At 42.3% G+C, this 72,089-nt stretch overlaps 1 protein-coding gene across 3 annotated transcripts; it reads left to right on the forward strand.

Annotated features, from left to right (window-relative positions):
* The first annotated feature begins 1,265 nt into the window (after positions 1-1,265).
* LOC147121367 (uncharacterized) lies at positions 1,266-59,477 on the forward strand. Of its 3 annotated transcripts, none has more exons than XM_085981571.1 (13): positions 1,266-1,448; positions 5,266-5,302; positions 20,281-20,331; positions 21,927-22,027; positions 22,102-22,166; positions 24,964-25,124; positions 25,345-25,497; positions 41,916-43,385; positions 44,725-44,825; positions 44,948-45,012; positions 47,849-48,009; positions 57,242-57,391; positions 58,597-59,477. In XM_085981571.1, the coding sequence occupies exons 1-13, from the start codon at positions 1,311-1,313 to the stop codon at positions 58,962-58,964; spliced, it is 3,021 nt and encodes a 1,006-aa protein (XP_085837697.1). In that variant the 5' UTR covers positions 1,266-1,310; the 3' UTR covers positions 58,965-59,477. The 3 variants fall into 3 exon arrangements, with proteins under 3 accessions (XP_085837697.1, XP_085837699.1, XP_085837698.1); XM_085981573.1 differs by having other exon boundaries at positions 57,225-57,391; positions 58,597-58,696; XM_085981572.1 differs by lacking the exon at positions 20,281-20,331.
* Positions 59,478-72,089: the final 12,612 nt, after the last annotated feature.

Consider the following 72,089-nt stretch of genomic DNA (forward strand, 5'->3'; position numbering starts at 1 on the left):
AAGGCTGCTTTAAATATCGGCGCTGGAGACGAGTCATCGATGACGTTATCAGACCCGCACCATTTGATAGGGCCAGGAAACACACATGATTCTTTCATTTGGGGCCATTAAGTAAAAGTCATTCTGAACAGTGTGCTGCTCGGCACATCGTGTTCCCGACCTGCTACGCGACCCGCACGCACCCGACCCAAGGTAAAAATATCGGCCACTTTGTCGGTCAGTCGCTCTGCTGGAAACACTCTGTCAGTCAGTACCTCTGCTGGAATCACTCTGCTGTTCAGTCACTCTGCTGGTCAGTGATTCTGCTGGTCAGTCACTCTGCCGGTCAATCACTCTGCTGAACAGTCACTCTGCTGGTCAGTGACTCTGCTGGAAGCACTCTGCTGGTCACTCACTCTGCTGGAAAAACTCTGCTGGTCAGTCACTGCTGGTCAGTCACTCTGCTGGTCGGTCACACTGCCGGTCGGTCACACTGCCGGTCGGTCACACTGCCGGTCGGTCACTCTGCCGGTCGGTCACTCTGCCGGTCGGCCACTCTGCCGGTCGGTCACTCTGCTGGTAACACTGCCAGTTAGTGACTCTGCTGGTCAGTCACTCTGCTGGTCAGTCACTCTGTCGGTCAGTCATTCTGCTGGTCAATCACACTGTCAGTCGGTCACTCTGCCAGTCAGTCAGTACCTGTGGAGAAAACAGGCAAGTTAATTGTTCGTAACCCTTCAATGCGAGGTTGAATCAGTTTTGATGAAGCTTTTCAACCCAAGCATCAACGTGTAACCTGTTCTCTCCATACGTAGTGACCTGCTATTGTGTTTCCTCCTGTTCCTGTTTAACATGAATCTCTGTGACCCCTCCACATCCACATGTCCTCCCTGGAGAGGGAGCCCATGGTGACTGCTGTTACACTTGAGGCTTTCCGCGACTGGTGGACATCGCAGGGGCGGAGTGCATGGTGGACACAGAGAATATTATTATTTAATTGTATAAGTTTCCTTTATCTTTTTGTGATTTAGGTTTTATTAGTTGTGTCCCTCTAAAAAGGGGGCACTTTTGTTAAGATTTTTTGGGGTTGATGACACTGGAGCAACAGAAAAGGCTTCCACATAGTCTTTCTGGCCCCTTGAAGCTCTCTCCTGCCAACAAATGGTTAATATTGAGTGAATACCACTGGACATCATTCCTCTGAATTAGTTCCTGCTGACTGATCTAATTTATCAATTAGTTAAATCATTTTCTGGGAAAACAATTAAATAAACTGGTGCAAATAGTGCAGCTGTGTCCACCTCTTAGAGCAGATTTCTCAAAGTGCCAGGATGGGCTGTTTGGTTCTTTCCAAGTTTAAGAATCTACTTGTGTTTTGTGTAATTTTTCATAGATCTGTGGCTGAACCTAGTGTTATTTGGACTGGTGAAAAGGAGACAGCAACACAAAGCAAAGCAACCCTTGAGAAAGTGAGTGTGGGGTTTCTAAACTCTCTGAAAAGCCAGAAAGATTGTTTGTATAAAAAAAAGTGAACTCTGAGGACATTTCAAATTTCCTGTTTTTTTGAAGAAAGGTGTATGTCTGTTTTTTTGTTCTGCATAAAGTTCTGGTTCTTGAGCTTTGACCTTGAATATCTTAATCATTCAAAGATCTTGTGAATCGAGGCTAAATGCAGAGTGAAACCATCTTTGACTAAATGGATTCATTTCTAAACAAGTCATTCCTACTTAGAAATTATAAAGCATAAAACTAGATTTTAGAAATGTTTCCATAAATATTCTCTGCCTTTCAGATTGTGCTTATTCTCTCTACAAACTGTTAGCGGGTATCATTTAAATGTTTAAAAATTCACTTGCATTCAGCAATACATCAATAATTATTACACCTCTTGGTCTTTTAACATTCAGCGCCACTCACAACTCCACAGATAATGAAGCAGTCCATACCCACATGCAACAAGACCTGGACGACGTTCAGGCTTGGGCTGATAAGTGGCAGGTAACATTCGCGCCACAGAAGTGCCAGGCAATGACTATCTCCAACAAGTGAGAGTCTAACCACCTCCCCATGACATTCAATGGCATTGCCATTGCCAAATTCCCCACTATCAACATCCTGGGGCGTCACCATTAACCAGAAACTTAACTGGACCAGACACATAAATACTGTAGCAACAAGAGTAGGTCAGAGGCTAGGTATTCTGCAGTGAGTGTCTCACCTCCTGACTTCCCAAATCCTTTCTACCATCTACAAGGCACAAGTAAGGAGTGTGATGGCATACTCTCCACTTGCCTGGATGAGTGCAGCTCCAACAACACTCCAGGCTCAACACCATCCAGGACAAAGCAGCCCACTTGATTGGCACCCCATCCACCACCTTAAACATTCACTCCCTCCACCACCGGCGTACCGTGGCTGCAGTATGTACCATCTACAAGATGCACTGCAGCAACTCGCCAAGGCTTCTTCGGCAGCACCTCCCAAACCCACGACCTCTTCCACCTAAAAGGACAAGGGCAGCAGGTGCATGGGAACACCACCACCTCCAAGTTCCCCTCCAAGTCACACACCATCCTGACTTCGAAGTATATCGTCGATCCTTCATCGTCGCTGGGTCAAAATCCTGGAATTCCCTATCTAACAGCACTGAGAGTACCTTCACCACACGGACTGCAGCGGTTCAAGAAGGTGGCTCATCACCACCTTCTCGAAGGCAACTAGGGATGGGCAATAAATGCTGGCATTGCTAGCGATGCCCTGATCTCATAAACGAATTTAAAAAAATTAAATTACAATGGGAATGTGTATAATCTGTGAGTGGAGCTTGTGCTCAGAATTATTTAGTCAGAATGTAGTGCAGAGCAGTAATACAACTTGGACCACTTGCCATCTGGTTGTCTCATCACTGTGCCTTAAAATTGATCGACTCCAATGTACTTCAACAAACTAGAAGTGTTCATGAACTTGTGGCTAATATGTAAATTAAAATATGTTGCCTCCATTCTGATGGGCTGAGTTGATCAATTGTAGGGTGCAGTGATGAGGCCAGTATTTGACTAGATAAAACTGATCTGTGGTCTGTACATTCTCAGAAGCTCTACTCACTGGCATTCAAATGCTGGTTAAATGTTATTAGCAGAGAGCTGGTTATCTATATTAAAAAATAAAGACTAAAGCGTTGTTTTGCTAGGTTGAAGAGCAGAGATGTTAAATTTGTTTTGAACCTTGGTTGGGCCGCACATGGAATATTGTGCACAGTTCTGGTCTCCAGATTATTACAAGGAGGATATAGAGGCACTGGAGAAGATGATACCAGAGCTGAGGATATACTTATCAGGAAAGGTTGAACAGGCTGGGGCTCTTTGGAGGCTGATGGGTGACCTAATAGAGGTCTTGTGGGGAGTCCAAAATTAGAGGTCATCAATACAAGATAGTCACTAATAAATCCAATAGAGAATTCAGGAGAAACTTCTTTCCATTTCCTCTTAAGTCCTTGAATGTGTTCTCAAATCTGTGCCCATCTTTCCTGGAACTCCATGTTTGAATCCCTCCAATCTGGTTTCTGCCCTGCCACAGTACTGAAAGGGCTCTTATCAAAGTCACAAATTGCATCCTATTTGACTGACTATCCCTCCTCATCCTTCTTGACCTATCTGCAGCCTTTGACATGGTTGACCACACCATCCTCCTCCAACACCCCTCCGTCATCCAGCTGGGTGGGACTGCACTTGTCTGGTTCCATTCTTATCTATCCAGTCATAGCCAGAGAATCACCTGCAATGGCTTCTCTTCCCACTCCTGCACCGTTAACCTCTAGTGTCCCGCAAGGATTTATCCCTGGCCCCCTCCTATTTCTCATCTATATTCTGCCCCTTGGCGACATCATCCAAGAACACAATGTCAGTTTCCACATGTACGCTGACGACACCCAAGTCTACCTCACCATCACTTCCCTCAACCCCTCCACTGTCTCTAAATTGTCTGAATGCTTGTCTGACATCCAGTAATGGATGAGCAGAAATTTCCTCCAACTAAATATTGGGAAGACTGAAGCCATTACCTTTGGTCCCTGCCACACTCTGTTCCCTGGCAAATGTCTCTAAACCAGACTGTTCACAACCCTGGTGTCGTATTTGACCCCTAGATGAGCTTCCGACCACATATCCATGCCATCACTAAGACTGCCTATTTCCATCTTCGCCCCTGCATCAGCTCATCTGCTGTTGAAACCCTCATCTATGCCTTTGTTACCTCTAGACCTGATTATTCCAACGCATTCCTGGCCGGCCTCCCACGTTTTACCCTCCATCAACTTGAGCTCATCCAAAGCTCTGCTGCCTGTGTCCTAACTCGCACCAAGTCCAGTTCACCCATCACTCCTGTACTCGCTGACCTACATTGGCTCCCTGTTGAGCAATGCCTTGATTTTTAAAATTCTCATCCTGGTTTTCAAATCCCTCCATAGCCTCACCTCTCCCTATCTCTGTAACCTCCTACAACCCTCTGAGATCTCTGCATTCCTCCAATTCTGGCCTCTTGCGCATGCCTGATTTTAATCGCTCCATCATTGGTGGCTGTGCCTTCAGCTGCTGAGGCCCTAAGCTCTGGAATTCGCTCCTTAAACCTCTTCACCTCCCTATCTCTCCTTTTTAAGGCTCTCCTTAAAACCTACCTCTTTGACCAAGCTTTTGGTCATCTGCCCTAATCTCTCCTTGTGCAGCTCGTGGGGAGCTGTACTCTTGTTTGGGTGGGGATGCGCTGTTGGAGGGCACTGGCCATTAGTTCACTTTAATTAAAAAGTATCACCTTCATTATTTGAAATGAAGAATAATTGATACTTTGGAGTGATCATTGGGTAGCAATCTCATTTAAATATCCTAAACGGCATGAAGTGACTTATACTCTGGGTCTGAAATAAGGCTTTTGCTTGAAAATCCTTCTGGAACCATCATTGTAAAATAGTGATATTGGTCTGTGGAGTGGGGAATGTGTTTTTTCTCTGCTGATGAATTAAACTAGCAATGATGCAGTTCTGGGTGGATAATCTACCTGGAAATAATAGGCAGTATATTTTTATAATCTAACAAAGCTGCTCCACTGAAGTTTATTCCTGGAACTATTACCTTCACAAGGTTAAGTCAGCAGTAAAGAAGCATATGCTGAAAATGTGAGATATTGATTGACTATTTATAGGAATAAGTCTAAATAAGAACATGAGCTGATTCCTAGTACAAGTTGATTCATTTTTTTTACTTGTAGCTGATTTTATAAACTGATCTTTCTTAGGAAAGTGGGAATGATCAAACAGAAAAACCAAGGCAAGGTAAGACTGCATTCAGATTTCACGTTTTTTAAAATTAACTTTCCTGTTGGTGTTTGTTTCACCACAGGTGTAAAAGTAAGTTTCTGTCTCTCCCATGCTGTCATTTGGATGGCAGAACTATTCAATTCAATTCAAATCGCTTTATTGGCATGACAAGTTACATCTTATGTTGCCAAAGCATCGAAAAACATTCATGTTTGTACACAAAAATACAGATCTATCCATAGTGTATAAACAGATATATCCCTGAGTGTATAAATATACTTTCATATAATTTATATATACTCTTTTCTTATATTTAGTGGTTGTCCCTCTGTTTATGGCAAGCTGTAACATAGTGTGCCGCTAGTGTTACACAATTTCTCTCTTCCCCTAGTAGGTATGGGAGTTTTTGGTCGCCATTCAAATTTCTGAATTCCGGGCATATTTTTGTGAATTTTGGGTAGAAATTCTCCCTTATGCCCTGATATTTTCTACAAGCTGTGAGGAAGTGCATCTCTGTCTCCACCACTCCCTGACTGCAGTGAGAGCATATCCTGTCCTCTCTTGGTAGCCGGGTCTGCCTGTGTCTACCTTTTTCGATCGCCAGGTTATGTTCACTAAGTCTGTACATTGTCAAGGTTTTTCTCAGTTTGCTATCCTTTACCATGGTCAGGTATTCAGCCATGTTGTATTGTCTGTTTAGGGCCAAGTAGCAATTGAGTTTGCTTTGGGTTTTTGTTGTTTCTGCCCAATATGACAGATATTTTTCCTTTTGCTTAGCGACGATTGTGTTGGGTCGAATTCTTTGTGTTACGCTGTCACTGTCCTGGGGCTGGTTATTGTTAGTAGTGTTAGTAGTTACTTCACTGAGTCCCAGGACTAGTTGACTGAGGGTACTCTTCTTTATGGTCCTCTCTTGGCATTTCAGGGCTTGGTAATGATAGCATTGGGGGTTGCTCATTTCTAGGTGTTTCCAGAATTTGGTGGCTCTTTTTTGGATAGTGATTATTAATGGATATTGGCCTAGTTCTGCCCTGCATGCATTGTTTACGGTTTTCCTTTGAGTCCGGAGGATACTTACAGAATTCTGCATGTAGGATCTCAATTGGGTGTTTGTCCCATTTTGCAAATTCTTGTTGTGTTAGCGGTCCCCACACCTCACTGCCATGGAGTGCAATTGGTTCAATTACTGATTTGAAAATTTTGAGCCAAATGCTAATTGGGATTTCTATTTGGATTGATTTTTTAATGGCATAGAAAGCCCTTCTTGCTTTCTCTTTCAGTTCATTCACAGCCAGTTTGAAATTTCCCGTAGAACTGATTTTTAAGCCCAAGTATGTGTAGTTAGTGGTTTGTTCAATTTTGGTTGTTCCTAGTGTGAAATTTATTTTGGGTCCCTGATGTCTGGATCTTTGCTGGAACACAAGGACTTTGGTTTTTTGGGGATTTATTGTCAGGGCCCAAGTCTGGCAGTACGACTCCAGCAGATCCAGGTTCTGCTGTAGACCCTCCTTAGTTGGTGACAGCAGAACCAGGTCGTCTGCATAGAGGAGGAATTTAACCTTGGATTCATATAGGGTGAGGCCGGGTGTTGTAGATTGTTCAAGTAGTTTTGCCAATTCATTTATGTAAATATTAGAGTGTCGGTGAGATTGGCGAGCCCTGCGTCACCCCCCCGCCCTTGTGGGAAGTATTTTGTTTGTTTGTCTCCAATTTTAACTGCACATTTGTTGTTTGTATACATTGATTTAATTACATCATATGTTTTTCCCCCTACCCCGCTTTCGATAAGTTTCAGGAATAAACCGTCGTGCCAGATGGAATCGAAAGCCTTCTGGAAATCTATAAAGCATGCGTAGATTTTGCTTTTGTTTTGATGAACGTGTTTGTCAATTAGGGTCTGTAGGGTGAAGATATGATCGGATGTTCTATAGTTTGGCAGGAATCCAATTTGGCTTTTACTCAAGACATTGTGCTCCTCAAGGAAGTTTATAAGTCTTTTGTTTATGATACTACAGAATACCTTCCCCAGATTACTGTTTACACAGATGCCTCGATAGTTATTTGGGTCGACTTTGTCCCCACCTTTGTATATGGGCATTGAGTCCTTTGTTCCAGATATCAGGGAAGTAACCGACATTCAGAACCAAGTTGAAGAGTTTTAGGATAGCCAGTTTCATTTTATCGTCTGTGTGTTTAATCATCTCGCTTAGTATGCCGTCTGCCCCGCAAGCTTTTCCTGGTCGCAGGTCCTTGAGTTTTTCAAAAAGTTATTTTTCTGTTATTATGGAGTCTAGCGGGTTTTGGTTATCTTTTATGGCCATTTCGAGCTTTTCCAGTTTTTTGCATATTTGGTGTTGCTCTGGCCTTGGTGTGTTTTTCTGGTATAATTTTTCAAAGTGGTTTTCCCATGTGTCCCCATTTTGAATGGCCAATTCGTCGTGTTTTTTGTGTAATGTATTCCAGTTGTCCCAGAAACAATTGGAATCAATGGAGCTGAGTGTATTCTTAATATATTGCTCTTTTTTGGTTCTGAGTGTGTTTCTGTATTGTGTTAGTGTCTGACAATAAGTAAGGTGTAATTCCTTGTTTTCTGGATGTCTGTGTTTTTGGTTTGATATTTTTCTAAGTTTTTTCCTCATGTTATGGCAATCTAGGTCAAACCATTTTTCATAGTTTTTTGTTTTGGGTTTGTTCTTGTGAGCTTTCAAGTTTGACCTTGTTGCCAAATTATCAAAAATATTGTTTAGGTTATTCACTGCCCGGTTTACGCCTTCTTTATTGTGCGTGTATATGTTATCCAGAAAGGTGTCCAAGAGAGCTTGAGTTGATTCATTGCTAATTGCTTTCTGGTATTTTTCCGTGTCGTTTTTGGCCCATCTGTACGATTTTTTGGTGTTGTACAGTTTACTGGGTTGTGTTTCTGTGTTTGTTTCTGTCTTTTTAAGATACATAGTAATTTGACTGTGATCTGACAGTGTTTGTGGTTTGACTGTGAATGCTCTGAAAGAGGATGGGTCCAAATCCGTAATCATATAGTCTACGGTGCTGCAGCCAAGAGGTGAGTAATAGGTCGGTCTTCCTAGGAGGTCTCCTATGAACCTATCTCATCCTAAAGGATACCCCTCTGTTTTGTAAATTAGATTTTAACATAGTTGCAGCAGCCATCAGCAATTGTAATGAAGGAGTTTTATGCTTTAATCTTTGGAACAAAACTGAGTAAGAATTTCAACATTCTTTATCCTATCGCGGGATGGGCTCATTATTATACAAAAGATTTACAATTTGCAGCCTGACCCTCCCCTATTCCAGCACTGTACAGATTCTGAAACCAGTGCTCTGCTACATTTCTCCATTAATGGGAGAATTTTATAGGATCTTGTTCTTTCTCACTGAACCAATATTTGTTTTGGTAATTGCTGCAATGTGTGTTTCTATCCTTTTTATTAGTCCTCAATTTGCATTTGTATAACTTTTAATTGGGAGAAAGTGCACCTGGGCATTTTGATGGTTGCAGTTCGGTATTGTTTTACAAAATACATATTTTGGTTCTGTCTTCACAAAGGAGGACACAAATAACCTCCTAGATATGTCGGGAAACATAGGGTCTGATGAAAGGGAGGAACTGAAAGAAATCAGTATTTGTAGGGAAATGGTGTTAGGGAAATTGATGGGATTGAAGGCTGATAAATCCCCAGGGCCTGATAATCTACTTCCTAAGGTACTTAAGGAAGTGGCCCTAGAAATAGTAGATGCATTGCTGGTCATCTTCCAACATTCGATGGAATCTGGAACAGTACCCATGGATTGGAGGGTAGCTAATGTTACCCCACTATTCAAAAAAGGTGGTAGAGAGAAAACGGGGAAAAACGGGGCATTTTCCCCACTACCTGACATCGGTAGTGGGGAAAATGCTAGAGTCCATTATAAAAAATGTAATAGCAGCAGAACACTTGGAAAACAGTGACAGGATCGGACAAAGTCAACATGGATTTACAAAAGGTAAAACGTGCTTGACTAATCTACTGGAATTTTTTGAGGATGTAACTGGTAAAATAGATAAGGGAGAACCAGTAGATGTGGTGTATTTGGACTTTCAAAAGGCTTTCGATAAGGTCCTGCATAAGAGATTAGCGTGTAAAGTTATGGCACATGAGATTGGGGGCAAGGTATTGACTTGGATAGAGAACTGGTCGGCAGGCAGAAAGCAAAGAGTTGGAATAAACTGGTCTTTTTCCGAGTGGCAGGCAGTGACTAGTGGGGTACCGCAGGGATCGGTCCTTGGACCCCAGCTATTCACTATGTATTAATGATCTAGACAAGGGAACTAGATGTAATATCTCCAAGTTTGCGGACGACACAAAGCTGGGTGGGCGTGTGTGCTGGGAGGAGGATGCCGAGAAACTCCAGTATGATTTGGACAGGTTGGGTGATTGGGCAGAAGCATGGCAGATGCAATATAACGTGGATAAATGCGAGGTTATCCACTTTGGTGTCAAAAACAGGAAGGCAGATTATTATCTGAATGGCAATAGATTGGGAGAAGGGGAAGTGCAACGAGACCTGGGTGTCCTTGTGCACCAGTCGCTGAAGGTAAGCATGCAGGTGCAGCAGGTGGTTAAGAAGGCAAATGGTATGTTGGCCTTCGTAGCGAGAGGGTTTGAGTACAGGAACAAGGATGTCTTGCTGCAGTTGGACAGGGCCTTGGTGAGACCACACCTTGAGTATTGTGCGCAGTTTTGGTCGCCTTATCTGAGGAAGGATGTTCTTGCCATGGAAGGAGTTCAGCGAAGATTCACCAGGCTGATACCTGGGATGGCAGGAATGACGTATGAGGAGAGGTTGGGTCGATTGGGCTTATACTCGCTGGAGTTTAGAAGAATGAGAGGGGATCTCATTGAAACTTAAAATTCTGACCGGACTGGACAGACTAGATGCAGGAAGGATGTTCCTGATTGGTCGGGGAGTCCAGAACCAGGGGTCACAGTCTAAGGATAAGGGGTAAGCCATTTAGGACAGAAATGAGGAGGAATTTCTTCACCCAGAGTGGTGAACCTGTGGAATTCTCTACCACACAAGGCAGTAGAGGCCAATTCATTAAATATATTCAAGAAGGAACTGGATATATTTCTTAAGGCTAAAGGGATCAAGGGGTATGGGTAGAAAGCAGGGACAGGGTACTGAATTTGGATGATCAGCCATGATCGCATTGAATTGTGGAGCAGGCTCGAGGGGCCGAATGACCTACTCCTGCTCCTATCTTCTATGTTTGTTCTGTGGGAGCCATAAGAGAATGCATTCACCCCTTGAGATTGTTGGCACAGTTCAGTGATGCTGGTGACCACCAGATACTTCTGGGGGGGTTAGAGTAATTTGGCAACATTCATCTGATTTGATCAAATCATGGTGATTTTTCAAGGATCCTGCTTGTCTAAAGGGTCACTGTCCTTTTCTGGGGCTTTTGGTGCCCAAGTCACATGGAAGAAATTATTTGTTGGCCTGAATCCACATTCCAAGTTGGTTTACTCTTGCCTTCCTGTGTGTTTGACTGGCTGTGTAGGCTTTTTGGGAAAGGGCTTCAGACTGCCTTGCTACATTACCATTCCAAATGGCATATGTCTCATAAATGTTTGTAGGGAGGGTTGCACTTTACCACCGAGGAGGAGTGATGACTACATTTGGTTATATTTTGCCAGTGGGCATTGTTTGCTAGTGGGTAGGTGCAATAGACACCTGACTGGCACTACATTTTCTCTTCACTTACTTACAACATACAAAGCCCGCGAGGTCATGTATTATGATCTGGAAGTAAGTCTGGAGCAATCGCGGTATATTCACCATTGTAATGTACATTTTAAACCAGTTTGTTCAACCCTACGTGCAATTGGAAGCTCAACTTTTGCAAGTCATGAACCGTGTATATCCATTGCCGTTAAAGCTGAGCGTAACCAGTTTGTGTGGGTGAGGCTTTCTATACCTGGGCAATGTCTAAGATTTATGTTGGGCTAGAAATTGTGTTCGGAGGCATATCTCCGGAGTACGCCTCCGACCCGCGAAAGAATTATGAAAGTACCTGTTGGAGCTCAGGCTGCGAAAACTTGCAGTCTCGGGCCTCGAGGTGGAGCGCAGCGTAATCGCCCACGAATCCCAGGGAGGCAGGCGGTGCGGAAGCATACCTGGGATCACGTGGGCCCAGTCTTCAAATTAATAAGCAGAATTCCATTTCAATCATTTACGAAAGGAATCCCCGAATGATACAATGGAATCCCCAAATCTAATAATTATATAATGTACAGAATTGGAATTTTATTCATAATTACCTTCATTCCATCAGCCTCACTAAAAAATTTGATTTTGATAATTTTATACATTAAAAAACTGTAATCTGGGCCATTATTTGCATAAACGAATTTCATAGTGTATGTGCATAATTTAGGATATGAAAATGTTGAATTCATAATTTAGATATCCCCTTAGACTGATGCAAACAGGCCCTGCGATTGCTTGCATCAACCGTAAGACTTCCGTGCAAAATCGCTGGCCAGTTGCTGGGCAAATAGCCCAAGTCTGCACAAGCGATTGCTTTTTCGTGGCCCCCGCGGATGGCCTGTCAACACGCGTACATTCACCGGCTTTGCGCATGCGCATGATGAGTACTGAGTATGCCGTCATACACACTGCAATATGTTCCTGTACAATTGCACCATTTAATTTCTCAATGGAAGTTTTTTGCTTTGTTGCTAAAATTACTTGCTGTTTAGGAAGCATTTCAGATTGAGACTAAAGATAACTTTTCAATCATAAAATGGTTGTTCTTGTGCATGGTTTAACTGTGATGGTTTTCAGTGTTCCCTGGTGTCTGTTGGTGATGCCCAAGTGGATCTTGTTCTTGGGCTCAGATTACGCATGTACATTGTTTGGGGGAGGAATGCGTGACGCACAATGAATCAGCTCTGATGCATTCAATGTTAACTTGGAACAAAAAGATTGCGGGGAATAAATCATTTTGTGGTTTAGCTTTGCTAGTTCGATTGGTTAACTTGTGACGAGCTGATGGGGAGCAGTACTGCTAGTGAAAATGCTGAGGTTAGCAAAGAAATAAATGTCCCGTTAGCTCTTGTAGATAATTTAAACCAGTTCAGATGACTCAGCTTCACTTTTTGCCGTTTCATTAACTCTTCCAGGGACTCCTGCACAGCTACAGAAAATACAAATTGGAATTGGTTCTTTACAGAAGCTGATGTTGTGGTGCAAAAACCATTTGTAATGATGTAGGCTGTGCATTATATTCATCTATAAATGTTCTCTTCCATGCTTCTCCAAATGGTTGGCTCACCTACTGGCTGGTGAAACGCGTTCAGGATAGCAGGGGAGCCATTACAGGATTTTAAAGCAAAGAAACCACGTGGAAATGCATAAAAATCCTGTGCCGCCTAGTTCTGTATTGTAGAGTTCATTTTAACCCACAAAACAAATTAATGGCGCAAAGCTAAACTGTTGTTCAGATCAAATCAAAATCAAATCAACTTTTATTGTCATTGTTAGTGCACAAGTGCAGTACAACGAAATGTAGGCTTGCGGCTCCAGAGAGTGTACATTTGGATTAAGACATTTAAACATTCAACATACATTTGGCTTGTAGTATATTAACATAAATATAACCATAATAAAGTGCATTGGCAGATGTGCAAGCTTTAAGAGTTTATTTGTAGAGTTCAGTAGGATGACAGCCCTGGGAAAGAAGCTGTTCCTAAATCTGGTCGTACGGGTGCGAATGCATCTGTAGCGTCTCCCAGATGGCAGGAGGGCGAACAGGCTGGGGTGGGTAGGGTCTTTGATGATGGACCATGACCTCCGTAGACAGCGTTTCTGGTATATGTGCTCTATGGTCGGTAGCTGGGTGCCGGTAATGCGTTGGGCAGTTTTGACTACCCGCTGCAGGGCTTTCCGGTCATAGTAGCTACAGCTGCCATACCATACTGTGATACAGTTTGTCAGGATGCTCTCTATAGTGCAGCGGTAAAAGTTAGAGAGGATCAGGGGTGACATTACATCCCTTCAGCCTCCTTAGGAAATATAGGCGCTGCTGGACCTTCTTCACCAGAGAGGAGGTGTTGAGGGACCAGGAGAGGTCTTCTGTGATGTGGACTCCGAGGAACTTAAAGCTGTCCACCCTTTCCACCACAGCCCCATTGATGTGGATGGGGGGGTGACTTCCACCTTTGGACTTCCTGAAGTCCACAATGATTTCTTTGGTTTTCTTGGTGTTAAGGGCCAGGTTGTTATCGGCGCACCACTTCACGAGATGTTGGACCTCCTCCCTGTAGGCTGACTCATCGTTGTTGGTGATCTGGCCTGCTACCGTGGTGTCATCCGCAAACTTGATGATGGTGTTGGAACCATTAACAGCCACACAGTCGTGGGTGAAGAGGGAGTAGAGGAGGGGGCTCAGCACACATCCTTGTGGGGCCCCTGTGTTCAGGGTCGGGGGGGGGAGGTGTGGTTACCTAATTTGACAGACTGGGGTCTGTTTGTTAGGAAGTCCAGGGTCCAGTTGCAGAGGGAAGTGTTCAGGCCAAGAGTTTGGAGTTTGGTGGCCAGCTTGTTGGGGACGATAGTGTTGAATGCTGAGCTGTAGTCTATGAACAGCATTCTGATGTAGGTCTCCTTACCATCTAGGTGATTCAGTGCCGAGTGTAGAGCAGTTGTGATTGCATCCTCCGTTGATCTGTTTGCACGATAGGCAAACTGGTGTTGGTCAAGAGAGGCAGGAACACTGGCTTTGATGTGGGCTAAGACCAGTCTCTCGAAATGCTTTCTAATTCATATTCTAGAATGGAAGCATCCTTCATCTTGGGTATTTTATGCTTTGAAGAGCTGTTACATGACCATTAAAGGAGACTTGGGTGAGCTATTCTCTCCAGATTATCCCAGCACTTACCCTGAGAATGTCTGGTGCAATTGAACTTTTGCAGCAGGTAAATGGAAGCATATTGAAGTGAAAATAAATGGATTTTCATCACAAGAGAACTGTAAGCAGAATCGGGATGAAATTATCATTAGTCAGGAACCTGCAGAAATAGGAAGTCTTGTGATACAAGCCTGTTTCAATAAAACTTACCACTGTTTTGAAACTTGGGCACTACAGGTGCAAGTTATTTTTCTTTCAAAGACTAATCCTAACCACTCCAACCGCCATTTTCGAATCAAGTATTACACGTATATGAAGATAAAACTTCCCTGGATCCTGCACCTATCTTTAAAGAGCTCCATGACAATGATCTTAACATTACTGAAGTTAGCAACATTACTAAAATAAACAAAATGTTGGCCAAAGTTCAACTGAAGAGTCAACATCTTGAAACTCCCCAAATAACTTTACAGGATTACAGGATCAAATTGTTCAGGGATTATCAGACATCAAGGCAACTGTCAGTAAAATCAGGAACCGGCAAAGAAGTCACGCCAGTAACTGGAATAGAAAGCAACTTCCTTTCTCCAAATTGTTCAGTACAGATGTCCACTCCTTATACTTCATTGAATCAAGTGAAGGAACTTCATCTCTGGAACAATGCTTTAAAAGAAATGCCACCTATTGTGGATATAAGAGAAACTGAGGCTCCAGAAATTCATCTTTCCAGTTCTATGCAGACAGAGGACGAGTGTCTAACCAGAACTAGACCTACACAATCATTCCCCGCTTCCACATCTGGCTACTACAAAACTCAGCAAATATCTTCTGAAGAAAAAACTACTGGTCTTGGTCAACTAAGTCCTGATATAAAAGTGCAAAGTCTGTTTGATGCTACTTACTCACTCCTACTCTCTGCGATGGAGACCCTCGATCCCTCTGTACGCAGTGCAGGCAAAAATATGGAGATACATCTTCAAGCGACAGAAAGTTTCTACACCGTATTGAAGCCAAAGAGCGGTGCGACTTACAGTTTGAATGAAGTTTATTCTTTTGCTGTAACACCTAGCTCCATCCAGTTATTAACATTGAGTTATGTGACACACACACATGATGTGGAAAACGGATTACATAATCTGAATACTGGCACTACGCGTGTGAAGTTTGTCCACGAGAATAATGGGATCTCTTTTAGTGAAAGACCTGAGATTTATGATGTGTATGTTCTGCAGGAACGCCTCTCTAGTTCTCGTGAATTGCCTTTATATGTCGCATCTGATCACTGGTGGACCTCAGTATTCTTCTCTGAAATCTTTTATCAGGATTGTTCCAGATCAAGTACGGCTACTCAAAGGGACAACTTGGATAGGACCAGATATTTTGAGAACATATATGACAGAATCTGAGCGGAATATAATGCGTCTGTCTGACTTGGATTCTTTCCCCGAATCTCGCTACCATCAGCAGATCTTCTCTTCGGCTGTCGAGTTTGGGGCTTCTGTACCTCGGCGTGTGCACCACCTGGAAATGAGCCCAGAAGCTTCGAAATTCAGTGAAATTGATTCAATAGATGCATGGAGGGAAATGTTGGCGTGCACTGGCTGTTTATTGAATCTGAATCTTCTACAAATGACCTCCAAAGATACAAGTCTTGTGCTTTTTCCGAATCCCACTATGGCTATGGTCAGTATTTATTGGTCTTTTGTATCTGAGATGAAGGTTACAGTAAATACTGAATTTCCAGAAGCGTCTGATGGCGCCTGGATTTCATTGAACAGTTTCATGGGTAAGGAAACGGAATCCGGACACTTTACGTTGGAGCTTGAGAGTTCTATACAGCCTGTAATTTATCAGCTGGATGAAGAATAGTCAGGACTGATTACGGATACAAGCAGTTTGGTTGTGTCTGGAAATGAACTCCGGAGTCACAAAGCACAACATTGGGCAACTCGGGACAGTCATTGGCGAAGTGTGATGAATATTACTCCAACCCTTGATCCAGCAGCCGTTGGAAATATTGAAATTAATGAGTTTGAAGATAGATTTCTGGACATCCAACGTTGGATACAGGCAACCGCCACCTTGACAACACCAAATGGATGCCTGGATCAAGAGTCCAAGATAAAAATGCAATTGGTGAGTGTACTTGCAGAGTTTCAATGTCTATTCTAAAAGTAATCCTGTTTTTTCCCTCTCTGGGTTGAATACGATATGTGTGATTTATGACTGAAGCATATTCAATTTTATTTGGCATGCAATACTATTGTCCACGTTTAATCAATATTTTATCCCTTCCAAACAGTCTATTCTCTGGGAGTCAACTTTTGCTCCATTTAATTTTGCTAAGAACGCTTAAAATGCTATGCGACCGAGCAATTCGTAATCTTAAACTTCAGTAGTCATTTCCCACCATCATTTTCCAAAAAAAATCCTCCATGAATTAGTTCACGTTTTATAATCTCCTTCCCCTCGATCCCTACAGTAGGATAATTTTTTAGACTGGCTGGATGGTGGAAGTGTTGGCTACTGGTGTGAAGTTTCTAATTTATCTTCCATATCAACTCTAGCTTTTTAAAAAAAAAAAGAAAAAAAAATTCCTGAGACGGTACTGTGTAAATAATCCCTGATTATCATTTACCCCTTCAAACAAAATTGCAGAATATTCTGCTGCACCATTAAACCCTGATGGACTGCCTTCTACTGACCACCCGAGCCCTGTAGCCATGATCTGTATATAGTTATCCCTATGATGCCCAATCCTTTTCCCCGGGGGGGGGGGGGGGCGGAGGCAATTAATCATTGCATTAAGTGCTTTCCATTGTGGTCTGTTTCACATTCTGTGCGTGTTTGGGTCGGGAGCAAGAAAATACTTTCTTTGACGTCTAGTTGTACTTGAAGTACGGGAATTTTCAACCAGTGACCTCCACTTCAGCACATGGTCCACGTTCAATCGCCTGTTTACTTCCCCAGCGGAAACCTCTTCTCCAGGAGGCCACCTCGGAACACTTCAAGCGCAGCTAGATGTCCAAGAAATGTATTTCTCTTGCTCCCGATCCAAACACAGCCACAAAGTCAAACCGAAGCATTTAATGCAGTGCCGATTGGCTCAGAGACCTGGAATTCTTGCCACTCTTCTCTGAACCTTTTCCAGTGCCATTTGGGAAGGAAGGTGTGAGAAACTGTTCAGCATAATCCAAAGGTGGGTTTGCCAGTGATCCACGTGAGGTTAGAATAACCAGTCAAATGCTCTGTCCAGTTTCGTTTCCATTCTCCAAGTTGCAGCAGTGCCACTTATCCTCAAGTGAATTCAGGCTCGAGCTGTGCTTTTGTTAGTGGTTGGTTTTTATTTCTGTGTTGGGGACCCAATATCACAAGGTGTGAAATATTTAAGTAAATGTTTGTCTTAAAGCATTGAAACCTGCATTTTTATATAGTGCCCCATGATCTCAAGTGCTTCCTAATCAATGAATTGCAGTGACTGTTGTGTAGATGAATGTGGCAGCGAGTAGTGTAGAGCAAGGTCTGAGCTGAAATAAGCAGCTAAAATAAAAACACAAAATGCTGGAAATACTCAGCAGGTCAGGCAGCATCTGTGGAGAGAGAAACAGAGTTAACGTTTCAGGTCGATGACCCTTCGTCAGGACTGGAAAAAGCTGGAGATGTAACAGGTTTTTAAGCAAGTACAGAAGCAGGGAAAGGGGGGAGGGGAGGAAAGAACAAAAGGGAAGGTCTGTGATTGGGTGGAAGGCAGGAGAGATTAAATGACAGAAGGGATGATGGTGCAAGGCAATAGGAGATGGTAATGGAACAAGTTAAGAAACAAAAGATGGCTGTAGAAGTGTAAATGCGAAGGCAGAATGAAAGGCAGCTGCCATGTAAGGGAAACAATGGAAATAAAGATCGGAGCAGAGGTTATGGTCTGCTCATCTGTTAATTGGTTGAGTGAGGAATGCTGCTGCAGAGCTCCCTGCCCCTACTCCGTGCTGTGTTCACCTGAATAGACCAACTGGGCCTCAGTTTAACATCTTGTCGGATGTAACTCGCACTGTACTGTGCCAATGGGTGCCTAGAATGTGTGGACTTGACCCCATAAACTTTTGTCTTATTGTTGATGGTCAACAGCAGGTAGATATTTTTCTTGTATGCTGTGGGCATCACTTGACGTGAGCAGATTCATGAACCTGAATACCATTTGGATCACAACAATGGATTTGGGAAAGAAAAGTGACGTGTGACACTCTAGGCCTGCACATGAATGATTAAAGCAATCCAGTGTTGGTATGAACTGTCCTGGACCTTTCTTGTGAACAGGAGTAGACTATTCGGCCCCTCGAGCCTACTCCGCTGTTCAATAAGATCATGGCTGATCTTCGACCTCAAGTCGACTTTCCCATCCGACCCATATCCCTTGATTCCCCTAGAGTCCAAAAATCTATCTACCTCAGCCTTGAATATACTCAACGACTCAGCATCCACAGTCCTTTGGGGTGGAGGATTCTAAAGATTCAAGACCATTTGAGTGAAGAAATTCCTCCTCATCTCAGTTTTAAATGGCTAACCCCTTATTCCGAGACTATGCCCCCTAGTTCTAGACTCTGCAACCAGGGGGAAACAACCTCTCGGCATCTACCCTGTCAATCTCCCTGAATCTCTTATATGTATCCTCAATATGGGGGAACTCTAAATTTGTATTGGTAGCTTTTCTGCCAGTAATTCCATAATGTTGGTCAGCTCCTTTTTCCCAAGTGAGTTAAGTGGAAGGACCCATTCACACTTGAGTATTAAGTTTATTTGTGTTAACTTTCAGCTATGCTTGCAGTGATTGGTCTTGCACTAATGTGAAAGATCCTAAAATTACTGATTTCAAATAGTTACAATCCAACTCCCTCTAGAAAATGTATAAAGACTTCAAAGCAAAATATTACCCTTGCTTGATGTATTCGACCAACTATCTTTGAACTTGTGTTTTCTGTCTCATCACTTGAGGCTTGTGTAATTGGGACAGATGAATGCCATTGGCTCAAACGTCTTGTGGTTTATGCCTTAAAGAACATAAAGACTTAAAGGCTAGGACAGGCATTTATTACAAATAAAGATTAAGCTGCTGCTGAAAGATGTGTTATGGTTGTAACAGTTCTGTTTATATTCAGTTTCTTTTCAAGGAAATTTATAAAGTTGTTTTTCCCCCATTGCCACTGCATTTAAAGAAAACTAAATTGTAATGAAGAAAGAAAGACTTGCACTTATATAGCGTCTTTCACAACCACCGGACAACTCCAAGCACTTTGAAGTAATTTTGGAGTCATTGTTGTAATGTGGGAAACGCGTCAGCCAATTTGCGCACAGCAAGCTCCCATAAGCAGCAATGTGATAATGACCAGGTAATCCGTTTGTGATAACTCCCCTGCTCTTCTTCAAAATGGTGCCATGGAATCTTTTACGTCCACCTGAGAGAGCAGACAGGGCCTCTGTTTAATGTCTCATCTGAAAGACGGCACCTCTGACAGTGCAGCACGCTCTCAGTATTGCACTGGAGTGTCAGCCCAGATTTAGGTGCTCAGTCCCTGGAGTGGGACTTGAACCCACAACCTTCTGACTCAGAGGCGAATGTGCTAGCCACTGAGCCGCAGCTGACACGAAGGTGAATGTTTGTAATACATTCATTGTGCTCTGATTCTGGCCCTTGAGTAGGCCATTCATTCCTCGGGGGTTTAAAAGGGTTACTGTTCTTGAGGGAAAGTAGCCAGAAGAGCCCTGTTATTTTGTTCCAATTTTCTGTGATGCAAAGATCAGTTTTGATGCTCTTTATATTATTGTACTGGGCAAATAAATGTTTGGTATATTTGCCTATAGAGTGTATCACTTGATGCATTAACTGTCTGGACAGACTTGGCAGTAAACCTGTGCATTTTAAATACTTTTGGCGCAAAGTTGGCTCCGATGCAATAGCTTATTCAGCTGAGATGTAACTTGATACCCAAAACCGTTCAGCGGCATAAAATCACCATTACTTGATGTACAGTCATTCCATGGAATTGTGACTTGAATCCATGTGTGTATTGCAATTTTTTTCCCTCTTTTGCAGATACTGAGGTCATTCATGAAATAGCTGATCCACCAAAAATATATCCTGGAGGTAAAGCTTTGAATGTTTATGTAGTTGAAGATGTGGTTCTGTGGAGGTCTCCAGAAATTACTGATAAAATGTCTATAGTTGCACTATAGAAGATAGCAGAGGTCATGAGTTCAAATGGCAAATTGTGAAATTAAATTCAATAAATCTAGTTATTTGTGGGCTAATACCAGAAAAATAATCATGAAAGCTTCTGGATTATCATAAGAACCCAACTGGTTTCCTAATATTCCTAACTGGTTTGGACCACGTGACTCCAGTCCCACTGTGTTTGACTCTTAATACCATCTGAAGTGGCCCCCTCCATCTTTTCAGGGCTACTGGGGGTGGGGCAATGAGACTTGCAGGGTTCAGATATGCAAATCTTTAAAAGTGGGAGGACAAGCTGATCCTTTTCTTGATTAAGATAAGATCTGGGATCCTTGATCGTTCTGTATACAGAGAGAGAGGTAATGCTAAAGGACACGTCTGCTGCCAACAAACTGGAAGTAGTTGTGTATGTGCAGCCTGTTTTTTGGTGGTTCCAATTTAAAAAATAAACTGTTGGGTGAAAATATGATGTGAAGCCGTTTGCAGCGACTGTTCGTTGCTCCGTGAAGAGGCTGTTAGAAGTGCTTATTTTGTATAGGTTCACTTTTAATTGGGATCTAACTTTATAAAATAACGTGGACACCACGTCGCCTGGAGAAAGTTTGGAGGCTCAGTTTGAATTTAATGCATTTCTGGCGAACCGAGAAATGTCGAACAGGGAGCGGGGCTGAGATGTCGGGAGTGGGATCGAAATTTCCAGATTAATGCGCAGAACGCTTCTGTGCAGCTTCTGGTCATTGAAATCAGCTTCCGGTTCATTGGCAGGAGTCACTCTGAATGTGAAATTGATGCAAACTGTTGGTTAGAACACATTTGAAATAGGTGCCCAAACATGGACACGATGAGGGTGAAATTGGTCTTGGACTGTGTTGCTTGCTTTGTGATTGCAAATCGGCAGCCCATTTTAGACCATGCACGGTTAAAGGAAAATTGGGCATGTGGTGTAGTGGGCTGCTGATTGGCTTTTGCCGTCCTGCCAAAGACCAATTTCACCTACAATTATTTTAGGAAGGCTGCCAAGGCATGGAAAAGATACAAGAGATTCATTAAGATGATACCAGCGATGGGCTGCAGTTGTGAAAGGAAACTAGTGAATCTGGGCTTCGTTCATTAGAACAAAAGAAGTTAAGAGGAGTTTTAATAGATGCTCAAAATCTGAGCAGTTTCAATGATTAAGTAAATCGAGGTGAGTATTTCCACTGGTCAGTAACCAAGGGCATAAATTAAAAATCCGAGAGGTTAGGAGTTTTAATGCGGTGGGTTGTTGGGGCATTTCTTGTCCTGTCAAACAGTGGAAGAAAAATCCATAATAGCTTTTAAAAGGTAAATGGATAAATATTTTTAAAGGAAACATTTAAGTGTGTGGGCAAAAGAATGGGGGGGGGGGGGTTAAAAATAGCTGAGTTGGCACTGGCTTAATGGTCTCCTGTAAAATTCTGGTTCTATTCCCAGTACTGTTCTTCCTTTTTTAAATGCTAAAATATCTAAATGTATTTACATTTCTACAGACCACTTGTTTGAAGTATCTGTTGGAGTGAAGTTTGTAGGTGGCAATTTCAAGCAATTTGAGGGGCTGGAGAAAAGAGTTGCAAGATCTGTCAAAAATCTGGTGAGTTATTGAGTGCATTCCTTGTGCTGCGAGTACAATTCATCTTTAATAAATAATAACTTTCTCTCTTCCAGGTTACAGAAAAGCTTTCAACATTTTCTCCTTCGCTTAAGAAATTACTCTTTCGAGGTGTTGAGAGGTAAAATCCAAATGGTTTCCATACTATTGTGCAAAGCACTTTGGGAAGAGGGTGGAAATGGTGTGCATGTGTCCTGGGGTTGTGAAGGGCACTATATAAATGCAAGTCTTTTCAGTGAGCATCTAATAAGCTAGTCTGTAGCAACACTCTGACTTTGATTTTGAATGTACACTTCACATCAGATCTTGGTTCAAATTGAACTAGTTACTTCTGAGATATTTTGAAATGTTTTATTTTGAAGTTGTTCTGAGTTAAGCAAAGTTCTGTAATCTAGTGAAAGGTTTTCCTTGCGCTATTCATTCAGTAAACCAGTTGTAGCCTGAGATGTGGCCAGTTGGAGTGATCGATAGCTTAGTGTGTACCTGGTCAGTACAGGGGTACATCTTCAGCCTGCTGTCCCAGATTACCTTCTGTACAAGGCCCCATTTTAATCGGCGGGGGGGGGGGGGCAGGTGGTGCTTCCCTGGGGAATTGGAGTTTTGTGCTAAGCATGAGAATTATTTGGAACATAAATGTAGAACATCAGTTTAAACCTACTTCTGTAAACTCTGCACCACCTAATGTAAATTTCAATGTGTTGGATTCATCAAGAACATATACCTGTTAAACTGTAACTGCTACTAAGATTCTAGATTTGGGTCAGGCCAACTTCAAATGAATGAGACCGAGACTGTCCACAGTAAACTGGGCAAATCTGTTAATGCATAAAACGACAGAAGATCAGTGGGAGATGTTCAGAAAAGAACTTGAGGTGATACAGGACCAGTTTATACCCCTGAGGGGCAAGAGCTCTAGTTGCCAAAAAAAGGCCGTAGATGACTAGAGGTAAGGGACAGCATAAAATTAAAAGAAAAAGCCTACAAAAATTAGCACAGATCCTGGCGAATGGGAAAGATACAAAGGGTCACAAAACAGACAGTAAGAGCTACAAAAAGGGAGTATAAAAGGAAACTTGCAAGGGATATCAAAATCAACACTTTTAATATTAGTAAAGAGGGTAGTCGGGAGCAATGTTGGTCCCTTAAAAACTGCAAGTGGTGATATCAATGATGAGGAAATAGTGGACATGTTGAATAATTACTTTGTCAGTATTTACAGTAGAGGAAGAGGAAGAGGATAGCATGCCAGAAATCCCAAGGAAACTAAATCAGGGACAGGCACTCAATAAAATTAATGTAAGTAATATAACCGTAATTAAGAAAATAATGGCACTAAAGAGTGACTAATCCCCAGGACAAGATGGTTTCCATCGCAGGGTTTTAAAGGAAGTAGGTGAGCACATTGTCGATGCCCTAACTATAATCTTCCAAAGTTCTCTCGATTTCAGGAACCGTTCCTTTAGTTTGGAAAATTGTGCACGTCACTGCTTTTTTTTAAATGGTGAGAGGGAAACCAGGGAATTATAGACCAGTTAGCCTAACATCTGTTGTCAGGAAATTGCTAGAGTCTATAACTTAAGGTAGGGTGACGGAACACCTCGCATTTTCAGCTGATCAGAGAGCGCCAGCATGGCTTTGTGAAAGATAGGTCATGCCTGAAAAACCTGATTGAATTTTTTGAAGAGGTGACTAAAGTAGTGGACAAGGGAATGTCAATGGGTATTATTTATAAGGACTTCCAGAAGGCATTTGATAAAGACCCACATAGAGACTGTTAACTAAGAAGAACTCAAGGAATTGAGGGCAAATTATTGAACTGGTTAGGAAATTGGCTGAGCGGCAGGAGACGGGCAGTAGGGATAATGGGTAGGTACGCAAATTGGCAGGAGGTGACTTGTGGTGTTCCGCAGGGATTTGTGTTGGGGCTTCAACTATTCACAGTATTTATTAACGACTTGGATGATGGCATAGAAAGTCATATATCCAAATTTGCCAATGACACAAAAGATAGGAATTGTAGGCAGTGTGGATGGAAGCATAAAATTACAAAGGGATATTGATAGATTAAGTGAATGGGCAAAACTGTGGCAAATGGATTTGAATGTCAGCAAATGTGAGGTCATCCACTTTGGACAAAGGGTAGAACAGGGTACTTTCTAAATTGGGAAAAGCTAAAAACAGTGGAGGTCCAAAGAGACGGGGGTGGGGGGGGGGGGGGTGGTCTGGTCTGGGTACATATCATTAAAACCTCATGAACAGGTACAGAAAATAATCAAAAAGGCTAATGGAATGCTGACCTTTATATCTAGAGGACTAGAATATAAAAGGGTAGAAGATATGCTGCAGCTATACAAAACCCTGGTTACACCAAACTTGGAGTACTGTGAGCAGTTCTGGGCACCACACCTTAGGAAGGATATGTTGGCCTTTGAGGGAGTGCAGCGTAGGTTTATCAGAATGATACCTGGACTTCAAGGGTTAAGTTACAAGGAGAGATTACACCAATTAGGGTTGTGCTCTAAGTTTTCAGGATATTAAGGGGAACAGATAGGGTAGACAGAGGAAAAACTATTTCCACTAGTTGGATTCTAGAACTAGGGGGGACATAGTCTAAAAATTAGAGCCAGACCTTTGAAGAGTGAAATTACACACAAGGGTGGTAGAAGTTTGGAACTCTCTTCCACAAAAGGCAATCAATGCTAGATCAATTGTTAATTTTAAATCTCTGATCACTTTCTGTTAACCGAAAGTATTAAGGGATATAGGCCAAAGGCAGGTATATGGAGTTAGGTTGCAGATCAGCCATGATCTCTTTGAATGGCGGAGCAGGCTCGAGGGGCTGAATGGCCTGCTCTTGTTTCTATATAAAAAGAGATGCTTATTTACTATAATTCTATTCTTGTCCTTCAACCTCACAGGATCGATGCTCCAGGCCTGCTCTTTATCTATTGGCTGTATTTCAATCCCAGTGGAGAGGACATCTACATTCCTCTCCAGAGTCAGATAAACCAACTGTTGAACAAGTCTGTAGCTAATCTAAGACATGGAAAAGCTGTATTGTTTTCAATATCAGTTGAAGGTAACTCGAGTGTTTAAAAGAAAATTCAAATGCTTTAATGGAGCTTTACAGGATATAGTTGTAAAGATGTTTATTTTCCAAGCTACAAACTATTTAATATAGGTTGGCATTAGCAGCATTTTACAGAAAGTGACTCCTTAATTGCTTTGAATATATTTACAAGATATTTTGAAGAATAGAGAAAGATTGGTGACCATTTGATACATACCTCATTCTGCAGATGTGGACGAATGCTCCTCTGGGCTTTCGATGTGTGACCCTGAAGCCAACTGTTTGAATGCCTTCGGTTTCTATTCTTGTCGATGTACAAAAGGATTTGATGACCATTCTCCAACTGCTTCTGGCATCAGCTGTGTCAAGAATATGAAGTCAGGTATTTATGAATTGATGATGTGCATGAATTAAAATGGGTCCCAGCTACCTAATCTAGTTTCCTAAAAAAATACTTCAAATTAATTGTATGAATTTTGGCTTTAGGAAATGAAGACTACTTGACTATTTTGTGTCCATGTTTCCCCACTAATTTGCATGTTAACTAGTTCAGCTCCCTGCAAAACCTATTCTAAGAATCATCTATGGAACTGAAACTTAATACCAGCAGTCTGTTAGCTGTTCAAAGTTCCCATTGAAGTTTGTTTTTAAAGGCATTAATATATTCTGAATTATTTCCACTATAACATATCCTTACAATGTAAACCATTTATAGCTATGTTTAAAGGCTGAATGTGTGCAAAGTGATGAACCCTGTGACAAGTACATCCATTATATTGCAAATCTTCAAATAGGAAATAGACAAAATGAGAAATCCATTCTTATAAAAGGCTTTACTGTAACAAGACATTTCCCCTCCCCACCATGAATTCATGAATCTTCAAAATCTGGCTTCATCATAATCCTGAGCAATATCTGCTTTTCCAAATTCTAATTGGCCTTTTAGAAATTAATCTTTGCCTCTGCTTGCTGCTGTAACTTAACTTTCTTTCTTTGGTATAGTATAGAACATTAACTGAAGTTCCTGGTGCTGTCATTTAATGAGAAACCATAGAGATAAATGGCTTTGATCTAATAGCCATTACAGAGACGTGGTTGCAAGGTGACCGAAGTTGGGAACTAAATATTCCAGGGTACTTGATGTTTAGAAAATATAGGCAGCCCTGATAGTAAAGGATGGCATAAGGACAGTAGTGAGAAAGGATCTTGGCTTGGAAGATCAGGAAGTAGAATCCGTATGGGTGGAGATAAGAAATAACCAGGGGCAGAAAACACTGGTGCAAGTAGTTTATAGGAACACAAACAGTAGCTATATCATTGGACAGAGTATTAATCATCAAATAATAGGAGCTTGTAACTAAGGTAATACAATAATCATGGGGGACAATAATCTTCATAGACTGGGCAAATCAAATTGGCAAACTGGAGGACGAGTTCATGGCATACATTTGAGACAATACATCATGGAACCAACGACTGAACAGGCTATTTTAGATCTTGTATTGTATAATAGACAGGGTTAATTAGTAATCTCACTGGGAAGAGTGATCACAATATGATAACATTTCACATTGAGTTTGAGTGAAATACTTCAGTTGGAAACTAGAGTCTTAAACTTAAAGCTAATTACATAGGTATGAGGGCAAGTTAGCTAAGGCAGATTGGGGAAATTAGATTAAAAGATGTGACTGTAGATAAGCAGTGGGAAACATTTAAAGAAATATTTTCAACGAATATACATTCCATTGAGAAATTAAACGCCATGGGAAAAGTGATCCATCTGTGGCTAACTAAAGAAGTTAAGGATAGTGACATGAATCAGTCATTCATGAAAGTAAGACTTATGAAATAATACTGAGCAGCCTGCGGGTGGCGCTGTCCAGAGAGTATAAATACTCGGGCACGGGCCCAGCTTGCACAGGACATTCTTAACAGGAACTAGTGAAGGACACAACTAGACCTCCATGTTGTAAAACAGTTGATTAAAGCTTTGTTTAACGCTTAGACCAAGTGCCTAGTAGTTTTCTTACATCAGATAGTATTAGATCAAAGGAAGAGGCTGATAATGTTGCGAAGAATAGTAGTAAGCCTGAGAAAGAAAGACTTACATTTATATAGCTCCTTTCACAACCACCGGACGTCTCAGAGCTTTACAGCCAATGAAGTACTTTTGGAATGTAGTCACTGTTGTAATGTAGGAAACACGGCAACCAATTTGCACACAGCAAGCTCCCACAAACCGCAATGAGATAATGACCAGATAATCTGTTTGTTGATTTATGAGGATTGGGAGAGATTTAGAAACCAGCAAAGGATGGCCAAAAAATTGATGAGGGAGAAAATAGAATGAGAGTAAATTAGCAAGAAATATAAAAATATATTAAGAGCTTCAAGTATGTAAAAAGGAAGAGTAGCAAAAGTAAGCATTGGTCCCTTTGAGGCTGAGACAGGTGAAATTATATTGGAGAATAAAGAAATGGCAGAGACTTTGAACCAATATTTTGTATCTGTCTTCACAGTAGAAGACACAAAAAATCATACTAAAAATAGTGGGGAACCAAAGGGCTAATAAGAGTGAGGAACTTAAAGTAATTAATATCAGTAGAGGTAAGTACTTGAGAAACTAATGGGACTAAAAGCTAACAAATCCCCAGGACCTGATGGCCTACATCCTAGGGTTCTGGGTGGCTGCAGAGATAGTGGATGTATTGGTTGTGATCTTCCAAAATTCCCTAGATTCTAGGAAGGTCACAAATGTAACCCTGCTATTCAAGAAAGAAGGAAGAGAGAAAACCATGAACTACAGGCCAGTTAACCTGACATCAGTCATTGGGAAAATGCTGGAATTCATCATTATTACGGAAGTGGTAACAGGGCACTTTAATCATATGATTAGGCAGAGTCAACATGGTTTTATGAAGGAGAAATCACGTTTGACAAATGTATTTGTATTTTGAGGATGTAACTAGCAGGGTAGATAAAGGGAACCAGCAGATGTACTATATTTGGATTTCCAAAAGACATTCGATAAGGTGCCACATAAGGTTGCTATGCAAGATAAGGGCTCATGGGGTTGGGGGTAATACTAGCATGGATAGAGGATTGGTTAATGGACAGGAAACAGTAGGGATAAACAGATAATTTTCTGGTTGGCAGGCTGTAACTAGTGGGGTGCCGCAAGGATCAGTGCTTGGGCATAAAGGGTCAGCCATTTAAGACTGAGATGAGGAGGAATTTCTTCACTCAGGGTTGTGAATCTTTGGAATTCTTTACCTGAAAGGGCTGTTCATGCTGAGTCATTGAGTATATTCAAGGCTGAAATAGATTTTTGAACTCTAGGGGAATCGAGGGATATGGGGATCATGTAGGAAAATGGAGTTGAGGTCGAAGATCAGCCATGATTTTATTGAACGGTGGAGCAGGCTCGAAGGGCTGTGTGGCCTACTCCTGCTCTTAATTCTTGAGTTATTATGCATCGTTTTTTAATTAATTCCCGAGTCTTTGGTGCAATCTTGTTTTTTGGAGGTTTTAAGATGTGTGGCAAAAATTGAAGGGCAAGGACAAAGGATTGCTAGGATTGTTGATGGGAAAGACAGTAGCTAAAATTTGTCTGGTTTTATTTGAACTAAGTAATTCTTGGCAGCCTGTCCTGAATGTTTGTCTGAAGCTGCGGCATTCGCCCCTTTCCTAGCACCTTGGCCTATTCTTCAGTACACCACATTCTCCCAGCCGTTGACAGTCACTGGCATATAGTCCCTCTTCATTTTAGCAAAATTATACTGTTACCATGGAACTTTCTCTGTTCCTCAGTAGTTGTACCACACAACTGTCAAATCGCACTCTAGAATTACAGGAAATAAGATTTTTTTTTATGCAAACACTTGTTAACCTTATTGAAAGGGGAGGGTAGCAGAAGCAATATTGCACTTAATTTTTTTGGTTTCATTATGCTATTCATGTCCAAAGGAGTTATCTAGAATCTGTCCAAAGGAGTTATCTAGAATTCAAGTGTTCCTAGTCAATCATGTAGCTATTTTCTTCTTACAGAATCTGGCTTTGGGTCTTCACTTGGTTTGCAGGAAATCTTAGCCGGTATTATCCTCTGTGTAGTTTTGATCCTGGCAATAATCTTAACACTCCTTTTTGTGATGAGTAAGAGACGAAATAAACGGGTCTTTGATGCTTGTAACCAGAGTTCAGATGGTTCACTCCCAAGACATCAACCTTCACTTCAAGAAGAAATGAAAAGGGAAGGATCAATAGTTTTTACAGCTTATGAAACCAAAAATAACTCTCTGTTCTTCACAAAATTTGAGCCACTTGAAGATATGACTGGACAACAACTTAACTGTACTGAGTTTAGCACAGTGCAAAAACAGTTGTCTCTGGAGACTCCACATTTATAAGACAATGGGTTGAATTGGAAAGTAATGGGCCTGCTAATGTTTTACTTTTCTAACGTGTGATGCTAAAATTCTGGTGTATGACGCTGGCATTTACAGTTCGTATTCCTTCATGTTCTAGATCGTTGTTAACGGGTGGCAATCTGCATAATCCAAATGTTAAAGTTTGAGTAGAAGTGGCTGCAGACTTCATAGTTTAGATGCTAACTTTCCCCAAAACACATTCTTTAACCACTGTTTTGCATCTTTATCAATTTTTTTTTCTCTTATTCAAACCTAATCTGATGATTAAGCCCTGTGAATAGGGTCGAAGGTTAGAATGATTTTGGGAGTTGAGGAATAAATCCTGGAATGTTGCCAGTCTCCAATGTTTGGATGACTTCACACCACAAGTAATGGCCTGAGCTGGTCAAGGTTTGGTGGTAACAGGTGAAGAACAGAACATACAATTGGAAGAGGAATATGTATATTCAACTGCTTAAAGTGTATGTCAAGTAACTTAATATTATAAATTGCTTGAATAATTTCTTTCAAGGGCAGGAAAATAAAGTGTTAGAAATCTCTGTGAACCTAAATGTTCTGATTCATGTGATTTTGATAATTGAGGCTTTAAAATGGCAAGGCTATTTATGGGCTCAAGGATCCACTATCATTGGCTGCTTCAGGTTACAAGGATAAAGGCCCCTAAATAGAGAACATTATTGTCTTTGTATGGTGTTTTTGTGTGTATAGCATGGAACTACCCAATTAATTGTGTTCTTATCGAAGAGTTAATGCAGTATTTTTTGTTTTGAGTATGGTGTTGAATACATTTTCCTGGATTAAGATTAAACAGCACACTTGTATTAACTCCTCCAATGTTTATTTAAAATGCCATTTCTGAAAGTGAAAATAAATGATGGTTCCTTAAATACTTGTATGTTTTTCTTTTGAATGTAAATCTGCCCTAGAACACTGGTTTTGTAAATCAAAGTATTTACACCTTTCTTGCATCAAGAACCTTTTTTATGACTCTCTCAATGTGTGTAGACAGTTGGTGTATTCATTACTTTTTTTCCAAAATAATGAAAAAGGCATCGTATCTAAGCTTCTGTTGAACTAAAGCCTTGTCTTTTAAATAGCACACTAAAATATTCCACAAACAAATGTTACATTGTTGGTGTTCGGTACAGACTTTACAAATCACCTCTGCTATCCTGGTAGACCTTCACCGTTTCAAAACTGATTATGCATCACATCAGGTATTATGTATTAGAAATTACTTTTTTTAAAAGACATTTTGTGTGCTGTGAGGAGGAGGATGAGAAACTCCAGTATGATTTGGACAGGTTGGGTGATTGGGCAGAAGCATGGCAGATGCAATATAACGTGGATAAATGTGAGGTTATCCACTTTGGTGGCAAAAACAGGAAGGCAGATTATTATCTGAATGGCAATAGATTGGGAGAAGGGGAAGCGCAACGAGACCTGGGTGTCCTTGTGCACCAGTCGCTGAAGGTAAGCATGCAGGTGCAGCAGGTGGTTAAGAAGGCAAATGGTATGTTGGCCTTCGTAGCGAGAGGGTTTGAGTACAGGAACAAGGATGTCTTGTTGCAGTTGTACAGGGCCTTGGTGAGACCACATCTTGAGTGTTGTGTGCAATTTTGGTCGCCTTATCTGAGGAAGAATGTTCTTGCCATGGAGGGAGTGCAGCGAAGATTCACCAGGCTGATACCTGGGATGGCAGGAATGACGTATGAGGAGAGATTGGGTCAATTGGGCTTATACTCGCTGGAGTTTAGAAGAATGAGAGGGGATCTCATTGAAACTTATAAAATTCTAACAGGACTAGACAGACTAGATGCAGGAAGGATGTTCCTGATGGTCGGGGAGTCCAGAACTAGGGGTCACAGTCTAAGGATAAGGGGTAAGCCATTTAGGACAGAGATGAGGAGGAATTTCTTCACCCAGAGAGTGGTGAACCTGCAGAATTCTCTACCACAGAAGGCAGTTGAGGCCAATTCATTAAATATATTCAAGAAGGAGTTAGATATATTTCTTAAGGCTAAAGGGATCAAGGGATATGGGGAGAAAGCAGGGACAGGGTCGTGAATTTGGATGATCAGCCATGATCTCATTGAATGGCGGAGCAGGCTCGAGGGGCCGAATGGCCTACTGCTCCTATCATCTATGTTTCTATATTCCAAAAAGTACAGTTTAAAAAAAAAATTGTAGATAAAATTCTGAGGGAATAGGAACTAGAGCTAAATGTGGGTTGAAGTCCAGTTTCCAAACAATCTCTTCAGTGCACTCTGCATCAGATAAGGTGAATATTCTGACACTATACTAGTTTGCACATTGTCTAAGGTACGTAGTCTGAGGGAACCGGTACTGACGTTCAATTATGAACCAAGGTCCCATCTGCCCTCTCGGGTGGGCACTATTCGAATAGAGTCATAGATTTATACAGCACAGAAAGAGGCACTTCGGCCCATCGTGTCCACGCCGGCCATCAAGCCCTATCTATTCTAATCCCATTTTCCAGCACTTGGTCCGTAGCCTTGTATGCTATGGCGTTTCAAGTGCTCATCTAAATGCTGCTTGAATGTTGAGGGTTCCTGCCTCTACCACCCTTTCAGGCAGGGAGTTCCAGATTCCAACCACCCTCTGGATGAAAAGGTTTTTCCTCAAATCCCCTCTAAACCTCCTACCCCTTATCTTGAAGCTATGCCCCCTGGTTATTGACCCCTCTGCTAAGGGGAACAGTTCCTTTCTATCTACCCTATCTCTGCCCCTCAAAATTTTGTACACCTCAATCAGGTCCCCCCTCAGCCTTCTCTGCTCTAAGGAAAACAACCCCAGCCTGTCCAGTCTCTCTTCATAGCTGAAGCGCTCTAGTCCAGGTAACATCCTGGTGAATCTCCTCTGCACCCTCTCCAATGCAATCACATCCTTCCTATAGTGTGGCGACCAGAACTGCACACAGTATTCCAGCTGTGGCCTAACTAGCATTTTGTACAGCTCCATCATAACCTCCCTGCTCTTGCCATCATTAGCTGAGGCATAGAATACAAGTGTCCCATATGCCTTTATAACCACCCGACGAGCACGGAGATCTCCTCGGTGTCCTGGGCCAATATTTATCCTTCGACTAACATCACTAAAACAGATTATCTAGTCTTTTAACTTGCTGCTGTTTGTGGGCTCTTGCTGTGCACATTGGCTGCCACGTTTCCCTACATTACAACCGTGATTACACTTCAAAAGTAATTCATTGGCTGTGAAGTTCTTTAGGAAGTCCTGATGTCGTGAAAGGTGCTATATAAAGATAAGATGTTTTGTTTCTCTCTCATTCACCCTGTCCTCTCCTGCCATTCTTTCAGTAAAATAAATGAATCTTGTTTGGAGGAAAACCCCAGGCCCACATTATAATGGTCAATGAAAGCTTGCCTGTTGTTCAAAGTGTATATGGCTAAACTTTCACTGCCCTGACTTCACTTCCAAGGTGTTTATTAACAGAACTAGTGTGTCTTTGGGGCCAAGTAGATTGTACTTTCATCAATGATTTACATTTCTGTACAGCGATGTCTAATTTGATCTTTTTAGCATCTTTCTTCCACCTGCGCCCCCGCCCCCCAATGCAGATTCTGTGACCGTATCCTAATTACTTTGTGTGCTCTCCAGATTTAAAGTCTGTAATGCTGGCTTTGGTCTGTTTAAATGCCACTCACTGACGCGTTGTCTTTTAAACACAGGATTCCGCCCCTCCCTAATTTGTCATAATGGCTAAATGGCAACTCCCACATTGCTTTGAGAATGTGTCTCGTTTGCTTTTTCAAATTGGCTTCGTTGAGGATCGGAGATAGTGTTAAACTCCTGATGTGACATGTTGACGCGTCCTTTTTTTGATTTATTTTAATGTTTCAGAATTCCAGGCTAAATTAGTCTGTTGAATGTTTGATTTTTCTTTCTTTTGCTCCAGCTAGTTACTCTTGTGTTTAAGGGTGCAGGTGACATTCTCTCCTTCCCCCACCCTGTGCCAGAGACAAGGTTGACATTGTCCAACGGTTGGCTCATAAGCCAAATACAGCCTGCAAGCATCGTTCATTTGTCCTGTGCTGAATTTCTTAGAAAATGCACTAAACTGGGTTCAGTTACTGTTGGCTTCAATGGGATCTAAGACCAACTGTAGTTTTTTAATAAATTTTCTGGATGCTGGTATTTATTGCCCATCCCTGATTGCCCTTGAGAAGGTGGTGGTGAGCCACTGCTGCAGTCCATGTGGTGAAGGTACTCCCACAGTACTGTCTGGTAAGGAGTTCCATGACTTTGACTTATCTCTAGATGTCCAAGTTAGGATGGTGTGTGACTCAAGGGGAACTTGGCAGTGGAGGTGGTGGTCCCATGCATCTGTTGCCCTTGTCCTTGGTGATAGTGGAGGTCGTGGATTTGAGGTGCTGCTGAAGAAGGCTTGGTGAGTTGCCACAGTGGATCCTGTAGATAGTACACACTGCAGCCACGGTGTGCTGGTGGTGGAAGGAGTGGATGTTTTTGACTAGTGTCCTGGATGATATTTAGCTTTTGTGTTATTGGAGCTACACCAACCAGGCAAGTGGAGAATATTACAGCTCATTCCTGACTTGTGCTTTGTAGATGGTGGAGAGCTGTTGGGAGTGGGAGGTGAGTCACTCGCCACAGAAAATGCCTCTGACCTGGTTAGGCTCTCCCTTGTTGGAGATGGCCATTGCCTGGCACTTGTGTGGCATGAATGCTACTTGCCACTTATCAGCCCAAGCCTGAACGTTGGCCAGTTATTGCTGCATGTGGACACAAACTGCTTCATTATCTGAGGCGTTGCAAATGGAACTGAACACTGCAATCATCAGCAAACGTCTCCACTTCTGACCTTCTGATGGAGGGAAAGTCATTGATGAAGCAGCTACAGATGGTTGGGCCTAGGTCACTGCCCTGAGGAACCCCCGCAGCGATGTCCTGGGACTGAGATGATTGGCCTCCAACAAGCACAACCATCTCCTTTTGTGCTAGGTATGACTCCAGTCACTGGAGAGCTTTCCCCCTTATCCCCCATTGAAAGTTTTTCTTGGGCTCCTTGGTGCCACACTTGGTTGAATGCTGCCTTGATCTTGAGGGCAGTCACTCTCAGCTTGTGTCCCTGTCTGAACCAAGGCTGTGTTGAGTTCTGAAGCAGAGTGGTCCTGTCATTGAAATAAGCTTTGTACATTTAATGAGAAGCGCAGGCCTTGATGGCTGCTCAGCTGCAGCCATTCACTGTCCCAGGCTGGGAGGAGTAGAAAAGGCTTCTTCCTGATTGGTGGATTTAGTCAATTGGGAAGCAAGCAATCAAACCTCCAGCCTGGGTCGTTGAGCTAAGGTTGGAAATACCCAGGTTTCAAGCCAAGCTTTAGGAGAGTGGTTGAGTGTACAGATGGGGATAGCTTGGAATTTTTTTGTATGAAGGTATTTTGTGGGCCAGTGGGAGAGGGGTTTTGGCTTTGTGTATAGGACCTGCATTTGTAACTGCCATTTGTTGGAGTATGGGTTGGGTCCTGGGGACAATCCAGGTTGTTTCTAGGTGCATGCAGCGATATCTACCTTAGGAAATTTGTACTCTATAATAAGTGAAAGGGACGCTTGTAATTTTTTTGACCACCTATTTCCACTTCCGTAATATCTCCAGTCTCTGCCGCTGCCTCAGCTCATCTACTGCTGAAACCTTCATCCATGTTTTATTACCTTCCATACTCTCTTCCAATGCTCCCCTGGTGCTTTGATGCAGCAGCACCTCAATGTCATTGGCGCTGGAACTCGAATTGGAAATTGGAACACATGGCAGAGCACCAGCAAAGAGAACAATCCAGAAGATTCTCCAATGTGGCTCTGGAGGCATTGGTACTGGCAGTGGATTGGAAGCTGGCTGTCCTGTTCCCACAAGGTCACAAGGAGTCGTCGGCCCATACATCGAGAAGACTGTGCGGAGAGATAGCTGGGTGCGTCATGGCCAACAGTGTGATACTGAAAACATGGATCCAGTGCCACAAGAAGTTTAATGACCTCACGGCAGATCAAGGTGAGTGAAGGCATCAGCAAATGCCATATCCCACCATCTGCACCACAAGCCCCTCACATACTGCTCAATGCACCACACCCAATCACTTGCCAACCAACAATCTCTACCTTTCACCACTCTGATCTCTCAGTCATAGCTTCACCTCACCCACTTACCACACTCGGACCCACAACTCACACCTTGCACACTGACAGCTATTCAACTATGGCAGACACATCACCCAAACACAGTGCACTACACTCAGACACACTTCCCTTTCTCTTGCAGGCCAAGGTGGCTCACAGGAGATGGTCAAGCTGTAATACAGGCCTTGAGCCAACTGGAGGAGAGCGTGCTCGACATCATTGGAGGGGAAGTCACAGAGGCTGTGGCAATGGGCGAAGTTGAATAATGGTATGCTCATTCCTAATCCTTCTTGCATCCCACTTCCCCCTCATCCCACTATCTCTCTTCACTTGCAAGCTGCTAATGCTGTATGCATGGATGTATTGCTTTCCTCCTGCCCTCCCCTCACCATAGCCCGACTCTTGTACCTTTCTGCTTTCAGATGACCAAGATCTGCCACCTACATATCCTGTCCCTGAAGCAATGGAGGAGAGTGAAGAAGAAGGTGGCACACAGTCACTGCATATGACACTCGCAGCCACCAGCTCAGAAACTTCCACTGTGCAGAAGTTAGTGTAGTATATAGATGTAGGATCTGTACATGGTGAGGCACTAGGCATGAGTGGGCTGCAGCCAGGCCAGGGGGAAAAGGGTAGCTCGGGGGCCAGCTCCCTGGAGGGCGAGTTCGCGCATGGGTTCTGCACAGGACTCGGATGATGACCTCAACAGGGCAGCCTTCAGAAGAAGGGTGATGGGGCGTGCACACCGAATTGCTAGGTGCAATGGCAAGCCTGCCAGAGCGCCTTTTGGCAGTGTCGAGGAGCATGGAGGAGTCCGGCTAGATCATTGGATGGGGCTTTGCGCAGTGCTTGGAGCCGATGATTTCCAGGCTGGAAATGATGGACAATTCCAGGAGACACCTTGTCGACCCAGACAAGAAGCTGCATGTGATGAGCGATATCGCGGCTTCCATTGCAGCACAGGCAGAAGTGACCCAACGTCTCAGTGCTGCAGTGGAAGCGAAGATTGCTCTTGCTTGCTGCCACCCAAGCTCCGACTGCTGCCATTGTGGCTGGGTTTATCAGTGTCGAAAGGGGTTTGCAGGGTGTCGCAGCAGGCCAGCAATCTGTCCTCCAACAGCTTGCTAGGAATGCTGAGGCGCCGCCCCAGGGGAGTGACGGTGGATCTGTGGAGCAGGAACCTGTTGTCCTCTCCCAGGATGACCACATTCCTATTCCCACCACTGCTACTCCGCCAGTGCCCTTGCCACTGCCAGTCAGCCAGCCCAGACTGCTGCCACCCATGCCGAGGTGGTGCAGTCTACAGCCAGGCCTTCTAGGTCCAGAGCTGCTCAAGGTCGTCTCGCAAGGCCATCTGCAGTCCCCCCCCCCCCCCCCCCCCCCCACAGAAACTCAGCAGCCTTCCACCAGCCATGCTGCAGCCACTGGGGGAGCACTGCGAAGTAGCACCATAGTAGGAAAGGGCACACAGATTGCACAAGGGTGATTAGTTGCTATTGTACAGTAAATTGAATAGTGATAAATTTATTAATTTTGTTTGGAATGTTTGTTTTGTGGTGTCTCATTTCAGCTTTGTGCCCAGGAGGATGCTGAGATATTCCGTGACTGGGGTGGTGTAATGGGGATCTGGGCTTTCTGTCTGTCTGTCTATATCTATCCAGAGGGACCTGGGTGTCCTTGTACACGAATCACAGAAGGTTGACATGCAGGTTAGGAAAGCAAATGGCATGTTAGCCTTTATTACAAAAGGGATGAGAATATAAGAGTGAAGAAGGCAATTATATAGGGCCTTGGTGAGACCGCACCTGGAGTACTGTGTACAGTTTGGTCTCCTTTAACTAAGGAAGGATATACGTGCCTTAGAGGGAGTGTAACGAAGGTTCACCAGACTGATTCCTGGGATGGGGAGATTATCCTGTGAGGAGAGATTGAGTATGTTATGTTCATTAATAACTAGACGTTTTCATTATGAACAGCTAGCTTGAGCTAGTCACTTTATTCATGCCATGTGGACTTGTACAGCATCCATCTTGACTACTGCCTTGTGGGTAGCCTACTCTTATATATACATAAATAAATATACAGCTAGACATACAGCTCCACCTAGTGTACCATTCTAGAATGACATGTTACTGATCATTACATCCCCCTTTGAGGTTAAACAATCAATATCAATCAACTTTCAAGAAACACGATAAAGATGATATCAGTAACACTTTTGTTAGTGCTCTAAACATAAACATTTTCACAACAGTCAACACATTTTCAAAGCTTTACTTTATACTCAAAGATTAAGTTTATCAGGCTTTTTTACTTCACGTGTAGATCTTCTCAGCACAGGTGAGTCTGATGTGTTTTCATGAGAGCCTGTATGTGTGTTTGTGTTAGATTGTTCTGGTGTTTCTGACATGTCTCACATTTGTTTATCATGTTCTCAATGTCCTTATTTATGCCAGGCCAATAAACAGTGTCTCTTGCTCTCCTTTTGCATTTTTCAATTCCGAGGTGTCCCTTATGAATCCTTTTGAGCATGTCTTGACGTAGAGCCTGTGGAATGACTATTCTGTTCTGTTTTAGTAATAGTCCACTTGCGACACTCAACTCTGACCTGATGTGATAGAACTTTGGACAGGAACCTTTTGGCCAACCATTGTGAATGTTCTCTCTTACTGTTTGTAACACTATCTTTTACTGTTTCTTCTGCTATTTGCTTTGATTTTGTGTCTGACACGGGCAGCGCAGCAGTGACCATACTCACATGAACATCCACGTCTTCTTCAGTAGAGCTCACATGACTCATTGTGGGTGCTCGGGATAGTGCATCTGCTAACACTATGTGTTTGCCTGGTGTGTAGATCAGTTCAAAGTCATATCTTTGCAGCTTCATCATGAGTCGTTGAATCCTTGGAGACATCTCATTCAGGTTCTTTTTTATGATGGCAACCAGTGGGCTGTGGTCTGTCTCAACTGTGAAGGTGGGAAGTCCATATATGTAGCCATGGAACTTTTCTAGTCCAACTACCAAGCCTAGACATTCCTTTTCAATCTGGGCGTATCGGCACTCAGAATCAGTCATAGACCTGGAGGCATAGGCAACAGGTTTCCAATCTGCACCCTCTGCTTGTAGCAAGACTGCACCTAGGCCATCTTTTGATGCATCCGTTGACACTTTGATTCTCTTTGTTGGGTCAAAGAAGGTGAGTACAGGTGTGGTTGTCAGCACTGTTTTGAGGTTCATCCACTCGTGTTCATGTCTTTCTGTCCATGCGAACTCATTTGTTTTACGTAGCAGGTCTCGCAGACAGGCTGTCTTGGCTGACAAGTTAGGAATGAACTTTCCAATGAAGTTTATCATCCCCATGATACATAGCACTCCTTTTTTGTCAGTGGGTCGGGGCATGTTGAGTATGGCGTTTACTTTTTCCATATCTGGCTCTATTCCTTTACCAGATAGATTATCTCCTAGGAAAGTGACTTCCTGGACGCCAAACTGACACTTGGCTTTGTTGAGCTTCAGTCCATTCCGGCGTATGCTCTGTAGCACTTTAGTCAGTCTCTCATTGTGTTCTTTCAGTGTGGAGCCCCAGATGATGATGTCATCAACATAGACCCGAACTCCTTCCAGACCTTCAATTATGTGTTCCATCGCTCTATGAAAGATTTCAGATGCAGATATTATCCCGAAAGGCATTCTGAGGAAACAATACCTGCCAAATGGTGTGTTGAAGGTGCAGTATTTGGTGCTTTCTTCATCCAGTTTTAGTTGCCAAAATCCTTGAGGCATCGAGCTTTGTGAAGTATCTGGCACCTGACATTTCACTGGTGATTTCTTCTCGCTTAGGAATCTGGTAGTGTTCACGTTTTCTGTTTGCATTTAAGTCCTTTTGGATCCATGCATATTCTTAGATCATTGTTCTTTTTCTTTACACATACCATGGAGTTAACCCAGTCTGTTGGCTCTTCGACTTTCCTGATGACAGAATGACCACACTAGGAGTCCAGTTCTTTCTTGAGTCGGTCACGCAGGGGTGCTGGAACTCTCCGTGGAGCATGTACCACTGGCTGAGCATCCTCCTTTAGCTGGATCTTGTAAGTGAATGGTAGAACTCCAAATCCTTTGAACACATCCTGGAAATTATTCACTACAAAATCCACCGAGTCATCTGGTCTGCTTATGGCACAGTTTATACAGTAGACTCTCTTGACCAGTTCTAAGTCCTCACAAGCTTTGTCACCTCGTCGTGAATCAAGTCCTTCAGCCACAACAGAAAACATGAGATGATGCACTTTGTCTTTGACTGTCACTTTAAGCCTGCATACACCTAAGCTATCTATTTTCTGTCCATTATAGTTCTTCAGTAGTACTGACTTTTTCTGCATTTTGGGCTTTTCTTTCTTGTTTTTAATGTTACTCATACTGATTAAGTTTGCTTTTGCCCCAGTGTCTAGTTTCAATGTAACTAATGCGCGATTTACCTGCAGTGGCATTATCCATTTGTCCTCTTTTACTGCATTAACTTTATGTTCAGCATTGTCCATTCCTGAGGGCTGCACATTTTCTGTATCCTTTTTGATATTGTCACATGACACCATTCCTACAGAAAATGTCTCACTTAAATCAGCGTCCTCAATCACATTGACTTGGACTTGTTGCCCTTTCTTTTGTTTTTACTTTTGAAAAGCATTGTTTGGCAAAGTGATTCTTTCCATGACATTTTGTGCACATTTTTCCAAATGCTGGGCATTGTCTTGACTGGTGTTTATAACCACAGCGTTTACAATTAAAAATTCCTTCCTCCGATTGCTTTTCATTTCTGTTCTGCCCATGTTTCTTCCCTTTGTAGGACACAGCATCGACAGCAGCACTATCACTTACTACAATCGCATTATTATTAATTTCACTGAAAGTCTTTGCGTGCTTTTGAGCTAGCTCACTGGCTTGGCATATTTTCACAGCATTTTCCAATGTTAGTTCGGTTTCTCTCAACAGACGTTCCCTGACCTTTTTATCATGAATACCAAACACAATCTGGTCACGAATCATGGATGATTTCAGCTCAGAAATTACATGTCTGTGCTTTCAGTTTCAGATCGGTCACAAAGCTATCAAAAGTCTCATTTTGCTGCCGTGTCCGTGAACAGAACACGTACCTCTCATAGGTTTCGTTCTTTTTGGGAGAACAATGTGTATCAAATTTCTTTAGCACATCGTCCAATTTTTTCTCTGTCCTCCTCTTGATTAAATACAAATGTATTAAATACCTCCTGGCTTGTGGGCCTGCAACCGTGAGCAGTAATGCTATTTTCCTTGCATCTGGCTCCGTACCGAATCCGATGGCAGCAATGTAGAGTTCGAATTGTTGTTTGAAAGTCCGCCAATTGCAGTCGACATTCCCCGTGAGTTTCAAACCCTCTGGTGGCTTAAGTCTCCATGTCGCGTTTCACAATATTCAGCAGATTTTACCAATCCTGGTACCATGTTATGTTCATTAATAACTAGACGTTTTCATTATGAACAGCTAGCTTGAGCTAGTCACTTTATTCATGCCATGTGGACTTGTACAGCATCCATCTTGACTACTGCCTTGTGGGTAGCCTACTCTTATATATACATAAATATACAGCTAGACATACAGCTCCACCTAGTGTACCATTCTAGAATGACATGTTACTGATCATTACAGAGCAGACTAGGCCTATATTCTCTAGAGTTTAGAAGAATGAGAGGTGATCTCATTGAAACATAGAAAATTCTTACAGGGCTTGACAGGGTAGATGCTGAGAGGCTGTTTCCCCTGGTTGGGGAGTCTAGAACCAGGGGTTACAGTCTCCAAATAAGGAGTTGGCCATTTAGGACTGCGATGAGGAGAAATTTCTTTACTCAGGGTTGTGAATTCTCTACCCCAGAGAGCTGCTAATGCTCAGTTGTTGAGTATATTCAAGACAGATCAATAGATTTTTGGACACTAAGGAAATCGAGGGATATGGGGATAGGGTGGGAAAGTGGAATGGCAGAGCAGGCTCGAATAGCCTACTCCTGCTCCTATTTCCTATGCTCTTCTAACCTGATGCTGTTTCTTTCTTTATGTTGACGGGTATAAAAAATTGCAAAACATTTAATTCCCTAGCACTGTTATCGCTCAACTTGAATACATACTTTATTTAAGAAAAAAAATGTACAACGTTTTTAAATTTCTTATTTCAGAAATGGAGAGTCTTTTAGACAGCAGTCAGAAATCTGCTGCAGGAAGTGAAGATCTATCAGTTCCCGAGCATAGAGTACAAATATCTGCTGAACAGAATGTATCCAACTTTGGAGATATCAATCTGTGGAACATTCTTTTCACACAGCCGTCGAGCAGGTCCCGGGAATGGCCTTTGTTTACTCAGTATGAATTTACAAGGCTGTTGGGTCCCTTTCAGTCTGGATTTCCTGGAGGTGCATCTCCCAAACCGAGCATAGTCCCACAAATGTGCTCCACTGCTTCTGAATGGCTAAAGCCTCAAGTCAAAGATAATGAGCATATTCCCAGTGATGGAGGTATTCTGGAACCTTCCAGGATTGAAAGAAATCTGGTCACTTGCAAGTTTGACAAGCTGGGAGCTGACAGTGAGCCTCAGTACCAGTGGCAAATCTGCTGTCCAACAACTTTAGGGTGTTGGTCTTCAGCACTTCCCTACACATTAAAGCCTATACAGCATTCCAGACAAGCTGATTCTCTTGTAAAACAGCCAGTTAAAGACTATTCCAGAGACCGAGTAAGCGAGAGCTCCGATTGCATCAACTGCCTAAATTCTCATCCTATAGTTGAACCCCATTCACGGATGATCTACAGATCTACAGATCTTGTGCATTCAGCCATTGCCCTTGCAAATATTGCCCATGGAATTACCCGATCCTTTGAATCTGTCCAAATGCAGTACGGAGGGAATTCTGTACATCCAGACAGATTTGATGGAATTTTGACAGGCCTGTTAACGTCATTTGATTATACTGAAGGGTGGAGGGAAATGCAAAGCAACCTTGTCATGTCTGAGAATGGGACTTCCCTTCAGACAACAATTTGTGGCATAGCTGGAGATCTTGAATGTGGAGATTTGGAGCATCTGTGGACACCGCCATTAAAACCTTCATTGACATATACACAAATGCAGAGCAAAATGGAACCCCACATGCTCTGGGAGCTGGAGAGCTCAAAGGAAATTGCCAAGTATGGAATGAAAGACTCTGAACTGATCTATTCGGGCCGCTTTGATGGAATGTTGACCCCGTCATTAACTTCATTGTACAGTTACCGGTGGATGAAAACGAAATCCCAGAATTCATACACCTCTGAGGGTTTTATTCACACTGCCACTTATCAAATGCATGAAACAGCATTGCAACTGATTGCACCGTCCCAAGTGTACATGTCATCGAAAGCAAATTCCAGCCTGATGACTATAAATGAGTCCCGGATTTATGAAGTGGAATGGCAAATATCAACAGAGAGTCTGTGGATACTCATGAGGTATACTCCTTCTCTTGATGCAGCACGGCGTGATATTGATGTTACAACAAATCACATTGATGCGACAAGCCTCCTTGATGCTCAATATCCAATTGAGCCATCCTCTGTTTCAGAGACTCCTATGTGGACAATGTTGGCACCAAAACTGCGTGACGAAGATATTGGTGAGTATTTCCTGTTTTTGGTGGGATAAAATGCTGAGAGTTTTAACACCTCTATGTAATCCTCTGCTAACTTTTGAAATTCTAATAAATATACATCTTTATATATGATTTTTATTTGACGACACTGTTTAAATGAAGCCTAGACACAAGCTTAGAATGAAGGCTACAAACGCAGTAGGTTTGCTACATGCTGGGTATAACTACATTTTGAAAGCAGTAATCATGTACAGCCCGGTTCCAGCTAACACTGACACATGCAATGTTAACTAAACATCTTTAAACTCTAGTGACCAGTTCACTTTCCCTTGAACAAATTGTACTCTAACCAGTTATTATTCCTCTAATATATTTAGTAAATATGCACAGTATCTCGGTAAAAGTGCTTTGTGATTGGAATGTTGGGAAACTGAAGGATTACAACTTGAAACGAAATCTTCCAGTGATCACAAAAAACAGAACTTTCCTATCCATTCATTGGCCTTTTTTTAATGTAAAAGATAGAAACTTCCTATTACTTAAAACGAGACTTTTTCTACTTCATTTGGTTTTGTAACTATCAAAGAATACCACCTTTATGAAAAGATGTTTGCCAAACGTTCTTGTTTTGATGGAGAACCATGCATGATTTTCATTTCAATGTTGTCCTTTGATGTGTTGCAATGGTTTGTTGGCATGACTTGTGTTGTGTGTTTATAAACGTTTTGTAAAACGATTTCACAATCATGCCCCTTTTTAAATATTCATATTCCAATTTGCTCTGATATGGACCAGTATTCAATTAACGTATTTAATAGCATAAAGTGGACATCTGGGTATATCAATGAGGTGTAAAACGTAAGGTTGGGCTTTGGTCAATATCTTAATATCTGATCAAAACATTTTCTCTGTCCTATTTCAAGTCTATTTATACAATTGAATCCTTTTAGAAGGAACAGATAAAAAGTTGTCTCACTAATTAGTACGCATTGGGTGCCAAGAGTTACAAATTTGGCATCAGGTTTAGCTAGATTTTTGATAAAGTATTATGCAAACAAAATGTTAGGCTGATAATGCAAACCGATTCAGACCACAGCAGGGATCCTGAACAAGGGATTTCGATAGACCTGCAGCGGAAGTTAGTCCATTAAGACTCATTTATTTAGGGGATTCTTGGTCTCTAGCTTTACATTGTTTTGTATAATTGGGCTATATAATGTTGCAATGAGATCTGAGGATAAGGAGGAATTTAAGAATATTAAAATGATGAATGGAATTATGTGGAAAAAGTTAAACAAATCTTTGCTCCCTTTCTATTCTGTTGAATTATTTTTAAACCCAAACTTTCTTCATAAAAATGCAGGTCATTTATTGGAAGTATCTGCTGGAGTGAAATTGCTAAATGTTGTCTACAAGAACTTTCGGCATCTGGAAAAAAGGGTCCTGCGATCAGTCAAGACTCTGGTAAGAGTTAAAGCGCAATTTCTATTACTGCCCACCCCCTCCCAACTGCGGGCCGAGGGGGAAAAAGAAAAATGTTGTTTAATATTTTTCTGTTAATCTTTTGTGGTTTTTTTTTTAAACAGATAATGGACAATCTGGCATCGTTTTCTCCTCCGCTTAAGAAAATCCTCCTTCGACGTCTCAAAAGGTAAAAAAAAAATTGTTTCTGCGTTGTGATCAGAAATTGTTTCTTTTTAGGAGAAGGTTGAAGGAGTCTGAGATGAGTAACAGAATCCCACTTTGAATCTCACAGTAATGATTAAGTGCCTTGTTTACAATTGAAATATAAATCTATATTTCTCAGTGGAACAGAAATTGTGTCTTCGCATTACAGTACTTCAGTTTATTTTTGAATATAAAGTAGTGGATGTTTGGCATAGATTTATAACTAAACTTTGGAAAAAATTATACTTTTTTTACTGCGAAAATAGGTCAAGCAGAGAGAAAAACTACGTTACATTTAATCACTTTTTTACATTTAATCATTCCTCTTACACAAGATTTGTTTATCTAGTTGCTGTAGATGTCTGAAATAATATTGGCAGTTAGTAGAAATACCTGCATTGCGTCATGTAATCATTCTGTACATTAGCCTGATTGTGTAAACCAATTTGCCCTTGGGCTTTTATTTTGGACAAATTTAAGGACATTTGTGATTGCTAGGATGACTGGCCATTTACAGAGAACACTGGTTGAAAGCTCTGCCTCCAGATCCAAGCTTTTTACATCTGCATGCTCATTATTGCTGAACCTGTCTAGTTAAAAATTAAAAATATTTTATGAAAGGTTCATGTATTTATTGTTCCACAGAGGCAGAGTGGAATCTGCTTATTCATTTATGCAGCTGTGATATTCAATTATCAAAGCAAACCAGGATATTTTTTCCAGGAACTAATTGCAAAGAATCAATCCAATGCTTCCAGAGATTGTGTAAACCAATTTGCCCTTGGGCTTTTATTTTGGACAAATTTAAGGACATTTATGATTCCTAGGATGACTGGCCATTTACAGAGAACACTGGTTGAAAGCTCTGCCTCCAGGTCCAAGCCTCCAGATCCAAGTTACAAACTTAGAAACCAGCGCTGAGCATCCCCTATACAGAGACTCCAGGAATCCACCAGGGAACCAAGCTACACATTCTGTACCCCTCCCAATTCTGCCAATCTCTCCTGTCGACCCTTAGCATCCCTACCCCATTGCTGCAAAGGTCCTGTACTCCCCACCCAGTCTTACTGAGTCCCGTTACTTCGCCCTCTCTCCTAATGCTGCTAAACACAGGCTGCCTACCTTTCATCTTGTGTAACATCTTGCTGTGTATCCTTGGCTTTAAAAAAGGTAAGTGATAAAATTAAAATATGTAGATAAAGGTCAATATCTATCCACTCATTCACAAATCTTCTATCTATCAATTCTATCTATATCTATCTTCTTATTCCGTCTGTCTTTCCGTCTGTCTTTCCGTCTGTCTTTCTATACACTCAAGTTATAAAGCGTACCGACACGTGCATTACATCCAAACAAAGCTTACGATTCCAGAACGGTCATAAGCATATTTACTTTTCGGTCGGACAAAAATTGTTCGCACATTTTGCAAAAAAAACTTCAAAATTCCACTCATTAGCATTGACTGACGTCAAGCTCGACCAATCCTGTGCCGTCATGATTCACCAATCCTATAGTTCAGTCACCTGATGGTTGACCAATCGGTGTGTGTGTGGGCGGGACTAATCGTTTTCATCTCGGGGATCTGTCAGCCATTATACAGCAGCCAGGGCAGCTCAAAACTTTTGTAATCCAGGTCAGTTTCTTTTATTAAAAAAATAAAAATAAATTATAAAACATTTTTGGTTTTTGTTTTTTTTAAGTACTTTACCTTTCATCTTTGAAGGTATTAAAAGCTAGAAATGTTTAGCTTAAAAAACAGTGCAAAACGGGCCTAGGCTTCTCCAACTGCCGACAGCCCAAATCCAGTCCCAGGCTCCCGGCCCACACATCGACCAGCCCCAAAAAAAGCCCTCGCAACGCGGAGCTCCCCTGCTAGTAAAACAATAATTAAAGCCACTTATTTACAATTTCCACAGTGATATGAGTGTCATGGAATTCAACTCTTTAAATCCCAGAATTCCATAAATTTGCCTTGATCAATCTCCAAATCAGTGGCTCTGATACGTAGAGTCAAAATTGTCAAAAAACAGGATATCTGATGACACTATGAACAACTCCACGGAGGACCTGCCAGTCCTGTAAATACTGACGGCCGTGAGAGGAACCGTAGGTCAAAGCAAGGCTCTGACTGCTGATTAAACTCTGCTAGAGAGCACCGTTGTACCAGCGCTGGCTCGATTGCCAGGGAGCACTCGCACTTATTGACTTTCTAATTACCAAAATATATATGCTCATTCCTTGATTGCAAAAATATTTTTAAGTTTAAGTAAAATTTAGATCCATCTGAAAACACAAGCCCCCTCCTCCACTGCCACCTGCTCTATGGAAAATGGTACACAATGAATAACTGTTTTCCGAAGGGATTGGTTCACTTAAAGACAAGTTTTGTTAGTTGGTCCATGTTGTCTATTCAGTGTTAACCTAAGTTGGTCCAATTGATCACCTCCAGTTTGTAGTAATGGTTTTAGGGTGGCGGAAATCAATCCAGTAGATCAATTGTGAACTTGGGAAAGTATGCTCTCAAGGTGATGAGGTTTCATATGTCCTGCAGCATGAATGAACATGTGGATGGAAAATGCTATTTGATTTAAAATATATATATATTATTTGAGATGTGTAAACTGATAGAACTGAATACATCAAGGTGCAGGCACAATGAGCAGAATGGCCTCCTTCTGTGCTGCATTAATCTATGAAGGTATGGGAACCACATTGAGAGCTTTGTAAGAAAGAAGTAATGCAGCATGTAGGGAAGTTATTATTTCAACAGCTAATAAGTGTGACTACTCAGGTTTTATAGTCACTGTTCCTTGTTGCAGGATCGATGCCTCAGTTCTTGCTTTTGCTTACCAGCTGTACTTTGGTCCAAATGGAGAGAACATCTACGACTCTCTACAGACTCGGATGAATAAATTGTTAAACAAGTCAGTGGCTAACCTAAGAAATGGAAAAGTCTATTTGGTTTCAATATCAGTAGAAGGTAATTGAAGTATTTAATTCAGTTTCTGTGTTTAAAATCTGGGAACTGTTATGAGTGGCTAAAAGGATTCTTATTGAGATCTTACAGCAAAATACTGTGGATGCTGGAAATCTGAAATAACAACAGAAAATGTTGGAAACACTCAGGTCAGGCAGCATCGTGGAGAGAAACCGAGTTCTGACGAAGGGTCATTGACCTGAAACATTAACTCTGTTTCTCTCTCCATGCTGCTGCCTGGCCTGCTGAGTGTTTCCAGCATTTTCTGTTGTTACTCCTATTGAGATCTTATTGTGTGAAATAGTGCTACTAATATACTGTATTGCTTTATAGCTACAGATGTATTCAGAAATGTATCTCTGCTCCTGTGGGTCAATGGGTCAGACTCTGCCATGCACCATAAAGGTCTCAAGTTTGATCCTTGGTCAATATACATTTAGTAGATCTTGGCCAGCGTACAGAGCAGAGGCAACTAAATGTGAGCTCAATGTGTCTGGGTTAAAGAGAGGGTGGGACTGATCTCTGCTGGTTATACCAGCTGCAGGTACTTTCCAGACTCCTTGAAGTATGCTCAATTATGAGGCATTGCCATGCATACAATAGTATCATCGTTGACATCTTCAAGTAGACAGCAGAATTTGTTTGGTGGGGGGGGGGGGGGGGGGAGCGAAAGAATATAAACAATCCAATTTTGTATATTCTATTCAATATTCAATCACCTTGTCTTTGAATTCAGATTCTGTACTACAGGAGCCCCATTCAAAATAGATTGAGAAAAACCTTTGAATGTTAATCCAAGGAGTGTGTCTCACCACCTAAAAATATTAAATGCATTTTATATATGTGGTTCTCCCTCACATACTTTGAAGCCTTTCAGTTATCAAACTGCAACAAGCTAAAAAGACCATGTTTACAGTAAGACATTCAAAGTGAATGTGTAGTTCACAGGCATGTTGTCATACCTGACCAATACTGGAAAAAAAAACAAGAAACTAATACAATGTATTCAGATTTTTTCACGATGTATTGTCTAATTTGGTAACTGAAGGAAATGTGCTTGTCCTTATTTTGTCATTTTATTTGAAAATGCTGATGCAGTTTTAAAAAAAAAAAAAAAAAAAAAAAATCTTCAAATGGACTCGGACCATGCATCATATCATCTGAAGCATTGAAACCATTGAATTCCTGAGATCACTTGGTTGTTCTTGGATCATAAAGACTGGGTGTAGAGTGATGTGGAGGGACAGCTCACTCCTTCCTGGATTAGTATAATCGAATATGGATGTAGCATCTTGTTCAATTTGTTCTGATCACTGGAGATGTCGAGTGAAGAACATGCATCATTATTTGTGAGTGTTTCCAATGACATCACTCTTCTAGGAAGATGACCGTGTATGTATCCTAGAAATTATGACCCATTTTGCAGCCCTTGGTGTAGTGAGATGGATAATGGAAAAGCATCTGATGTATGTCCTAGAATAAAAATCAGATGCACTTTCTGTTTAAAGGGAACCCTGATGTGATTCCCTGTAATGTTAGTACAGTGTTTTGGATTCTGCATCAACTGAAAAATTGGATAAATTCCAATAAATACATCCCAACATTAAGTGCTTACTGGAAGAATCTAGTTGCAGGCTACAGTTGATGAACTGTAGTGATAGTGATGTCAACTATCAAGGAGTTAATTTAATATTTTTGCAACCATATAAGTTTGCATAAACTTCAGATAACCGCTCCTGCCACTGGCAGGTAACGTATAAAACCGAGGAATTACTACCCTTTGATGCTTCAGGTCAATGTTGCCTAAGTGACTGTAGACAATTATCCTAAATTAAACCACACACCAATCTAAGGAATATTGTGCTTTTAAGGTGGCTTTGGTAAAATTTGGAATCCATGTTAATGGTTTTCTGAAAAATGTAACTTGCATTAATTAGTTTTTTGAATCTGTAAAAAATCTGATTCAGAAGTAAAAACAGCATTTGATGAGGTAACAGGGTTGATGTGGTGTACATGGACTTCCAAAAAGCATTTGATAAAGTGTCACATAATAGGCTTGCCAGCAAAGTTGAAGCCCATGGAATAAAAGGGACTGTGGCAGCATAGCTATGAAATTGGCTAAGTGACAGGAAACAGTAGTGGTGAACAGTTGTTTTTGGACTGGAGGAAGGGTCTGTGGTGTTCCCCAGGGGTCAGTACTAGGACCATTGCTTTTCTTGATATATATTAATGACTTGGATATGGGTGTACAGGGCACAATTTCAAAATTTGCAGATGACACAAAACTTGGAAGTATAGTGAACAGCGAGGAGGATAATGATAAACTTCAAGAGGACATAAACAAGCTGGCAGAATGGGTGGATACATGGCAGATGAAATTTAATGCAGAAAAGTGTGAAGTGATACATTTTGGTAGGAAGAACGAGGAGAGGCAATATAAACTAAAGGGTACAATTCTAAAGGGGGTGCATGAACAGAGGGACCTGGGGGTATATGTGCACAAATCATTGAAGGTGGCAGGGCAGGTTGAGAAAGCAGTTAAAGCATAAGGGATCCTGGGCTTCATAAATAGAGGCATAGAGTACAAAAGCAAGGAAGTTATGATAAACCTTTAGAAAACACTGGTCTGACCTCAACTGGAGTATTGTGTCCAATTCTGGGCACCGCACTTTAGGAATGATGTGAAGGCCTTGGAGAGTGCAGAAAAGATTTAAGAGAATGATTCCAGGGATGAGGGACTTCAGTTACGTGGATAGCCTGGAGAAGTTGGGATTGTTCTCCTTAGAGCAGAGAAGGTTGAGGAGATTTGATAGATGTGTTCAAAATCATGAGAGGTCTAGACAGAGTAGATAGAGAGAAACTGTTCCCATTGGCGGAAGGGTCGAGAACCAGAGGACACAGATTTAAGGCAGAAGAACCAAAGGCGACATGAGGAAAAACTTTATTACGCAGCGAGTGGTTGTGATCTGGAATGTACTGCCTGAAAGGCAGGTGGAGGCTGTTGTGTCTGTGTATAATAAAACACAGACTGCAGGAGAACGTTACAACAGGTGTTTACTCAACGTGGATCACACTGGAACTGATCTGTACAGATTATTACTCAGTACTATATACAGGTGTGGTCACTGCCGGTACTGCAGTATACATGTGTTGTAAAAGATAGTTCCCCCCTTAAAGGTATATACATTACAATTCCTCCCCTTTTTAGATTAACAGTACCATAACACTCATTTAACAATTAAATATCAAACTAATTACAATTAACACTTTTAACATGCAACATTAGCTGAAAATAGTCTATTTATACATTCAGTCTTTGGGGAGGCTTCCTGATCCTTTCTGGATAGCGCCTTTCCCGCGTGTCTTGCTCTTGGTGCGGAGGCGATTCTGGCCCCCTGTCGTCGGTTGGTTCATCAGCTTCCGATGCTACTGTTTCTGGGGTAGATGCGACCTGTACGTCGGGTTCATCACTAGGTACGTATGGGCGAGGCATGGGTTGACTTGTTCCTGTGACTAGGATCTGGTCAGCATGGCGTCTCACGATGCTCTCCCCAACGTCCACTGTGTACATTAGTGGGCCCTGCCGTGTGCATATCGTTCCTGGCTGCCATTTTTCTGTTCGGTAGTCGTGGGCCAAGACTGGTTGCCCTACATTGAAGCTCCTTGTTGGCTTCTCATGGATGTGCTGGAATTGCTTATTCTCAACATCTCTTCGCACGTTTGGTCTGAGCAAATCCAGGCGAGATCTTAACCTTTGGTTAAAGAACATCATGGCTGGGGCCTGGTTGGTGACTGCATGTCTCGCATTCCGGTAGGCGAACAGGAAATTGTCCACCTTGTGCTGCAGCAGAATGTTGTCATTGTACATAGCCTTTATTGCCTTCTTAAAGGTTTGTACGAACCTCTCAGCCAATCCATTTGTGGCTGGATGATACGGGGCGGATGTGTAATGCCTTACCCCATTCTTTTTCAAGAACCTCCGGAACTCTTCGGACACAAACTGTGGTCTGTTGTCGGAGCAAATCTGTTCTGGCAAGCCATTCCTGGCAAAAAATGGTCCGTAGGACTGCAATAGTTTTCTCCGTGGTGGTGGAGGACATTTTGATGACCTCGGGCCATTTCGAGTGCGCATCCACGGCTATTAAAAACATTGAGTCCATGAATGGACCAGCAAAATCAATATGCACCCGTTGCCATGGAGATGAGGGCCACTCCCATGGGTGTAGAGGGGCCTGTGGTGGTGCATTTTGGACTTTCTGGCATCCTGAGCAGCTCTTGGTCAGGTCCTCGATTTGTTTATCGATTCCTGGCCACCCCACACAAGCCCTGGCTAGGCTTTTCATTTTTACCCCTCCCAGATGACCCTCATGAAGCTCATTGAGCACTCTATCCCTTAACTTGGTTGGAATTACCACTCGGGATCCACACATCACGGTCCCCCGGCACACTGACAGCTGTTCTCTCCTTGTCGAGAATGCTGGCAACAGTGAGTCGCCATGTGCTGGCCATCTCTTCACCGTCGAATCATATACCCGAGACAGTGTCGGGTCATTTCGGGTTTCCTTTTCGATACAAGCGTTAGTTACCGGTAGGTATTCAACTATAGTCGAATGGAATATTTCGACAGGATCCACTGCTGGTGCTTCCTCCGCAGTAGGCAGTGGCAGGCGTGATAGCCCATCAGCATTTCCATGCTGTTTCGTGCCCTTATATTCAATCTCATAGTGGAGCGCCCCTAGAAAAAGTGACCATCTTTGTAGTCGTTGCGCAGTCATCACCGGAACGCCCTCCTTCGGATTAAAAATGGAGACAAGAGGCTGGTGATCAGTCAGCAAGGTGAATTTCTGCCCGTGCAGATAGTGATTGAACTTTTTCACTCCCCACACTAGGCTGAGGGCCTCCCTGTCAATCTGGGCGTAGTTGCGCTCGGCTGAGGTTAGTGATCGTGACGCAAAGGCTATTGGCCTCTCTGAGCCGTCCGAGAATTTGTGCGACAGCGCCGCTCCAATGCCATAGGGTGAAGCATCATATGCCAACCGAATTGGTAATGCTGGGTTGTAATGGGCCAATACCTCTTTCGATGTGATTAGTGTTTTGCTCTTCTGGAAAGCTCGTCTACATTCGTCACTCCACTTCCATGGCACCCCAGTTTGCAGTAGGGTGTTCAGTGGGTGTAGTATTGTAGACAAATTTGGCAAGAACTTATGGTAGTAGTTTACCAGCCCGAGGAACGACCTCAGTTGTGACACATTTTCCGGTGCTGGAGCCTTGACTACTGCCTCAATCTTCTCTGGGGACTTATGTAACCCCTCTTTATCGATAACGTGGCCACAATACGAGATCTGTTTTCTAAAAAACTCGCATTTGGGGCGGTTAGCTCGGAGCCCATATTCCTGCAATCTAGTGAGCACCTGCTCCAGGTTGGCAAGGTGATCACTGTCATTTTCGCCCGTGACCAGGATGTCGTCCAAATAACACTGGGTCCCTGGGATCCCTTGCAGGACTTGTTCCATTGCCCTCTGCCAAATAGCCGGAGCTGATGCTACCCTGAATACCAGCCGGTTGTATTGGTAGAGACCTTTTATGGGTGTTGATTGTGAGGTATTTTTTTGATGCTGCTTCTACCTCCATTTGCAGATACGCCTGGGCCAGATCAATCTTAGTGAAGCGTTTCCCTCCAGATAGCGAGGCGAAAATATCTTCAATCCGCGGAAGTGGATATTGTACGGTGTGAAGGACCGGGTTCACTGTTACCTTAACGTCCCCACAGATACGAACCTTCCTTGGTTCCCCAGGCGTGCTGCTCAACGACTTTTTCATCACAGGGACGATGGGTGTAGCCCACTCGCTCCAGTCTACCTTGGACAGTACACCTGAATGTTCCAGACTCTCCAGCTCTGCTTCGACGGCTGGGCGGATTGCATAAGGTACCGGTCTGGCCTTAAAGCATTTTGGGCTTGCGTTTTCTTCAGTTTTAATCATCGCTGTCATACCTTTTAGTGTTCCGAGTCCTTGCTGGAACACTTCTTTCGCGTTAGTTAGGATCTTTGACAGTCGCCCAGGTGTGACGTCGTCGGCCACAGTCAGTGCCTGTATGGAATGCCAATCCAGTTGTATTTTCCGGATCCATTCACGTCCCAGTAATGGTGGTCCTCCATCTTGCAATACATACAGGTCTAGTTTTGGTGTTTCCTTACCGTTATATATAACGGTCACCCTTATTTTTCCTTTGGGGTAGACTTTTTGTCCCGTATATGTCTTCAAAATAATTTTTGTGTCTCTCAAGGGTATGTGTGAGAATAGCCGCTCGTAGTCCCGTCGGTTTATGACTGTTAGGGCTGATCCTGTGTCCAATTCCATCTTTACCTGGACTCCTGCTATCTTGAGAGTGACCCAAATGGTTCGGTGATCCTCCGTTGTGATCACATTATGTAGTTTCAGACAACTCAGTTCCCTGCTTTCGGAGTCGTTATCACTCTTTTGTTCGTCTGAACTATTCTCCGTCATCTTATGTACCTTCTTGTACTTTTCTTTGGTAGGTTTCTTATTGCTGGTTTTCTTTCCCGACCTGCAGACTCGTGCTATGTGTCCTACTTTTCCACACTGTCTGCACACTTTGTCTTTGAACCAGCAATCATTCTGGTCATGTGTTGTTCTGCCGTAGCGGTAGCAATTCTCTGTTCTATATGACATTTCATTTATGCCATATTCTTGCGGTCTCTGTTGTATCTCTGCAGCGCCCCGTGCTGCTGCTTCATATGATACCGCAATGCCGAAAGCCTTTTCCAGCGTAAGGTCCTTTTCAGATAAGCCGTTTCTGGGTTCCTTCACTTTGAAGCCCACACACAAACTTGTCCCTTAAGGTATCTGCCAGTCCCACTCCAAACTGGCAGTGTTTCGATAGTTTGCGCAGTTCTGTTAAATAATCAGCATTGCTTTCATCCTTATGCTGGTTCCGTTTGTGAAACTTGAATCTTTCTGCTATCAGCAGCGGTGTGGGGTTTAAATGTTCCTGTAGTATCGTTACTATGTCTTCAAAACTCTTTTCCATTGGCTTCATTGGGGTTACTAGATTTCGTAATAAACCATACGTCTTTGCACCCATAATGAGAGAAGTCAAAGAAAAAGAAATAAAAGACATAGGGCTAGAAATTGGGTACCTTAGCACCTCTCGTTAGCGCCTCTGGGGGGCGCTAACGGGGTGCAAACGACTTCAGCGGGAGAGTGGCAGTAACCGGGAGCGCCCTGCTCCGCTGCACAGGCAATGACAACGTCATCACTGTGCACAGCGCCCCGTTTTAGCCCCGCCCGCAAAATTGGCCCGCACCCCCTGAACCTGCGCCAGCGATGACAGCGACCGATTCAGGGGGTGGGAACAGGGCGGCAGGAGGCTCGCGGAGCGCTAAGTAAAGGGGAGGTGGCGGGCAAGGAAATAAAATAATATAATTTGCTACGTCCCATATCCCTTCTATTCAGCTGTGCTAACACCATCTGCCACCCTCCTTGAGCAGAGCTGCAGTGCGACGGGCGCTAAATCGTCCCACTTTCCAACTCTTGGTCAGTCACCTTGCAGTTTACGGCACCTCAAGTGCATATCCAATACTTTTTAAATGTGATGAGGGTCTCTGCCTCTACCACCGAGTATACCTCTATTCGTTCGACATATGTAGTCCAATCTTCGACTTCATTGTCAAATGCGGTGATGCTGCCACTCTTCGGCATTTTGGGTGTGGTTTAAAATGGCATCTCCCGCGCTTTCCTTCCTCCCCCGCTGTTGCCAACGCCGCTCCCGGCGGTCCTCGTGGCAATGGTGACGCCCTGTAGGTTTTGTGCGCTTCTCCTGCGCTGCTGCCAACGCCGCTCTCGGCGGTCCTCGTGGCAATGGCGGCACCTCACGGGTTTCTGCGCGTCTCTCTCTCCCTCTCTTCGACGCTGCTCGGCCCCTGAACACCGGCTGCGCCCTGTGCGCTCTGCCCTCTCCCCCGTCGACGCTGCTCGGCCCTTTTGCTGGGCCGCTCGGTCGGGCTCTAGCCCGCCGCTGTCCGGGAAGGGTCTGCGCACTACCTGTTGCCAGCCCGTTTCGCTGGACCACCTCGACTGGAAAGCCAAGCCTGACTCTCGACAGCCTCCCCCGCAATTCTCGAGTCTCTACTGGATGACTGGGCGGTTGCCCGTGGTCGACGCCCGAGTCTCTGGCCTTGACCTCCAATCCACTGATCTCCAGGAACGAATCCCCGGGAGGTGATGCAGAGTTGCAGGTAGGTTCGAACTTGCCTTGTCGCCAATGTTGTGTCCGTGTATAATAAGACACACACTGCAGGAGAACGGTACAACAGGTGTTTACTCAACATGGATCACACTGGAACTGATCTGTACAGATTACTACTCAGTACTATATACAGGTGTGGTCACTGCCGGTACTGCAGTATACATGAGCTGTAAAAGATAGTTCCCCCCTTAAAGGTATATACATTACAGAGGCAGATTCAATCGTGGCTTTCAAACGGGAATGGGATAAGTACTTGAAGGAAAGAAATTTGCAGGACTACAGGGAAAGGGTGGGGGAGTGGGACTAGCTGAAGTGCTCTTGGAGAGCCGGCACAGGCTCAACAGGCTGAATGGCCTCCTTCTGTGCTGTAGCCACTCTTATGATTCTATGATTCAAGTGCATTGTTAATGTGATGCATTGAGTGCTGACTCCATCTTGTTCAGTGTGTAAATGTTTTGCAAGTTCTTTAATTGGCCAATGACTTCTGTGTTTTCTAAGTAGCGTGCCGCTGCAAAATAAAATAGAAGTAATCTTTCTATCAAGGATTTATTCATTTTTTCAATGTGTTCTACAAAGTTTACTTAATTGCATGATTCAAGAGAATAACTAGGGAGTTCCCATCAACCTTTTTAAAGTAATAATGTGCAGGAAAACCACTAAACGTATTCATTAGTAAAACAATGTGCAATAAGTCCATAGCATCACCACTTACATTTTGTAATCTGTATCGTGGTTTCACCGTATCTGTACTTTGTAAATATTATAATGGGGCGGGTCTTCTTTTGAAAACTGCCAAATGCTGAAGCAAGTGGCAGAAGACAACACTTTTTAACGAGGGTTTTATGTACAACACAGTCAGTAAGTACTCCTGCCTCTTTTTTTCCCTTTCTAACTGTTCTTTTCCCCCCTTTCTAACTGTTCTTTTCCCTATTTGTTTGGAAATCCTCAGTATTTTTACTCTTACAGATGTTGATGAATGTAAATCTAAGACTGGAACGTGTGGCAAGGAAGCAAAATGTCTTAATACTATTGGCTCATATTTCTGCCAGTGTAAACATGGATTCGAAGACCCTTCAATGGGACACAGTCCAGTTTGCATTGATACAGTGGAATTAGGTACGTTTAAACTATTGATTGTGTGCGTCTTAAAATGAAAAAGATCCTTAGTGTGCTTAAAAAGAGGTGCTATATACAGTATATGAAAGTTTTAAATGTTTTGCACAAATTATGTGTGTATGCACACGATGGATTTTAATAAAGATCTTCATGAGCATCTCTTTAAAAATGAAATATTTTCTTAAACATAGTTAGACATAGATCCCACATTAGGGCTGCCTTTATCCTGTCGCTACAAGTCTGAGGCTGGTAGCGACAGAATCTATTCGCGCCTGACAGTCGCATTTCATCGCCTGCCTGGCTCAGAAAAGAATTCCCAGGATCAAGATTATGCCTACGTGTGTGTACATGCTCAGAGTTCCACTCGTGCCGATTGCATTTGAAATGTTATGAATGCAGTCCTGCTCTCAACAATGGATAAAAAAACTCATTTTATGAAGTGCTCCTGAGATTCAGGTTGGGTCAGGAAACCGCTTTGTGAGAGACTTAATGGCCATGTGACCGTCGCCTTAATTAAAATCCTGAGAGAGTCTGTACTTGGTGTAGTTTGAATCTTTGTGGTTCTACCTTTGCTGACTCCAAAGCTCAGGAGAAGTAGTCCGTTGTGCTTGCCTGCAAAATACACATCCCAACTGGACTTGTAACCCTTATCTCCTGATCCTCCTGTAATAACTGGAGGAAGGAATAAATTGAAGAGGGAAATTTACAATTAGAAATTTTGTAGAAATGGAGCCTGCCTGTTTCAGGTTTTTATAATAACGTAAGAAATAAGAGCAGGAGTAGACCATACGGCCCCTCAAGCCTGCTCCGCCATTCAGTAAGCTCATGGCTGATCATTGGCCTCCACTCCACTTTCCCACCCGATCTCCATAATCCCTCAATAATCTCAAACTATTGAGTTATAGGAAATATTGCAACGATTAGTCCTTGGCTTTAAATGTTGACTCTATTGGATTGTTGGGATACCAGCAGCTGAAATGTACCCGTTACATGCATCATACTCCAATAGCTCCAAATATTCATCAACAAAAAGTAACTAATGTTTTGTCTGATGTCAGTCCTCTTCCTTCAAGGTAAAAGTCAAATGTTGTTCCATTTGGCAATTTTAATATCACTCAACCACATTTAGCAATGCCATAGAATGCAGAATAAAAATATTTTTGGATAAAGTGGACAAAAAGATAATGGTTATTTTTTTCTTCCAGATTCTGGCTTTTGGTCTTCATTTGGTTTGCAGGAAATCCTAATTGGTTCAGCTATATGTGCAGCCCTGCTCACATCAGTAATATTGGCTCTCTGTTGTGTGATGTATAAAAAATCACACAAAAAGTATTTCAGAACTTGTGACACAAATCCAGGTGGCATGTCTGTAAGGACTCCATCATCATCTTCAGAGGAATTGGAAAGTGAGGAATCGTTATTTATTAGACCGCATAAAAGTTCCAGCTATGTATCATTCACAAAATTTCAACCAATACCTGAAGAACCAAATGGACAAGAATTTGACTCAGATGAGATGAGCAACTCACGTGGAGAGAAAACCCGGTCTGTTGTGGAGATGTTTCGTTTATAAAAGGTGTGAGTCAAGGTTGGAAAGATCCATTAGTCTGGTTCTGGGGCAGTATGTAGGGTCTTGTGGACAACATCCTGTAGCTGTGAATTATGTGGTGATATCTTCTGTGTTGCTTATGAGGCTGGTTCTTTAATCGGGTGCTCAGTTAAGCATACTTTGGCCGCACTGGGTACATTGCAATGCCTAATAGATCAAAATAAATACAAACCTAAAAGGTGGAAAGAAGCTGAGGTCGATGTTTCCAGTCTTGCTCAGCTCCTTACACTGAAATGAAACTATTTGGGCATGTATGGGCTATGATTCTGCAATCTGAAAGATTCTGTCCAGTACAGAGAACCTACACAGTCATTCTGTTTTTAGTTGATGATTTAATTTTGTGTTGCTCTTGTCAAAAATAATCCTGTAGAATTGCACTAATTGTAAGTTTAAATAAGAAATGTTTTGGACACGATAATGTATGATTGAGCACCATATCCAAAAGGCAAAAATAAAAATCATGGTTCCTTAAAGTACCTCCTTTTGTTAGATTTTATTTAAAATGTAAATACAGGTATACTATCCCTTACCCGAAAGCCTTGGGACCAGCTGAGTTTCGGTTTTCGGAATTTTTCGGATTTCAGAAGGTATTATTATAAGACTGGGAAATTTGTATTTAATATAAATTGTAAAAGTTCAGGCTACCTCTTGCGACTGTTGCGTGTCTCATTCCCCTTCCTGCTTCTCTGGAAAGCTGGATATCGGCTGACTCCTACTAAGCTGACCCGCAAATCAGGTTGGGGGTCGGGTGGGGGGGGGGGAGAAAAGAATATCGGACGGGTCGGGGGGGGGGGGGGGGTGTCGGGAGAAAAGAATATCGGACGGGCCGCTGCAGCTATCGGACGGGCCGCTGTATTGGTTTCACTCTCCCGGTACCTCCTTCACACTGCCCGGCTCGGCCTGCAATCTCCTACCCAGGAGGGAACTCTGTGACCCTCTGCCCTGCTCAGCATAAGTCGTGCGCCACTCTGGTCATGTTGTGCGCACGACTTACACTGAACAAAAAACTTTCGGTTTTTAGAGGTTTTCGGTTTTCTGAAGTTCGGATAAAGGATAGTCTACCTGTACTCTCGTATGTCGTCTAACATTCTGCCATCTGTGCTGGAGGGGGGTCCCCAATGCTGTCCTTTTACATATTGCCTGAGTTCCTCTCCCGAGCTGTTTTTTTTATTAGTTACTAGAATGTGGGTGTTGCTGGCAAGGCCAGCATTTATTGGCCATCCCTAATTGCCCTCGAAGGTGGTGGTGAGCTGCCTTCTTGAACCGCTGCGGCCTGTGAGGTGAAGGTACTCCCACAGTGCTGTTTGGTAGGGAGTTCCAGGATTTTGACTCGGCGACGATGAAGGATTGGTGAGATATTTCCAAGTCGGGATGCTGTGCAACTTGGAGGGGAACTTGGAGGTGGTGGTGTTCCCATGGGCCTGCTGCCCTTGTCCTTCTAGGTGGTAGAGGTCATGGGTTTGGGAGATGCTGTCGAAGTATACATCGCTTATTCTGCAATACATCTTTTATTGATCGACTTGGCTGTGATTAGTACAAGGAAAGTTTTCTGTGCCATTAGAATGTGTGGCAAGAGGAAGGATTCATCCAATCAGGTCATTCTTCCTCTGATTTGGTTCTAATCCCCTTCCTCTGGAACTGTTCCTGGTGATTTTCACAACACCTCCCAACAATGCAGCCTCTGAAAGGTGACCTAGTTTTAAAAACTTTAATTTTTTTCCCTTCTCTGGTCTCTGCAGATCACTGAGTGTTTTCTTACAAACTACTCATGGATTGTGGTACTCAATATTGAGGAACAGGTGGTTATGAAGCAGCCACTAAGTAAAGACACCTTTTCCTTCTCCCTTTCTCTCCTTGCTCAGATTGGCAACTCATTTTTAAAAAGCAGATCAAGCGGCATCCAACTCCTTGACTGTGCTGCATTTGGTAGTGTTTTGCCACACAGCTACAAGTGTATGTTCTACTGTGCAGTAAGACATTCTAATCCTAATCTTCAAATAGTGAAGATATTTTTAGTCAGTGGTTTATTCTGAAAACTAAAATATAAATATTGTTTCCAGTATCGTGCTATATGCGGCCTGAATTTTGTGGTCAGCGGCGAAGGAACAGCATTCGCTGTTCATTACACTGAAAGCTGCTTTTGCACTGGAATTTCGTTATTCGAAATCCAAAACAGCGTGGCAGGAGATCTGTGGTGTGAGAGCAGGACAAGAAACCACAAGGCTCTTCAACCAATCCAGTGAAGAATCCTCAAAGTCATGAGTCTAAACCAGGAAGTGTCAGTTAGAACATTTAATTCATGTAAAATCACATACAGAAAGCAAAATAGAGAGGGAAAGAAAGAAGGGATTGAGAGAGATAAGCAACAACGTTTTTAAAGTTTCAATTTTTAAATATCTCCAACAATAATTAATTAAAATCTGAAGGAATGAGATTCCACACTTGTAAAAGTAAATTTTCAGCACCAAAGAAGTTGTTTGGCAGTAATTAAGACTTATCACGCCATTAAAAATTCACTAACACTTGAATGGACCAGCCCGAACTTTTCTGGCGTGTGTAGTGTGGAACTAGTGGGTAAGTACTGCAACTTCACGCCCTTGCATTGATTTCAATGCTGAGCCTCTTAGCAAAGCCTCAGGCGGAGCACGACAACTCGGACCGCAACTTCCTGATTCCCGCGTTTAATTGCACATGTGCGGATGGTGAAAGTTGCTGTCCGATTTACTCCATAATAACAGTGAGTGCTGATGGCCTCCTCGATATTCCTATAGCAAAATCCGGACCAATGATTCTATTGCTGAAGTAACCTGTCCCTACCAGCAGGGAGCAGCATTCTCCATACAAGAAAAGTGGCTCATCCAAAAGCGCTTAAAAACCGATTTGAAGGTTTTTTTTTATATGTTGAAGTTAAAACTTAGCTGAATTTCAGCACACAGCACTAGTTTTTTTTAATTAAAGAAATCTATTCTTTGAGTGGAAAACTATTCACATTAGTAAAATTTGTGCATTCAATTCAATTCAATTCAAATTGCTTTATTGGCATGATGACAAGGTACATCTTATGTTGCCAAAGCACCGAAAAACATGTATGATTGAACACGTAAATGCAGATCTAGCCATACAGTGTATAAACAGATATATCCCTGTATGTATAAATATACACACATATAATATGCATATAATCTTTTCTTAGATTTAATGGTTGTCCCTCTGCTTGTGGCAAGCTGTAACATAGTTTGCCACTAAAGTTACGCAATTTCTCTGTTCCCCTAATAGATATGGGAGTTTTTGGTCGTCTTTGAAATTTTTGAATTCAGGGTATATTTTTATGAATTTTGGGTAGAAATTCCCCCTTATGTCCTGATAGTTTCCACAAGTTGTGAGGAAGTGCATCTCTGTCTCCACCACTCCCTGACTGCAGTGAGAGCATATCCTGTCCTCTCTTGGCAGCCAGGTCTGCCTGTGTCTGCCTTTTTCGATGGCCAGGCTGTGCTCACTAAGTCTGTACATAGTCAAGGTTTTTCTCAATTTGCTATCTTTTACCATGGTCAGGTATTCAGCCGTGGTGTATTGTCTGTTAGGGCCAAATTGCAATCGAGTTTGTTTTGGGTTTTTGTTGTTTCTGTCTAATAGGTCAGATATTTTTCCTTTTGTTTAGTGACCATTGTGTTGGGTCTAATTCTCTGCTAGGATGTCACTGTCCTGGTGCTGATTATTATTTGTAGTGTTAGTAGTTACTTCACTGAGTCCCAGGACTAGTTGACTGAGGGTATTCTTCTCTATGATCATCTCTTGGCATTTCAGGGCTTCGTAATGATAGCAGTGGGGGTTGCTCATTTTTAGGTGTTTCCAAAATTTGATGGCTCTTTTTTGGATATTAATTAGTAGTGGATATTGGCCTAGTTCTGCCCTGCATGCATTGTTTGCGGTTTTCCTCTGAGTCCGGAGGATACTTTTACAGAATTCTGCATGTAGGATCTCAATTGGGTGTTTGTCCCATTTTGCAAATTCTTGTTGTGTTAGTGGACCCCACACCTCACTGCCATAGAGTGCAATTGGTTCAATTACTGATTTAAAAATTTTGAGCCAAATGCCAATTGGGATTTCTATTTGGATTGACTTTATAATGGCATAGAAAGCCCTTTTTGCTTTCTCTTTCAGTTCATTCACAGCCAAATGAAAATTTCCCGTAGAACTGATTTTTAAGCCTAAGTATGTAGTTCAATTTTGGTTGTTCCTAGTGTGAAATTTATTCTGGGTCCCTGATGTCTGGATCTTTGCTGGAACACAAGAACTTTGGTTTTTTGGGGGTTTATTGCCAGGGCCCAGGTCTGACAGAATGACTAGAGCAGTGAATCTATGAAACTTGGGTTTTGTTTTTTTTTGCTACTAATGCCTTTTTGGGTTTCCTGCTTTAATATTGGCTTTGGGAACAATTAAATGAACAATAAAATATTTTGTTTAAATAGAAAGGTTCTGTTCTGCAGCCGGCCTTCGAACAGTGTTTGCCTTTTTAATAATTGTGCGTTCTGTTTTCGTTAATACCTGTGGAACTCTGCTCGACTGAAGCTCCGTGATGCTGGTGGTTAAGGGTGATATTTATTTAAGAAACTGTTCAATGGTTAATGTTGCAAGCATTAAAAGAACATTTTATCTGTGAACTGCCCCATCCTTCATAATACAGTATGCTGGTAAATTGAATTTGACAAATTGCTACTTACACAGTCTCCTTTTGCCTCCCATCAGGTGCTGAGTGCACCGGTTCAAAGGCTTATCTCAATCATACACACGTTTTGTTGACTGGGGCCAGAGGTTCCCCAATATTGGGCCTCTGGCCTCGTTTCAGTGGACCAAGAGTAGATCTGGATTCAGAAGTTCAGCATTATCTGAGAATCTGTCTAGTTTCCAATCTGGTGGGGGAGATACTGAAACTGAAGAAACAATTGAATCTAAGAGTCACCTGTGGACCTACAGCATAAGTTACATGAAATGTGTGTGGTGGATGTCAGATAATATTTCAGATGGAAATTAATACAGAAGTGTGAATAATTACTGGAACAAATGGATGTCCTACTTTCTCCATAAATGTTGAAATAGCCAAGGATTAAACATAGAAACATAGAAGATAGGAGCAGGAGTAGGCCATTTGGCCCCTCGAGCCTGCTCCGCCATTCAATGAGATCATGGCTGATATAGTAATCTGGGATGTTATGATTAAGGTTATCCACCAGGTGGTGCTGTAGCCAATGCTGCTGCTAAGGTCAGAGGTTTGCTTCCTGTCAAGGTCAGCAAAGGTGCAATGCCTGGATGCAAGCCTGCCTGGTTGTTTCGCAGTCGTTTAATAAAGTACTCGTATTAATCCTAATACCTCGCCTCTTCGAGTCCTTGTCTCACTACATGGATTTATCACAGCTGATCATCCAAATTCAGTACCCTGTCCCTGCCTTCTCCCCATATCCCTTGATCCCTTTAGCCTTAAGAAATATATCTAACTCCTTCTTGAATATATCTAATGAATTGGCATCCACTGCCTTCTGTGATGGAGAATTCCACGGTTCACCACTCTCGGTGAAGAAATTCCTCCTCATCTCTGTCCCAAATGGCTTACCCCTTATCCTTAGACTGTGACTGCTGGTTCTGGACTCCCCAGCCATCGGGAACATCCTTCCTGCATCTAGTCTGCCTAGTCCTGTCAGAATTTTATAAGTTTCAATGAGATCCCCTCTCATTCTTCTAAACTCCAGCGAGTATAAACCCAATCTCTCCTCATACGTCATTCCTGCCATCCCAGGTATCAGTCTGGTGAATCTTCGCTGCACTCCCTCCATGGCAAGAACATCCTTCCTCAGATAAGGTGACCAAAACTGCACACAATACTCAAGATGTGGTCTCACCAAGACCCTGTACAACTGCAGCAATACATCCTTGTTCCTGTATTCGAACCCTCTCGCTATGAAGGCCAACATACCGTTTGCCTTCTTAACCGCCTGCTGCACCTGCATGCTTACCTTCAGCAACTGGTGCACAAGGACACCCAGGTCTCGTTGCACTTCCCCTTCTCCCAATCTATTGCCGTTCAGATAATAATCTGCCTTCCTGTTTTTGTCACCAAAGTGGATAACCTTGCATTTATCCACATTATACTGCATCTGCCATGCTTCAGCCCAATCACCCAACCTGTCCAAATCATACTGGAGTTTCTTGGCATCCTCCTCACAGCACACATGCCCACCCAGCTTTGTGTCATCTGCAAACTTGGAGATATTACTAGATCATTTATTTATTTATATATAAATAAATAAATAAATATATATATTGTGAATAGCTAAGGTCCAAGGACCAATCCCTGCGGTACCCCACTAGTCACTGCCTGCCACTCGGAAAAAGACCAGTTTATTCCAACTCTTTGCTTCCTGTCTGCCAACCAGTTCTCTATCCAAGTCAGTACCTTGCCCCCAATCCCATGTGCCTTAACTTTACACACTAATCTCTTAAGCGGGACCTTATCGAAAGCCTTCTGAAAGTCCAAATACACCACATCCACTGGTTGTCCCTTATCTATTCTACCAGTTACATCCTCAAAAAATTCCAGTAGATTAGTCAAGCACGATTTACCTTTTGTAAATCCATGTTGACTTTGTCCAATCCTGTCGCTCTGCTATTACATCTTTTATAATGGACTCTAGCATTTTCCCCACTACCGATGTCAGACTTACCGGTCTATAATTCCCCGTTTTCTCTCTACCACCTTTATTGAATAGTGGATTGATATTGAAAGACTTGCTACTCAAAGTCCAGGTACCAGCAAATAGAATAATGAACTATAATAACCAAAACCGTAGGTTACAAGTCACAGGAAATCTTGTTTAAAATGCAGTGCTTTGCTCAGACCATTCCTAGAAGACTTCAGTTCTGGTTACATTAAGAACATAAATAGGAGCAGGCATAGGCCACTCGGCCCCTTGAGCCTGCTCCACCATTCAATAAGATCATGGCTGATCTACCTCATCTCCAACTTCCTGCACTATCCCCATAACCTTAGAGTCCCTTAATCCAAAAATCTATCGATCTTGGCCTTCAATATACTCAGTGAGCATCCACAGCCCTCTGGGTAGAGAATTCCAAAGATTCACAACCCTTTGAGTGAAGAAATTTCTTCTCATCTCAGTCTTAAATGGCCGACCCCTTATTCTGAGACTCTGATTCCTATTTCTAGATTCCCCAGCCATCCTCCCCGCATCTACCATGTCAATCCCTGTAAGAATTTTATGTTTCAATGAGAGCACCTCGCATTCTTCTCAATCTCTCCTCATAGGACAATTTCCCACCCCAATCCCAGGAATCAGTCTGGTGAACCTTTGTTGCACTCCCTCCTAAGGCAAGTATATCCTTCCTTAGGTAAGGAGACCAAGACTATACACATTACTCCAGGTGTGGTCTCACCAAGCCCCTAAATAATGAGACAATTTAGGCTTGAAGCAATTCAGAGAAGAGCCATGACATTGATTGAGAGGCAGAGGACTGAGTGATGAAGACAGACTGCAGCCTTGAAAGGATGTGACCACTAGGGGATCTCTCGAAGCTTTATAAGATAGGACGCAGTAAAGTAAAGACGTAGAGAAGATGTTTCCACTTGCGGGCAAGACCAGAACTAGAGGCCATAAATATAAAATAGTCACTGATAAATCCAATAGGGGATCCAGGAGAAACTTCTTTACTCAGAGGTGAGAATGTGGAACTCACTACCACAAGGGGTAGTTGAGGTGAATAGTATAGATTAATTTAAGGGAAAGCTAGATAAACACACGAGGGAGTAGGGAATAGAAGGGTACGCTGATAAGGTGAGATGAAGAGGGGTGGGAGGAGGCTCATGTGGAGCATAAACCCAGCATAGACCTGTTAGGGCCGAATGGGCTGTTTCTGTAGTGTACCTCCTGTGTAAAGGTTCCCTCATATTAAAATTTTGAGGGGCACAGCCAGATTATTTTGAATAGAGAATTACAGAAAAATTCAATATCTGCTTTTTAAGACTATGCCAATGTGCTGTAAATACTTCATTTGTACTTTGTAAATCTGGAATACTTTCAAGTTAAACCGCAATGGTGGAGAATGGGCCACCAGTTCAAACTGTAAAAAGGGAAGTTTTTAGGATTGATGCTAATCTTTACTTGAAGCAGATTTCTGGGTAGGGTGGTGAAGGCACAAATCTTGGAATCATTTAAGGAACAGCTGGATGCTGCAATGGTGGAACTATAGGTCCTTTCTGGAGAACTTAGCGGAAAGGTTGCCTTCATCTGTCCATCTAGTGGAATATTTTAATCCCATCTACAAATCAATATTAAATGCAGCCCAGTAAATACTCCAGTTCCGACCCTCGCTGCTGAAGTGTTTGCTCCTTGATGCCAGGAAGGCCCTTTGGTGAATAATTGCTATTTTATAGGTTTTTTTGCTATCAGTCCCACTAGCCCCAAGTTTAACCTAGGGCACGAATCGGGGGTACAATGGGGGCAGGGAAGCATCAGACTGCAGGTTTTTAACTCCTGGACCTTGTATTGATTCCTGGCGCTGACCCTGCCTGCAGGGGTGACCTGTCAGGCAGGAGCAGAAAATCATATAGTTGCCAGGCACCCAAGGCAATGGACCTGGCAAAGTTAGTGAGGGGGTGGGTCCAAAAGGCTGGGGAGAAGAAGCTTGAGGTCATCCAAAACTCTGCTGCCCATGTCCTAACTCTCTCCAAGTCCCGTTCAGCCTTGACCCCTGTGCTCTTGACCTACATTGGCTCCCAGTTGAGCAATGCTTTGATTTTTAAAATTCTCACCCTTGTTTTTAAATCCCTCGCAGGCCTCGCCCCTCCCTGTCTCTGTAATCTCCTCCAGTTCTCCAACTCTCCTATCTGCGCTCCTCTAATTCTGGCCTCTTGAGCATCCCGATTTTAATTGCTCCATCATTGGTGGCTGTGCCTTCAGCTGCCTGGGCCCTAAGCTCTGGAATTCCCGCCCTAAGTGTCTCTGCCTCTCTCCTCTCTCTCTCTCTAACCAACCTTTTGGTCACCTATCCTAATATCTCCTTATGTGGCTGTCAAATTTTGTTTGATAATGCTCCTGTGAAGTGCCTTGGGGCGTTTTACTGTTAATCATAATCAACTTTTATTGTCATTGTTAGTGCACAAGTGCAGTACAACGAAATGTAGGCTTGCGGCTCCCGAGAGTGTACATTTAGATTAAGACATTTAAACATTCAACATACATTTGGCTTGTAATACATTAGCATAAACATAACCATAATAAAGTGCATTGGCAGATGTGCAGGCTTTAGAGTTTATTTGTGGAGTTCAGTAGGATGACAGCCCTGGGAAAGAAGCTGTTCCTAAATCTGGTCGTTCGGGTGCGAATGCATCTGTAGCGTCTCCCAGATGGCAGGAGGGCTACATAAATGCAAGTAAATGGTTTTTTAGCAGCGGATGAGCTGGAAGCCAAATCAGCGATTCTGCAGCATAAATGGAATACTGGAGCGTGAGTATTTTTGACGAGTTGATGTGAACTTGCCCCTCCTGGAAAAGTCATTGCCATTCTCGCAAAACTTGTATTCTTATGGGACAGCTTCATTGGGGTTAATTTGAATTAAGCTTTTTAGCTGATTTTGATAACCAAATATTGTATTACAAAGTATTATTTAAAATTTGACACTCTCAGTTTATTGCAAGGCCCTCATTATGATTTAGTTAGTTCGGAATGATTTGCCGATGTGAACTTCCGTCAAAACAACATCGTAGTTTCTCTACACAGAGTGACTTTGTCTTTAGGTAGTATCTGGGAATTTCAGAATTGCAGTACTCGATGGCACCAGCTCAAACACTCAAATGGCATTGCTTTTAAAATTGATATCGTGCAAACCAGGCATCATCTAGTAAACAACACTTTATTTAGACAGCATAAACATCATGGCTTTGGTGATTTTTGTAAATAAATCTTTTTAATATTCTTTAGTAGCTCTTAGCTACAGCAGTTCATATATTTAATTCTATTCAGAAATCTCTTCTATATACACAGTGAATTGAAAATACATTTGTAAGCCCTTTTATTGATAGCTATATTCTTAGAACTGATTATAGTTCACTGATGCATGTTCATTCTGTGTTTTGCGTATTAGATTGAAATCAAAATCTTGTCTGATTTATTGATGGTTAGTTTAAATGAGATCAAGCATCGGAAAGAATTCCATGTCTGTTTATTTGGGCATGTACCAGAATAGCTTGACATCAAACTGCCAGCTGCATTTTCTCCCTTTTTCTCTTTTCTCTCTCTCTTTCTTTCTTTCATTCTCGTTCTCTCTCTCTTTTTCTCTTTATTCTCTCTCTCTTTCTTACTCTTTCTCTCCCTGTAAGCCATTCGGGTCATTTCATTTTGAGCAGAACTTTTCACGTGTCTCTGGCATTCGATGTAAATGCGCATCAATTGATGAATTATGCTTTCGAGGTGTCTTCCTAAAATCCAGATGTATAACTGGGACAATGCCACTTAATCCACCCACACAAATTAGAATACTGAACCCAGGTATTAATGTGTCTGCAAAATAATAAAGACAGCCACAGTGTCAAGTAGAAAGTCGAGATTTATACAGAATAATAACATCTTGGAGCGAGCTACAGGCATGTAATTTAATTGCAGCTGTTTACGAAAACTAACAAAATTCCAAGACTGAATTACAAACTTTGACTCACTTCCCAAGTATGTATTTTATATGCTTATAGGGATAGATTTTTGAAAACAAGGTCACTGTCCTTACTGTTGTGGCTGTGGGGTTGAGGTACTGCAATTCGAGGACAGGTAAATGTGATATTGGACCTGAAGGTGTACAGTGTCAGAAGACAGCTACTAGCATATTAATAAGTTTGTTTTTCCTCAACCGATCACGCAGTGTTCAAATAATGCTTGCGTTCCAGAGATGAGACAAGGCGGTCTTTGTATATTGTGATTTCAGCTTCATGAGCTACAGCACTTGCACTATAGAAGATCCATGGTACAAACATCAAGTTGGTTATTTCTAATCAGAAACTCATCACATTTAAATCCAATGGAGATTATGTTTTGACAATTAACAATTCATGACTAAGGCTAAAGTGGAGAGAATAAGATTTCCAGTGGCACTGAATGAAGAGAATTTGCATCCAGATCTTTCTACCAGATGTATATGCATTGTGATACTACATGTAACTTTACAAAAATCCTGTTTCGACTCAAAGCATCCCATCTGTTACCCTCCGATTTGAGCGTGTACCGAGGACAACGCAGACAGCACTTATTCCATTACTGTGTGTCTCTCAATCACTGTTGCTAGGCAACGCGGTTCATTTTAAACCAAACTGAAGGAGGAGGGGAAATATGTAAGGATCTGAGCGAAAATAAGCTGTCAGGAGTGGCCGCAATTCCTAACGTGCTGTTCACAAAGCATAACTGTAGCTTCCCACAAACATGCCAGGCTTCGAACAATGAACATTGTAGAACATGACAATTTTCTCATACAATGGTTAGTTATTTCAATGTATAATTGTGCCACACTATTAACCACTGTGGTCCTAACAGTATTACAAGGCTGGGGTACGGCAATAGTAATGGAAAATACAACAACAGCACGATTGCTGTCTCCCATATAAAGAAAGGATGAAGTGTGTTGATTTGTGATAATCATATGTTAATCAGATTACAAAAACTCATATACAAAGCACTTGATATCTAGCCTGTGTAGTGTAAGTATAATTGTTATAAAGTATTGAACAGTGTATTTTTTCCCTTCTGTTTCCTATTAGTGGTATTAATGTCTGATTCAGAATGTAGTTTAGTATTCACTTGACATCTTACCTTGTTTTTAGTGAGGCATGCAGTTGTTTTATGATACTAAATGACATATGCTGCAGAGCAAAAACAGATATACAAAACAATAAAACCAGCTTTTATTTTTGGACTGTCGGGTCAGATCTATAGCACTTTTGATCCCAGTACTTGTGGACTTTGTTTATTTGCTGAAATCATACAAACTTACAACAAGAGCAGTCATGCTCAGTCCCACATCTACCACCCCCCCCCCATCTCCTTTTTAACATTATTTATGGAATCGGCTTCCACCATCTTTTCAGGTAGAGCGTTCCAGATCCCAACAACAGTGGAAGAAATTCTCCTCGTCTTCCCTCTAGATCTTTTGCCAATGATCTTAAATTTATAACCTTTAGTTATTGGCCCACTCACTAGAGGGAATAATTTTTCTCTATCTACTCTCAAAATCTTGAAAACCTTTATTTGGTCACCTCTTAACCTTCTCTGTTCCAAGGAGAACAGTCCTAACTTTTCCAACCTCTCCTTGTAACTGAAGTTCTTCATCCCTGGTAACATCCTGGTAAACCTCCTCTGCCCCCTTTCTAAGGCCTTTACATCTTTCCTGAAGTGTGGTGTCCAGAATTGTTCACAATACCCCAGTTGAGGCCTTACCAGTGATTTACAAAGTTTCTAGCATGATCTCTTTGCTTTTATATTCTATACCTCTATTTATTTAACCACCTTATCAACTTGCTATGCCACCTTTAAGGATTTGTGTATATGGACACCAAGGTCTCTCTGCTCATCTATACTTTTCAAAATCGTGCCTTTTATAGGAAACTGTCTTTCCATATTAGTCCTCACAAAGTGCATCACTTCACACTTCCCTGCATTGAACTCCATTGGCCATGCTTCTGCCATTTCACCATCCTGACCGTCATCCTGAAGCCTATAACTATCCTCATCATTATCTACTACTTTGCCAAGTTTCGTATCCTCTGCAAACTTTATAATGCTGCTCTCTACACCCGAGTCTAGGTTGTTTATAAAAATTGCAATGAGTAATGAATCCCAAAACGGACCCTTGGGGAACACCACTACAAACCACCTCCCAGTCTGAAAAACATCCATCCACCACCACCCCTTGCTTCCTGTCACTGAGCCAATTTTGCATCCATACTGCCACTGTCCCCTTAATTTCATGGCCTTCCATCTTCATAGGAACAGGAGTATGCCATTCAACCCCTCAAGCCTGTTCTGCCATTCAATGAGATCATGG

This window comes from Somniosus microcephalus, chromosome 3 (genome assembly GCF_052327205.1).
Source record: "Somniosus microcephalus isolate GS21.2 chromosome 3, FLI_Smic_1.0, whole genome shotgun sequence".
Taxonomy (NCBI): Eukaryota; Metazoa; Chordata; class Chondrichthyes; order Squaliformes; family Somniosidae; genus Somniosus; species Somniosus microcephalus.

Coding starts and splice junctions, on each gene's coding strand:
- LOC147121367 (XM_085981571.1), top strand. CDS start 1,311: ATGGGCTGTTTGGTTCTTTCCAAGTTTAAGAATCTACTTGTGTTTTGT. Junction 22,028..22,101: donor CAAGATCTGTCAAAAATCTG/GTGAGTTATTGA, acceptor TCTCTCTTCCAG/GTTACAGAAAAGCTTTCAAC. Junction 48,010..57,241: donor GGTTTCAATATCAGTAGAAG/GTAATTGAAGTA, acceptor TTACTCTTACAG/ATGTTGATGAATGTAAATCT.